The sequence below is a fragment of the Pollicipes pollicipes genome, unplaced genomic scaffold, assembly GCF_011947565.3.
Source record: "Pollicipes pollicipes isolate AB1234 unplaced genomic scaffold, Ppol_2.1 Scaffold_4881;HRSCAF=5763_pilon_pilon_pilon, whole genome shotgun sequence".
NCBI classification, from domain to species: domain Eukaryota; kingdom Metazoa; phylum Arthropoda; class Thecostraca; order Pollicipedomorpha; family Pollicipedidae; genus Pollicipes; species Pollicipes pollicipes.
The window spans coordinates 36469019-36539222 of record NW_023596576.1 but is presented as its reverse complement, the minus strand read 5'-3'; the positions used below and the strand labels follow the sequence as shown (position 1 = coordinate 36539222).

Sequence of the window (70204 nt, the reverse complement as noted above, 5' to 3'; positions counted from 1 at the left end):
GCTCACATACCGACCCCAGGTTACAGCCGGGCCTCAGCTAGATTCCGCTTCCGCGTGAACGGTTCCACGACATTATGGCTACAACGAAAACTACCACCGACAGGAGTGCTACGACATTACTTCAACTGCCAATATTTACGTGCGACATTAGTATTACGTGGCAAAACTTATACTGCAAGTACTTATACTCGTCACCACTTCTACTTGAAACGCTTACACAGTCATTACTTATACACGACATTACTTCAACTGCAAAGGTTTGCACGCAACATTTGTGCAACACGACAAAACTTATACTTGAATAGCTTATACCCGCCATTACCTCTACTGTAAAAGGTCACACATTCATTGCTTATAAACGGCATTACTTCTGCTGCAAAGACTTATACGCAACAAAATGCTACAGCAAAAACTGTCATCTTGTCTCTGCTGAAGTCGTGATCGTCGTTTTCACGAATGATTACGGGGCAAAACGTTTGAAACTTTTCTCTGCTTATGTTGTAACCACGCACCTTTCACCAGCAATTTTGCGACTAAAAAATATTTCGTTGAGATTTAAAGGCACATACTTGTAAAGACGCATAATTAAGTTAGGTTAGGGGGCTATGAGAAAGTTCATGTTTTTATGGACGGGTATGGTGCCATATCTCTTCCTTTTGAAACTTCTCCAAGTTTATTAAAAACATGATTGGGCATTTATGACGCAGACCCGACAAAACCAACTACTATATTTTAGTAGCGTCTCTTGTCATAGGTGGTGTCATAGGTGTCATAGGTGTGCATTACTCACGAGGCCCACTTACAATACTTACAAAGCTTGCTTACGGTACATACAGAGCTTACAGGCCTTAAACACCTTAACATGATCCAAGATGATTGATCCTTGAATGGAATGGTCCTCAGAGCCCGCCTTGTTCCCCACAGCACCGATGGAAACAATAATGAAGCAGCCGGCATCCAACGCCTTTGACTGATGCACATTGCTGAATCCCAGGCCTAATCTTTTCCTAGAATTTGAGTGAACTAAGGCACATATGGTTTATCTGTTGCATGCGGAAGGAATCGCATGAAAACAAGCTTATCTTGCCAAAGTATGTCGCATATACAAAAGCATCATAGAAATATTTCAATACTTCTTGAAAACTTTTCAGCCCCTTAATCCATGGTGAAAACGGCTTTTAACTGGCATATGTTTTTGCTGGCTAAGTTTTGTCGTGTACGGGTTTTTGTAGGAAACGTTATGCCGCGTAGAAGGGAAGAATGTATAAGTCTTGCTGTAAAAGGAGTGAGGGACTTAAGTTTTTGCAGTATAAGTTTTGTCATCTAGCACTCATGTCGTGCATGAGCTTTCGCAGTAGAAATAATGCCTCATATAAGAAAGACCGTAGCATTTCACAGTGGATGTAATGATATGTATAAGTATTTTGAAGTATACATTTTATCTTATAGCACTCATGTCGTGTATAGGTGTTTGCAGTGGAATTAATGCCGCGCATATGAAAAGTCTTTTAAAGTTCTTGCAGTAAAAGCAGTATAACTTACAACTGATGTTGTAGTTGGTAGGAGCTTGTGCCGTAACACTAATGCCATAACACCCTAACCCTACGCTGCCGTTAGGTACTCTAACGCTGCCGTGCTCGGTCCCAAACCGCCCGTGCCGTCGCAGGTCTGCACCACCGTGTACACACGCCTGCGCCACGCCACCCTGCAGTGCGTGTGTCCGCCAGTCTACGGGGCGCCCTGCAGCTCGAGGCTGCTCAGCAGCGACCAGCACAGCATCGCGCTGGTCACCGACCCGTCAGCGTCGGTGAGTGTGTACCGTCGCACCTGTCAGAGGCCCGGTGTTGTGACGTGTCTGTCCGTGACGCGTCGGTATGAGAGTGTGTTCGTAACAGTCTATGACCCGGTGATGTGTCAGCTACTATCCATGACCTGTTCGCGTGCATGTGACTGTCCGTAACCCGCTAGTCGCTGCCTTTTCCCCGGTAGTGTGTTGGTGGCAGCCATGGGCCGATGGTGTGATAGTCATTACCATTGCCCAGTTGGTGTGTTGGTGACTGCCCGTGTCACTGGGGTGCGCTAGTGACTACCTATGACCTTGGAGTGTGCTAGTGCCCGTGATCCAGGGGTGCGCTAGTGCCTGCCCGTGACTCTGGGGGGTGCTAGTGTCTGCCCATGTCCCTCGGGTGTGCTAGTAACTGGCTGTGACCCTGGGATGTGCCAGTCACTGCCCGTGTCTTTGGGGTGTGCCAGTGACTGTCCGTGTCCCTGGGGTGTGCTAGTGTCCGCCCGTGTCCCTCGGGTGTGCTAGTGACTGCCCGTGATCCTGGGGTGTACCCGTGACTGTCCGTGACCCGGTGGTTTACCTGCGGCGGTCCGTGACCGGTCGTTGACGGTCGTGTCGCAGGCGCTGACGACAGTGAAGACTTGCGAGAGGAGTCGGGACATCGCGTCGTGCGTCGGCGGCGACTGGGCCCTCCTGGCCGTGCAGAACGCGCGCACCGGCCGCTCCCACTTTCTGGTGGTGTGCCGCTGCCCGGCCGACGGCTGGCTCGGTCAGTAAGCCCGAAACGGGGCCGTCCCCGGCGACCCCGGACGTACTGCTCCAACACCGACACCCCCCTGGGAGGCAGAAGCCAACCGTTAACGAACGAATGTCGATACCGTTATTCAGGTTTCTTGTCGGGGCGTGGGCGCTCCGGTGCCGACTACAACAGCCACCCAGCTTGTGAATGTATCCTTATACCCGAACCGTGAAGATGGAGTGATGCTATGACATCGGACTCCCAAGATGGGACGGGTCCCTGGATGGACACAGGCCCTCTACATAGGGAGCGTTTCGCGTGACGCTTATTCGTTATGGCGATGCTCAACGGAATTGCGCCACGCAGCCTATAACCGCTAACGCACTATCGCTCGGCTGAGTCGCGTAATTTAGCTCTGAAATGCCAGTACCTTTTTACGTCACAAACTGTCGTCTGCATTTGTGCGTTTGTGGTATCCATCATGTTTTCTCTTTTACGGACGTGCGTGCGACATGTCTCGGCGTGCGTCTATTGACGTGCGTGCGTTATGTGGGTGGTGACATGCGACTGTGGACGTGCACACGCGCTCCGTGTGATTCCCACACGGCGAGTGGGCGTGTGGGCGCACACGGCGAGTGCGGCATCTCTGACGGACGGTGGCCTGCGCTCTCAGAGGGGCCGCTGCAGCACAAGCAGCCGTACCACGCCCACGTGCCGGCCATCCGGGTGTACGGCATGGTGTGCAGGCGACACGGCCGGCGCGCCCGCCGTCACAGCAGCCGGCGCAGAGGTAAGCGCCGCAGGACTCCACACTGTCAGGTGGACACGGTCAGACCGCACACCGCGAACCAGGCACTGTGAGATCGCACACTGCCAGCTGGACACGGTCAGACCACACACCGAGAACCAGGCACTGTGAGATCGCACACTGTCAGGTGGACACGGTCAGACCACACACCGAGAACCAGGCACTGTGAGATCGCACACTGTCAGGTGGACACGGTCAGACACTGCAGTATCAGGTCGTCCCTGTCAGGTCCGCACAGTCAGGTCGGCAACAGGCTCAGGGAAGCTTCATTGGTCACTGTAAGGTCTACACAGGTCTGCAACAGGCTCAGGGAAGCTTCGATGGTCACTGTCAGATCCACACAGTCAAGTCGGCAACAGACTCAGGGAAGCTTCAGTGGTCACTGTCAGGTCTACACAGGTCGGCAACAGGCTCAGGGAAGCTTCATTGGTCACTGTCAGATCCACACAGGTCTGCAACAGGCTCAGGAAAGCTTCGTTGGTCACTGTCAGATCCACACAGTCAAGTCGGCAACAGACTCAGGGAAGCCTCAGTGGTCACTGTCAGGTCTGCACAGGTCGGCAACAGGCTCAGGGAAGCTTCATTGGTCACTGTCAGATCCACACAGGTCTGCAACAGGCTCAGGAAAGCTTCGCTGGTCACTGCCAGATCCACACAGTCAAGTCGGCAACAGACTCAGGGAAGCTTCAATGGTCACTGTCAGGTCTACACAGGTCGGCAACAGGCTCAGGGAAGCTTCATTCGTCACTGTCAGATCCACACAGGTCGGCAACAGGCTCAGGGAGGCTTCGTTGGTCACTGTCAGATCCACACAGTCAATTTTATCTGGATTTTACAGAGATATTGAGGATCCCGTGAGCGTAGACATATATAGAGGACCCCGATACGCGGGGCCCAGTGCAGGTGATTCTGGACTGCTCTGGGGCCCTAGCTGACACAAGGTCTTTCCATCGTCTCATTGTGGACTCTCATAATAAGTTATTCTATCTCCTCGCATTGCCAGAGGGCCTCGCCCAACGTAAGAGGCCCTCTGGCATTCAGATTTCCGTCTATGTCCCTGGTCAGGAAATGTTTCCTGGCGGACTCGGGGCCTTTCGCCGGCCGGTCCGGTTAGGCGCTGTTGGTCCCTGGCCGACGCATGAACCTTCATCGCTCCAGAGGTCCTGACCGATGCAAATCGTGCGCGCCGGCCTTGTCCCCGCTTGTGAAATGGGCTCCCAGTGCTTAGACCGACACGGAGTCGACTTTGCGATGTTGGTGGTCTCTGACCGACGAAGGGGCCTTCAGAGTTCCGAGGGTTTTCAGTCGCTGCAAGGCAAGAGGCCCTCTGGCTGACATTTGGGGGCCCGTCTCTGCGAGCCGGGTTTTCCAATGTGACGTACAGACAGCCCTTCGTGCTATGCAACCGGCCATTTGTTCGTCGGTCCCGATGGGCTCTTTCGGGTTCCTCTGCGGCCCGCTCTCCGAACACGGCCTAGACCGAACCTGATTTCCTAGCTTGTTAGGCAGTGGGATCTTCTGACCGGCATAGGAGCCCTCATTGACTCAGGGGCCTCGGCCAATATAAAGCGCGGATTCCGGCCATGTCGCCGCTAGGAAATGGGTCCTCAGTCCCAGACCTGACGCTGGAGTAATCTGATGGCGACTCCGCCGAGTATCACGGCCGTTAAGCCTCCACCAGACGGCGTAGTTTCTCAAAATAGGATCGGCGGGGGGGGGGGGACTGAGTGGCGAAAAATCAGCCCTAAATACACTTAAAACGTATTTCTTCCGGATTTGACTCAATTTCCTCTCAACGTTATCAAAAGTCCTCCTCCAACTAAATAGCAAACCACAGCCCTGCTCTAATACATTTCCCACTCTGTCTCGGTGGAAGATGGCGTGGTTGGGTACCATTACCATTTTGTCCGGCGTCGATCGTCGAAAAAGGGCGTCGGTAATCGACGTAGCGTCAATATGATGCTGCCTCAGACGTGCTGGACAGCACGGCTTCGGGAGTAATGTTCGCGTTAGGCATGTTGGACACGGCTAGTGTAGTTTTGGTGACCATCGTCGGACGATTACCGCCATCGGTTCGGTCGGCTGGTGTCGATTGTCAGGTTTTCGTAACTGCTCCATCGAATATTCACGTCGAAATAGACGCTGGCACATTTGAAGAGTTCTTCCGGACGTGCCAGCAAATGACTTGACCACGTTTTTTGCGTGCTTATATGCGACCGCTTTATTTTCAATTTCCGAATATCACGCCGTGACAAAATACTGCAACTTGCTGCAGTCTGTAGAATCTGAAACATCCCCAGACAATACCAACGTTCGGATAATGGTACAAAGCTGGGCCAGAGTCAGCAACATATATTAATCGTATTATCTAATCATGCAGCATGGCGAAGGAACATAACACACTCAAGTAAATAGGGTACGAATGGGGAGCTTCAAAAGTGTAACTAGCTCAGTCGGGTGTACTTAATTGAACGCGACATCGCAGTTTGTTCCTTTAACTCACGAACAACTAGGAAGAAAGAGGCCTTTTAAAAAAACTGATATGATTTTGAACGCCATTTCTTCGAATGTCCTGCTCGTACTTAGGCTCCAGTAGGGACCAGTTCCACAGACACCAGCGCGGAACTTACATCGAGAAGTTCCGGAGCGTATGAGATAATTCCCTGAACTGGTCCCACGGCCCAGTGCCGGATAGCACAACGGAATACTACAGATTATCGGCTAACGGTTTTACCGCTGCCCACGATAGCTCCGACGACAGGAACTGCGCGGTCACTTATGCAGCTTGAAGGCATGTCCAGGGTTTTTTGGGCCCTCGTAACGTAGGCTGTCTTAGTGCGAATAGTTCAAAGCTAATCGGATCTGTTTTGAAATTTGTACTCTTTTGCTTAGACTTTCAAACCAGCAAAACATTTTAAAAAGATTGCTCAGACTTTAAAACCGGCAAGACGTTTTAAAAAGATCGTGACCCATGTAAGAGATAACTACGTTTTCATGACTCGTCATCAAACAGGGAATTCGGAGCGCTTCAGAAGCATGATATACGACCTCTAGAACTCCACGGCGGAAACATACAAGTACAAGCCGGCCTACGAACTGAACGGCGCGCGTTCCTGCACCACCGTTGTCCACGGCTCCCGCTGGAAAGAAGGCGAGCCGTGACCGGTGACCGTTGCCCTGTGCTAGCTCTCACAGTGTTCCCGTGGCGCCCAGCCACCGGCGCCGGACCACGCTATGAATCACGTGCGCAGCGTCCGAGCGGCGGTGTCGCTGGCCCATTACGCGGGCGTCCCACTCGGCTCATTACACGGGGCGCCTCAGCTCAGGAGCGTGCTGCGCGCCGGCGCGGCCGCGGTTCGGAGGCCGGGCCCGCCATGGCTGCGGTCCGGGGGACGGGCCCGGCACGGCCGCGGCCGCGGTCTGGAGACCGGACTCGTCGCATCCGCGGTCTGGAGGCCGGGCCGGGCCCGGCACGGCCGCGGCCGCGGTCTGGAGACCGGACCCATCGCGTCCGCAGTCTGGAGGTCGGGCCCGTCGCGTCTGCGGTCTGAAGGCCGGGCCCGGCACGGCCGCGGCCGCGACGGCGCGGCGCTATCCCGCCTCAAGGGTCGCGTGTCGTCGACACGGGTCACGGTCTGTCGGCTCGGACTGTGTCCGAGAACGGGATGAAGAGTAGTTCCGATACATGCCGCCGCAGCTCCTGTAACGAACAGAGCTCCTCGGCAGGAGGGCCCCGGACCTTCTCGACTCAACGCCTCCGCTCTACCTTGCAAAATACGCTGCCGCAGCTCCTCTAATGAACAAGGCTTCTCGGCAGAGCTCCGGACCTTCTCAACTCGGCGCCTCCGCTCTACCTCCCGGCGTTGCCCGGATGTCTCGGAGCCTTCGGCGGCGTCTGCCATCCGCCAGAGAATCCGTCACGTCCTGCGGTCACGCGTGCCCGTCACCGTGACGTCTCGGAACTGAGCCGGTGCGAAGGTCGCGGGACGCCCCAGTTGCCAATAACACGCCGGCCGCTGACCCGGTTACCGCTGCCGTGCGCGAGCTCGCCGCCGAGACGTCGGCGGCAGTCGGGCCGGGAGGCTGCCTGCTGACCGGGAGGCTGCCTGCTGACCGGGAGGCTGCCTTCCGATCGCGCTCCGCTCGTGGCGTGTTGCACGGGCGCGCGGCAGCCGAGCGTGCAGGCTCTCTCGCGGCTCGCATGGGAAACACCGCGCGCCGAGAGAGCGCCAGCGAGGCGGCTGAAGCATGCTCGGCAGGCGGGCACGTCTGGTGACTTGCGGCCTTTCGGTAATGACTCCCAATGACGAACGTCGTCATCGCCGTAAGTCATGCCTGATTCACATGCGCAGTGCATAGCGCGCGTTCGTCCGATGAGAACGGCGCAGCCATCTTTCAGCTGCAGTGACGGCGCCTTCAGCCGAGTCGCTCGGTCAGCGCGTCGTGTCTGGTTTCGAGCCGGGCGAGCGGTCGAGCCGCGCGACCAGCTCTCCCTCCTCACCACGCACGAGCGCCAGACGCTGGCCCTCACTCTCCCCGCACGGCCGACTGATGGCGATGTCGCCGACGGTGACGTCACAGTGTGACGCACGGCGCCGTCACGCCCCACAGTCCGGCCGCTCTCCCCGGGGCCTGTCGCGGCACACGACCCCTGCAGGGCACGCCGACGCCGGCCGAGCTGCGGCGGCCGATCCGTCGGACGGAGGCGGCCAGCGAGCCAAGGGCTTGACACGTGGTGCCGACTTCGGTGTAACGCATCACAATACGCGCTCGGCGATTCATTTGCACAACAAAAGCTGCTGATCGCATCCCGCGCACGCATTGTATTGTTCAATGGGTCGCGAACAATAAGAAACTCACGCAAACGTGCATATTTAATGGCTGCGAGCTGCTGCTTACTGTGACTGTGCCTGTATGCAGCAGAGGGGTGAGAGGTCTGATGCGGAGCGCACGGAAAAAGTGCGTAGATGGAGGGCCGATGATCATCTGACCCATCATCACGCTAATGGCGACGTGTTGCGGAACCATCGCCTCTGAGCGGCATCCTCGGACTGGGTAGTCGTGGAGTCCCTCTCTCTGTCCTCGGACTGGGTAGTCATGGAGTCCCTCTCTCTGTCCTCGGACTGGGGTCCGAGGGGTCCCTCTATATGTCCTCGGACTGGGAAGTCATGGAGTCCCTCTCTCTGTCTTCGGATTGGGTAGTCATGGAGTCCCTCTCTCTGTCCTCGGACTGGGGTCCGAGGGGTCCCTCTATCTGTCCTCGGACTGGGTAGTCATGGAGTCCCTCTCTCTGTCCTCGGACTGGGGTCCGAGGGGTCCCTCTATCTGTCCTCGGACTGGGAAGTCATGGAGTCCCTCTCTCTGTCCTCGGACTGGGAAGTCATGGAGTCCCTCTCTCTGTCCTCGGACTGGGAAGTCATGGAGTCCCTCTCTCTGTCCTCGGACTGGGAAGTCGTGGAGTCCCTCTCTCTGTCCTCGGACTGGATAGTCGCGGGATCCCTCTCTCTGTCCTCGGACTAGGTAATCATGGAGTCTCTCTATCTGTCTTTGGACTGGGTGGTCGTGAGATCCTAGACTGGACAGTCATGGGCTCCTCGAGCTGGGTAGTCAAGTGATCCCTCTCCCCGTCCCTCAATGTCCTCTGGCAAGATGGCGGCCAGTGACGGGACGCTCCGTTGCAGGGCGATGGAGGGAGGCGGCTGCGGTGCGGCGACTCCTGCCACTGGTGGACCGCCGGCCAGTGGCGCCGGTGCCGAGCTCGTGAGCGGGCCCGCCTCACAGCCGGACGAGAGCGGCGGACACTGGCACCGGCTCACAGCTGGGAGAGCCCCGCGCGCGCGAGAAGCGCTCGGCAGCAGGACCGGCAGCTGGCCGACCACCGGCCCGCTTACCCAGATGAGTCTTTCAGCGGGTCGGTGCGCACCACTCCGACACCGGACCAGACCAGACCAACGGCGCATAGCCTGCTGGGATCGACCGTACTAACGGCCGTGTGCGGAGGCTGATCAGGTCTGCTGATCGCGACCAAGCCGGTGCCGATGGAGACAGCCCGGCGACGCTATCGCGGAGAGTGGAGATTCGCACGAACTCGTCAGTCAGTGATGTACAAATGCAGAAAATCGGCGATCGGGCAGGACAGCATGTGTCAGCATTTGTGCTCCATGCCTAAGCAAGCCTGTGATTGTGAATACCGAACGCGTTACGATGCGTGCTCGTGGTATCGCACGCATAGAAACATACCGTGCTACTCATGCTTTTTTGTGCAGTGCACATTCCGCAACGAACGGTTATCCAGCTAAGTGATTATGTAAAACGCTGCGCCTAGACTACACTTTCGCTAAGAAGCAAGCCCTCGCTTGCATTCAACCCCACAATCTGCCTGATCATTGCACTCATACCGCATCAGCTACCTGACTGGCACGTGCAGGACCGGCAAAAAAACAATGCATGCACTTTGCCCGGAACACGCCCGAGAAACTCTAGTTAGTGGCAGAAACGCGCCAGTCAGGGTGCCTTTATGGAGTTCGCAGCTAAGTTCTTAGACAACGAATCGCGAATCAATCACACAATATTGCAGCCAGCCCAGAATATCGAAATATGGTCGTATGTGCGTCCTTGTTAAATGTTCTGGAAGGAGCGGATGCAGCCACCATGAAAACCCTGCACAGCTGTCTTAAGTGTAAGATGATGTACGTTATGGAAACCTGCCGTTACATGACGAATACAGTATGTCTGGAGGCAGGTTGTATTTTCACGTACTATGTCGAGCGGAACTTGTGAGAGGCGCCTCATCGCCAGCCAGCGGGGCTCCGCATGGCTGTACAGCCGACGCTAACCACTCGGTCAAAGCTGATCAGCACAACTGGCAATCAGCACGGCCAGGATCGTCAAATGATACACTGGTTTTTGTTGTTCGTTTTTTGGTGGGGGAGGGGGTGGATGAGCCTCTTTCTCTCAATGCTGACTTGAGCCCCCTCATTGGTTTCTGAGCCTCCCGACTGGATATGTGCGTATGAGCAAAAAGGGAATACCGGGCCAAAGAAATGCAGACAAGTTCGCTTTGCTTTTGGTACATTGGGTACTTGACGCATCTCTATTAGTTTGAGGTGTACTTTAAACCATTTAGTATCCTGTACGTGCATAACATTTTTTCGTACTGACTCATTCATATCAGGGTTGGAAATCTGTGTCTCTTTGGGGTAGCCCCCTCCCCCCCCACCAGTGATGGGCTGGATCCCCCGCCATGTTAGACTTGGCCCACGCAGTATTGGGCTGGACTCCCGCAATATTGGACAGAGCCTCCACGGCATGGAACTTGGCGCCCAAAACTTGTCAGTTCTTTGAAACAAAGATAGGTAAAATGGAGATACATCACAAATCCAAGCTTATAATTTCATGTGTACCTAAGATATCAAACAATTGCATTACTGGGCTATTGGCTCACAGGGTTCTTGTACTGTACTGGGGAAATGAGGCGCAAATACCACATTTTAAACAACTGTGAATTAATGTGGTTTCCAGCGCGTCTTTGCGATCGGCCTCGGGCTGCGCTCATCACTGGTCGAGCCAGAGATCCCCCACAGCCATAGTGGAAGCCACAAAAAAACTCTACAGTTTTTAGGTGTACTGCTGAAGGCGGATCCGGAATTGCGTCAAGGAATGGCCACGCTTTACTGTGGAACTGGCAACTGGTGCGCTGAAGCTTGGTACCTCACCCTCTCACAGCATTTCCCCGCATTTCGGCCACATCATTGTCAGTTCTTATTTTGCTAATCGGGAAACTATCGAATTCTGCGCATCGTGGAAGGCTAGGCATAGGTAGATATGTTTGCGCATAGCGTACGTTCACCTTTTTCCAGAACCTGACAATTCCTTCCAACAACATTTTAGAGGAGTTATGGCAAAACTAGTTGAAGGGAATGCACCACATCTGAAGATATGAAGGCAATCATCAGATATGATGCATTAAGCTCATTTATAACTAATGATGTATTTTTAAGTGGAAAAGACTGCTCTAGACAACAAAACTTTTCTGCTCCGTGAACATACTCCTTAATACACCGTTGTCTTATTACGCCATCGTAATTTGCACAGCATTGATGGAGAGCCAGTAGACGACCGCTTTATCTGGAAATCGTGCTCACGAACGCCAGAAATGAACGGCCCAGCATTGTACTTTCTTGGCTCTGATCATCGCATGGCTAATGGATTGGCATGGTTTGAATGACGTTATTATGGTGTCATGGATGCCCGGGTGACCTTGAAATAGTTTACGAAATAGTATGCACATGTTCGCGGGCTTGTAGCTCAGAAACTTGGAGGATTTAGTCCTTAAGAAATGCTGGGCTGTGCACTGGACCGAGTGATCTTCAAGACGGCTATTTCAGTTTTTAAACCCATACAATTGTGGAACACTCCCTTCAAAGTTAGCGATTACATACCATCAGGCAGGCGCACTGCACCTGACTAATACGTTCGACTGACAAGCCATCGGCAACTTACGTGCAATGAAACCAGCAGAAACTTGCCTTTCGTAGGTCACTATACTCACAGTGAACGGTTGTGTGTCGCTGGTGCTTTACGATGCTACTGAGACTTCATGGTGACAACTGCCTCTCACCCCGGTGGACACCGCGGGGAATCGAACCACACAATGAATTATTGAAAACAAAGGCAATGACTTGTACACGATACCTAAAACGTAATATCACTCAACTGTCATGTCATGACACTTATATTGGATCGTTGGTGGTCGTGGCAGAAAGCGGTGAAGCTATTGAAATTCGTGGACTTGACACGTAATGTCTTCTTGCGGAAAAAACCTACGCTCAGCTTCCTGAAATATGTAACCTGTTATGTATCGTGGAGGAGGAAAAAATCAGACCTTGCGCTGCATGTTTTGAGTATATTAAAGGAGTACGAAAACTGACCCAGTGCTAACTGAGGAATGCCACCCGAGAAATCCATACACCTCATGAGTTTCACGGATTTAAAAACGGAGGGATAATAGGCATACTACGCTGCAAGCAAGTAAAACTACCTTTTATTCGAAGAAAAAAATCATAGGAAAACGCGACTATTGCGGCCTGGGATGAAATTGTGCGCGTAGGCAGTGCGGAGGCGCAGAGATCCCCCTGAAAACGCAGGTCATGACGCCACTAAATGAAGATCCTGGTATTTATTCGCCGAAATATTTTGGTGCCCTTTTATGCCGTCAAAAACCTCATGAGAGGCTTAAGGAGGTGGGTGGGATGTCCCCCCTCCCCTCCCCCACACGCCTGGATGCGACCCTACGTGCACAGCGGTGTTCGATTAGAACCAGGGGAACGAAATAATCAAATTTCAACAGTTCTGGAGCAGCTTCATCACACTATTGAATAGCATATATCACTTGGCCACGGTAGCCGGTACTTCCGGGAGGAGCCCAAGAGCTACTTAAAATCACTACCTTCCAGTTGCCTTGTGTAGCGGCTTCGGGGCGGTGCCGTTTGTGGGCACGTGTGGTGTCCGCTATGACAGGCAGGTGTTGTGGTCAAGCCTGTTCAATAAAAATAATCCAAATAATCCGTCTTTGAACCAAAACAAGATGAAAAATCGCTGCATTACGTTTTCGGAAGCTATGAGATGTATATGAAGAAATATTGGAAGGATACTAAAACGCCCACCTGCTGCACTGTGCTCATCCTCAAGAGATAAGCCTTTGATGATGGCGCAGGTCAAGATATTGAATACCGTCAATATAAAGGCTGTTTAGCACCACAACGCTGTTTAGTCAGTACCTCCTTGTATATGGATGGTCGTTAACTCAAAATAATAACTTTAAACTTAAAATGCCAAAGATCCAGGAAACCAAATTACTACCATAGAGGAAAGTGGTCGAAATCCACGAAGAAATGCGTCTGAGAAATAAGGTTGATAAGGTTCATGGGTTTGCTCCCCCCCCCCCCTCCTCACCCAGTGAAAAACGCAGTCCTACCTCTGGGTTATATGCTAGGCCAGTCTGCAAGTGTTTGACAACTTTGTTCACGTGACAAAACTCGGATGGGGATAAAAACAAGTTCCTGCAATATTCGGCAGCTTTGTCACACTTCTGAGCACTGATCAGATGCACATTCTCACCCCACAAAGCGTGGATCCGCAATCCACTCGACCTCATCTGATGGTTCCCACAACACCAGGGCCGGGGTAGCGGTCCCACGCGGTGCAATGAGCAGCGCCAGCTCTTCTCAGTACCAGGCAAAACGGTGATTCTGCTTGAGCTATATATCTATGTATATATATATATATATATATATATATATATATATATATATATATATATATATACCTGTGTACTCAGCATGCTATGAAATATGCAGGTTTGGTTATCTGCAAGGGCAGTTCTGCAATTAATAAGTTTCTTGCGTCTTTGCTTGATTGTTCGAATTAAATTCTTCGTTGTTTTCAGTAGGTCATAAATCAGTTTGGGCTTAGGCTTTTGTAGAAGTTTAGGCTGGCTAACCTTTTAAGGACACTCATTCCCCATTCTCAAAGCAAGGCAAGACAGTCGGACAGAAAGCATTCGAATATGGCGAAATACGATGCATGTTCTACGATACATAACCAAAGGTGAGCCATCAGTGAACAGGTTGTACATCCGAACGTCAGTACATATTTCTAAACACATTCTAACACAAGTAAATCACTTTTCCAACCATTTTGACACCATGGTAATTTCAAGGCATCGAATTGCCCTGCTGTCATTGGGTGACTGATCGGATCCAAAGCGATGCGTGACCCAAGCTGTTTGTTTAAATCAAGCACTCTTCTTCTGGTGGGGACGGCTTCGAGAACTTGTAAGCGGCGTTTGTTTGGACATGCTTCTAGAATCAATGTGTTTTCAGTAATATCAGATTGTGCAAATTTTTACGGTGGGTTTTGCGCATGTGCTGATCTGGTGCTTTTTTATTTTGATAATGGGAACCTTTGATTTTGATAAGAAGTTGATGGGCCGGATCCTTGTCGAGTGGTTTCAGGTTTGTAGACTCAAGATGGACCTAGCGTGCTGGTCAACCGGGCTGTTGGAAAAGCCGTTATTGATGAGCAATTGTTTGCACCTTTTAAGTTCGTTGTACGTGCTAGACCAGCTGGAGCAATATTTTAGAGCGTGTCGTTCAAACGAACGGATAACAGCTGTGCGACAACGCTCTGGGCACTTGATAGCAGCATTCATACATTTACAAGCATTTGCGGGTTTACCGTGTACTTTCACCACAAAAGTTCCGTTACTCGCATCCACGTCGATGTTACGAAATGGTAAACGTTTGACACTCAGGTCAGATGTATATGGTAACGCCGATTATCGCTGGATAGCGGCCTGCAGTTGGTGAACGTGGACCTCGTCTCTAACATCAAGAAATATGTCGTCAGTGCATCTGCAGTGTACATTGGACTTAGGGTTTAGGTTTTTGAGGTCATAGTTCTCCAGTTAGCAGATATAATATTAGCAAAAAAAATGTCTATATATATATATATATATATATATATATGCATTCACTACAAATATGTTGGGATGAACTTTCGCAGGACCAGGAGGAGCTCAGTCGCTCCGTGAGAGCGCTTAAGGCATTTAACCCCAAAACACGACGCCGGAATTTTTATTAACTGGATTTCAAGCATTCCGCACCTTGTCTGAACAAGACGATATCTTTTCTACGTATCAGGGAAAGCCTCTTTGTCCATGTTTCATCCATCGCATGCCGCAATCAGGCCATACCAACAACGTACGTCTATCGCAAAACACGCATGCTTTGGCGCTGTCTCTTACAGACTTGCCTTATCTTGTGCTGGCTGGTTTTAAAGCTGGATATGGTATACGTGGTACGTTATATCTTGTACTTGATGTGTTTCTGTAATACGTAACGTTGCCAGGACATCCAAGGCCACGTTGGACGAAATGTGTTACATTAAAATTGGCCACCTTAGAATGCATATGTGCTGCTACTAATGTGCTGCCTCCGATGTACCGCATCGAAAATGATCTTCGCTATTTCGGAGCGTGGTAGGACAAATTTAGGATCACAATACCCGATCTTTGATGCAGTTTGACGGGGGATGTTCGGCGGTCTTTACTTTGCTAACGCATCATTTATTTCCTGAGAAAGCCTCTACAAGCGTTTCTTGACTGGTGTGATCTGACATGACACGACCCGGATCGCGCCCACTCACCGCCTTCAGCGTCGGTTCACGATTCACCGCGCCAAGGGCTAAACAAAGCCGCTTTGCTCAATGGCAGCGCAGATCGCATGGACATGCAGCATAGCCTACATTATTCAACTTTACTCCGTGCCTGTGGTTTGTGAAATGTGCGCGTGGTGGTGTGGTGTCCATCCTGCGCTCAGTGGTGCATCGCGACGGTGACGCATGACATATGTTGTCCATATGCGTAGCATGCATGTATTTTGTCTCTTTATCACTCCGTTTCAGGATATGGCTGGCTTTTCCGCGGATGGTTCTCGAAAATTTACAAGCACTTGAAACTTCTGACATGCAAGTCCCCTTCGTTAAATGCCTTGGGTATTCTTTGTTTTGCCGCGATGCATTCGCATTTGTTACACAGCGTCGGGTGCGCCGTTACCAACTCGGCACTCACAAAAACTTGACAATTCGTGAAATAAAACATTATAATGACGTTAAGTTCTTTCATGGGTTGCCACGCAAATTCGAAACTAGTACTTAGTAAGTACTAAACAATGTAAGTAAGCAATGTAAGTACTACTTACATTGTTTCCCTTTAATAAAACACAATCGCTGGCATCGTTTCCAGAGCCAGATGTAAATCTTGACCCATGAGCGCTTTCCTGAAGTGTTACTACTGTAACAGTAACAATCGGAGGTATGCAAAGTGAAAAGTTGCTTAATCCATTGTATGTTCAATGGTTATCCCGATTTTAAGTCCTTTCAACAATACATTTCCGAAATTTTGGGCTTATGTGACGACGTTCAAAGGGCAATTTGAGCGCCTGTAGAACATATTGGTTCACTCGTTATCTTCCAGTTCGGCATCCGGTTGCGTTCCCGGTATATCCTTCTCTTCGTCTCATCCATCCTTTCGCACGTATATCAAGAAACATATCTCGCATTTGCCATATTCACACATCTGGCATAATGCACGTTCCAGCACCGCATTCGGCCACGCTACTGCTTTTAAACAAACTGTAAGCACAGACTCAGTTACATCCTTAATTAAAAGTAATTCCAGACACCAGTTTCCTATCACTGCTCATTCCCATCACACCCTCCCCGCCCCAGCCTTCTAACGAGCGCCCATCCCGCCCCCAAAACGGTCCGCTTATGGCGAAATGGTGAATTTGCCGCGAGCCGCGCGCCACGCTCATGATCTGACAGATAGCACCACAGGAGGACGAGCGGGGCGTACGCCGGGGGGGGGGGGGGGGGCTGGTGAAGGGATACGGACAGACTTTGACTGTTCAATTGTTCTGTTCTTCGATTTACATCTTGATGTCTTGAGATGTAGACTGCAGAAGACCGCTTGCTGCTGTCCCCTGAGCGCCGACAGGAGTGGCGAGCTGGCGAGGGCACCCGCCGAGCTGGCGAGGGCACCCGCCGAGCTGGCGAGGCCACCCGCCGAGCTGGTTCGATCCCAATTCGCCGAGCTGGTTCGATCCCGATCCGCCGAACTGGTTCGATCCCAATTCGCCGAGCCGGTTCGATTCCGATCCGCCGAGCTGGTTCGATCCCAATTCGCCGAGCTGGTTCGATCCCGATCCGCCGAACTGGTTCGATCCCAATTCGCCGAGCCGGTTCGATTCCGATCCGCCGAGCTGGTTCGATCCCAATCCGCCAAGCTGGTTCGATCCCGATCCGCCGAACTGGTTCGATCCCAATTCGCCGAGCCGGTTCGATTCCGATCCGCCGAGCTGGTTCGATCCCGATCCGCCGAGCTGGTTCGATCCCGATCCGCCGAGCTGGTTCGATCCCGACCCACCGAGCTGGTTCGATCCCGATCCGCCGAGCTGGTTCGATCCCGACACGCCGGGCTGGTTCGATCTCGACACGCTGGTTTTGTTCTCCTCTGCGGAGACAGTCTAGTGGCTCTGTCTGTGCCTGCTGAGCTGGCCTCTGGCGATTTCGTCAGCCGTTGCATGTTAACATGGTGACAGAGCCATTATGCGAACAAGGAAACATGCAAGCTTTACGCTGCATTTAACCTATCAAATATTCCAGGACTGCTCAACAATGACGTTTATCAGCCGCAGTTTAACGGGAGCTACTCGATTCCACTTTCCACTGAGCTCACTTTGCCTTCCGCTATGAGCATCAGAAATAACAGAAGCCTGTGGGGCCGGCAGAGAAGCAAAGGTGAGGAAAGCACCCGTCCGGCTAAGGTGAGGAAAACACCCGTACGGCTAAGGTGAGGAAAACACCAGCCCGGCTAAGGTGGGGAAAGCACCCGTCCGGCCAAGATGAGGAAATACCCGCCCCGCTAAGGTGAGGAAATACCCGTCCCGCTAAGGTGAGGAAATACCCGTCCGGCCAAGATGAGGAAAACACCCGCCCGGCTAAGGTGAGGGAAGCACCAGTCCGGCTAAGGTGAGGAAATACCCGTCCGGCTAAGGTGAGGAAAACACCCGTCCGGCTAAGGTGAGGAAAACACCCGTCCGGCTAAGGTGAGGAAAACACCCGTCCGGCTAAGGTGAGGGAGGCACCAGTCCGGCTAAGGTGAGGAAATAAACCGCTCGGCGAGGTGAGGAAGCATCTGTCCGGTTAAGGTGAGGAAATACCCGTCCGGCCAAGATGAGGAAAACACCCGACCGCCTAATGGTCGTAGAGGGAATTCGAAGCCTTCTGACTTCCCTGTTCAGCGCGTCGGGCGTGGGTACACAGCCCAAACTATAAATCGTGCATCTACCTACGTCATAGCTTTTTTGAACGTCACACATGGCATACTTTTGTTGTTGCGTGCATCATGCTTTTCGGCAGCTATCGTCGCTGCACACGGGGTTTGTCTTCTTCTTTCATCCACTCTCATCTCCCGTCTAGTCACCTTGGACAGACTTTCAGAAAGCCCAAGCGTTGCAATCGACGACTGGATAAGCGGTGCCCACCGCGTGGCCCGACGCGCTACGTGCAGCGAGAGCACGGTACCACGCCTGGGGCAATGGTTTGGTGTGTCAGGGGATATCGAGAATACCCCTGGGCACGGCGCAACCACCTCACGTGTTTCAAGAGAAGTAGACGACAGTGGTTGAAGGCGGCGAGGAGCAGCGGTTGGAGTGACGCGGTGGTGATGGCGACGGTGAAGCTGACTCATATGAACTGTTAGTGATTGTTTTAAAGTCAACCTGCACCGGTTATCTGTGCCTTGTGGGGTTAAAGCCTCGCCCAGCATTCTCAGACCTCGCGACTCGTCAGTTGTCATTTGGAACGTGTGGAGAAGGCGGGCGTTGCGTGTCATCATCAAATCACCGGGGTCCAACCCGAATCTCGCGTCTCACCATCCGAGCGGGGTTTCAGTCGGTCGGTGACTGCCGCAGGCGTCCCGGTAGTCAGTCCTGGGGACGTATGAGCTGGCGGGCGGCACTTCGTCCTCTTGGCCTAATTTAATTGCTTCCCCTCATCCTTTCCCTTGTCTCTGCCCTGCCACCCCCTCGTCTCGTCTCTGTCTCTGTCCCTGGCTTTTAACAACTGCCGGTTGACACAAATCCACGCTTACGCGCAGCTTGAACAAAAGTGTAGTCCAGTACACGCGGTTTCTTACGAAGATGTGCATATATTAACACACGACTTGCTGGTCGATGCAGATCGCGACAAATCACACGGGCCAACCACACACTAACCGGTCTCTGGCACGGGCCACCGCGCGCTGCTGCGTTCCGCGCGACCGCTCCAGGCACGCTGGTGTATTCCAGACTACCTGACTCTGCGCCGAAACACCGCGGGTGACCCGAGCCTGAGAGCCCGTATTGGTTAGCCGCAGACGCTGGTCCGCAGTCCACACCATTCGCGCGGGCTCATCTCACTTACCATGCAGTCAGACACCACGTTCTGCCCCAGAAAGGACAGTGGGGCGGTCCTTTACCCTATCTTACCATCCCGCTCCCCCACCTCCGGCTCTGCAGACGTGGACGCGAGACAACACGGCCCCGCGGTCACAAGACGGCTACATCTCCGGCACGTTCTGGACCGCGTAGGATACGTCATCGACGCTGATGTTGAGCCTGATCCTGGTCTCGAGATCGTGCCGCGCGTGCTGGGCGTGCAGCAGCCGGCAGGCGCACAGGCCCGACATCAGGCCGAACGTCTCCGACAGTGTCGGCGGGGTGATGCCTGGGACGGGAGACGACAGCATGTAACATGAGTGTGGCCCAGCCATCAGACAACGTTGGTGTGGTGGAGCAGGGACTATTCCCCAGATGACGTCACCGGGCACGTCAGACAGGGGCTAGCTGAAGGAAGACTGTGGAAGGTTAAACGGCTCCGGGTAACACAGAATGCCTGACGCCCAACGGTACCTGATCAAGGACGACACGGAAAGAGACGTTCCAAAGGAGAGCAGGCTGACGACACACAAGGTACGCCCAGCTGACTCCGCGACGGCAGACCCACCCACTGACAAAACATGACGCTCAGTGGAGCGTCTCAACCACGGCGTCCGCGCGATCTCCGGTAGGGGAATCGATCAGGGGCAGAGATCGATCCTCTCCCAGATGTCAGCCACCACCGACGTGGACAGCACGGGAGTCTGGGAGGCCAGACTGGGGTGAAAACAGGTACCTCGTACCTCTTCTCTAGCTACGTACTACTCGCTACCAACCACTAAATGCCACGAGCGCCGGCGTCCTCATACACTGCGACGCGGAGTGTGGTTTCTTAATGCCCGTAAGATCCCCGCGAAAAGGCTAATCATCTCGCACCCCCCTCTTAAATATGACAAACCAAACTTCCTGATCAGTCCTGTCATGCGGCAAGCCTAAAACATACAGGGATTCTGCATCGTAGTTAAAACAGTGCTAACGCAAAGGTCTATCAAAATATGGAAGTATCCATGGCGACATATAGCGCTGGGTGCCCACCTGCGTCCACCCCTGGTCCTGCTACGTCTTTACCACCCCTGGTCATCTGTAAAGTTTACACTCAACACGTTCCAAATCCCGGTAAGTTACACGTGAAAATGTCTAACATTTGCCGTGCTTCTACTGTAGCATGCAACTCGCCTAACCCCGCCGGACATTGCCGTCGCCGTTCCCAGCCCGGACAGTGCTAGGGAGTTGAGAAGCGGCGCCCACTGGACTAAAACAATACGAGTCCTGGAGTGGGAGAAGCTGCAGAAGATGGCAGGAAGAATTTTTCACCCGCCGTCAAACTTTGAAAAACCGACGAATCTATAAAAAACTCGGTTTAAGAGAATACTGGGGTAAAATCCTGGTTTTACGGTTTTGTGAGGTGGCGTCGATAACCCTGGTTTTTCTGCGAGGAGTAAAGCTATTACTGCTAGCTCATCTATGTGTGTAACGTTCCTCACAAATGCACTGACAACTTACGTACAGTACAACTACGTGTCATGAAGGAACGATCTCATGCAAAAGCAACTCACACTTGCTGCAGTATTCCAAATTTACTTATTCGACGACGCATTAGCTTATTTCGAGCATCTCGAATCTAGTGGTAACTGTCGCCGCTAATAAAGCGCGGCCTTTGTTTTGCATGGCATAGCTCGAGCAGCATCCGGGAACAGGCAAAGATGTGGGACGAGGATAAAAAGCAGTACAGAGCCACAACTTTCCCTGCGTGTAATGAAATGATCTGCAAAGGGCACAAGAAGCGCATGACGAGGTTTGTCACACCTTCACAGCCAGTGGTTTGTCACACCTTCAAAGCGGCAGACGGCGGCCAGCTGCTCGTAGACGCGTCCGAGTCGTGCCTCCTCCAGGCCGGTGCGCTGAAACTCGGCCACCACAGCCTGGAGCAGCGAACGGGCCAGCAGCGGACACGAGCTGAAAAACAGGCCCCATCCCGTCAGCCCGTCTCCTGAAACGTACCCCTTCCGATCACTGAACACGGGGCCTAGGTCATCGGTTCTAAATGTTTCGAACCACAAAGCAGGAGAACATGAGCCCTCACCGGCACAGGGAAAAGGGGAGGTGCGACAATACATCGATTTCGGGAGATTTTGCCTTACCTGCAAACTTCGGGAATCATCGAAACGTCCATGAACAGCGTATAGTGATCATATAATCCAAACTTACGACTCATGAAACGCGCCCCATGATCATGGGCGCTAAAATGGCGCATTCCTCACAAATCAGATGCTCTTTAGGTCTGCATTCTGGTTACTGGATCCAAAAGTAATTCGTGGAACAACACTAATGCGGCAAGGAAACCGTAATTAAGCAATCCTAACAATGCATGTGGTTTCATTCACAGCTCACAATACAAAACAGCAGGCAAATCTGGCAAGGGCCTTGCAGGGCCACCGCGCAGCCAGTGCCTAGTAACCAGGGATCCCCGAGGCCGCGGTCTGGCCACCGTGCAGCCACTGCCTGGTAACCAGAGATCCCCGAGACCGCGGTCCCGCCACCGTGCAGCCACTATCGAGTAACCTGAGACCTACGAGGTAGCAGTCCAGCCACCGCGCAGCCACTGCCTAGTAACCAGGGATCTCCGAGGCCGCGGTCTGGCCACCGCACAGCAACTGCCTGGTAGCCAGAGATCTCCAAGACCGCGGTCCAGCCGCCACGCAGCACCTGCCTAATGACCAGAGATCTAAGAGGCCGCGGTCCGGGATCGGAAGTTCCGAATTCTTCCATTTACCAACTGCCGAACACGTGCTGACACGGCAAAGTTCGCATGCTTAAACAAACCGCCCCAGTCCGTGCATAGTGGTAGTAATTGGGTGGCGTTGCACCAGATGACGTCACTCGTCGCCATGGCAACGCAAAGCACTCAAGGTATCTGTCCATCAGGTGATTTCCAAACCAACACTTCAAAACTGACAAGGAGGTAGCGATGTTTTCTCAATTTTAGACGTTATGAACGCTGTATACTATCAGCGCTGGATGTTTTGATTTCGAATGGTGCAAGCCTTGATGCTGACTTCCCCATCTCGGCACATTGGATAATACTTAAACGTTCTGAACGCTGCATGCTGCGATTTGGGGCGTCTTGAAAATTGGACGCTATGAACTTCGGATGTTTTAATACATATCCCTAAGTTCCACTTGTCACCAGGTCAGGCCATCGTTCTATACCTGCATGGCGAAAACGTAAAACACACACACACACACACACACACACAACCAGCTCATTTGCTCAAACTCATGCTCTACCACGCCGTACGCGGATATAGCAAGTTTCGTACCCCTGCCCAGGGAACAGAGGCAAAATACCGAGCACCGGCACCTCTGAATCTGTTTCACTCCAACACGAAAACCACGCGCGCCCATGCTGGAAACAGCTTAAGCTTCCTGGTAACATGGTAACCGCCGCTCTTACCGAATTGCCATGATCTTGGGCGAGGAGAACATCTCTTGGATCGCCCCATTGACGTGTTCCATGGTGACCAAAGCGGCAGATTTCTTTGGCGACGTGAGGCGCCGCCCCTCGGCGGGCCCTGTCTCCGCTAGTTCCGTGGCCCGCCGACAGATGTCCAGCGCCCGGCGAGCGTCCCCGGACACCGCCGCCACCTTCCTGTGCCAAAGCAGGAGCACGTGAACGGAGACGACGCAAAACCGCCGGTGAACGTCAAAGAAACGCCAGATCCATAGGTAAGAAAGTAGCTGCAAGGGCCCTACATAGTTAATTTAAACCTGTACGTAAGAAAGAAAATATGCTTCGGATCAATCACACTATCTACAAATTCCTGGTAATCGTCCACATATGACACTCGTTTCAAACGCCACAGCACATGGCAGGCAAGCGAGGTACAAGGCCAAGGGCAGCAGTTCGCAAATTCGACGTAAATATGCTTGCAGCCATTACTTTCACTGGCAAAATGCACAGCAGCCAGTCGCGCAGCGTCTGAACACAGCCCATGCCGACCTGGCGGTCTGGCTCTGAAGCGGTGTTACCTGCCCACCAGCTGGACGGCGTCCGGGTCAAAGGCGTCCAGCCCACTGAGCCGACTGGTGACGATCTCCTGCAGCTGCTGGAACGTGTACGGCTGGAAGGTCATCCTGGTCAGGCCCTGCCAGAAAAGGGGATGAGCTTACTCCTCAGAGGCAGAATGGCCAGGACAGGTCCTTGGTCAGCAGCTGAAATAGTGAACATCAGCCCTGATGACAGAAGGAACGGGTGCCTTTTATCACTCACGATCTCCCCATTTACAGCCCCAGTGAATTATACATATCCCATTCCTTCCACTTAAGGGTACGTAGCCCACTACAAGAAACCCGAACAGCTGCACAGGACACACTGATACATACTGAACACAGACCTAGCAGTCCACAGCCCCGTCGGACGCCCGGACGGGCCGCGCCCCAACTGACCAGCCTGCTGGACACCCGGTTCATCATGATGCGCTCGGGCAGGTCCCCAGCAGTCCACAGCCCCGTCGGACGTCCGGACGGGCGGCGCCCCAACTGACCAGCCTGCTGGACACCCGGTTCATCATGACGCGCTCGGGCAGGTCCATGGTGTTGGCGATGGCGACCACAGTCAGCTGCGCGTGACGCCGGCTCGGCCAGTCGAACAGGTTGTACAGCACGTTCTGCTTGCGGGTCCACAGCAGGTCCAGCTGCCAACGGAGCGGGTGGGCGGGGTGACGACAGGACTGGCTGCCCACGGAACCCACTACGCTCCACACGGGGTTCGAGCAGGTCTCAAACATACGGCTGTTATCATACGATAAGTTCCGCACATGGCTGCTGACAGAACGCATGCTAGCCTGGTGGATCCCTAAAATCTGTCTCATGGTTGCTCTGTCGTGAGTCAAAGTAATCACCACGAGCAAATCCGCACGCAATCGCGAAGTCCCGACCAGACGCACGAACACACCTCCACTGCCGCCGCCGCCCGGCGAGCCTAGCCACTCCCTCCTAAGACCCCCCGCCCCTCCCGGTCAGCATGGACCCCGGAGCACCCCGGCCCGCGCCGCCGGCGCTGGTGGAGCGTCTCACCTCGTCCACCATGAGCAGGATGGGTCGGCGGCGGCCGGCCGGTGCCGAGAACCGCTTGTCCAGCATCTGAGCGGCGTGCTCGGGCACGGCCTTCGTCCCGGTCAGCTCGGCGATGATCTGGCTGTAGACACGCTCGGGGCCCGTCAGCCGCATCCCGTTCACCTCGATAAACTGCCGACAGATGGCGGGCTGGTCACGGCGCGGCCCGGCCATGGACGGCCCCGGTGTCTTAAGACGTCTCACCGCGAATCCAGACGGCCACAGCGGACGGTGCGGCCCATGCATGTTCCCCAGGACTTTTGATGGCGTCATATTTTGGATGGCGAGCTCCATTACAGCCATCAGCATGCAGCTATAAACGTATTTCGTCCATACGAACAGCGAACAGCGGAAACAGACAACCCTCTTCAAGCGGCAAAACGCGCCAGCACGGTCGGCGCCACAGCCGGCGGGACAGACCTGGAAGTCAGGCAGGTGGCCGGCGTCGCTGGCCTCGCGCAGGCTCCTCACCACCTCTCGCATGGTGGCAGTCTTCCCCGTGCCGGGCACGCCGCTCACGTACATACACCTGCGACGGCCGCGCCCGTCAGTGCGCATCGGCCGGCTGCGACCAGGTGGCCGTCTGAGCCTCCTCGGCTGGCACTTGTCGGGAGACTGTGATGCAAAACGCGCGCCACAGCACCAAAAGCTGCACGATTAGGGGACCTCTGGAGACATTTTGCACAACTGTTTTGCGCACGCACGCTTGTCCACAACCGAATGAGTTCCCTTACGACAGATGTTCCACAAGCAGTGACGAACGACAGTGAAATGAATCGCGATAAAGTGAAATGAACTGAATGCAGTCCAGCTGCAGCACTCACCCGCCAGTTCTGTCGAGCAGACGCGCCTCCACGAACGTGTAGATGTCGAAGAACTCGTTCTCGCGGCAGGGTAGCGCGTCCGGCACGGCGGCCACGTGCAGCCGACTGCGCGCCTGTTGCAGCGGCGTGCCGGGCGTGCTGAGGCGGCCGGCGGCGCGGCTCGGCACCAGCGGCGTGCCAGCGGCCTGGACGCGGGACCAGCCGAGTGGTCAGTGCGCTCTCAGTGGCACGGCCCGAGGCGACGTGCAGGAGGGGCCGCCTGCTTCCAAGGCGTGTTGCGGGGAGAGATTATACATGCAGACACTGACGCCTGGTCACGACATGGCTGATGGGTGATACCACAAGAGGACGTTTCTACGAGCACATGATGAGAAAATCACCAGCAAAATTACACGACCGTATAATGTGAAAAAAACATATTAGAACTCAAGCAGCCGGAGTGAAAAAACTGCACCAGAGCTTCGGTCGCCCTTTAAGACAAAGCGCATTTTGCCCACTAGAACTTCCGTACCCTTTAAGGCAAGGCGCATACTTCCGAAGTGGAAAGGTCGGTGTTATGGAGCGCGCGCACCATCTCATCCCATCCGGCGCATCACCAAGCGGGTGTCATACCTTCGGTGTGCGGGGCGAGGCCGTGGCCGAGCGTGCTGCGTAGCCCGGCTTCCTGGACGGCGTGGCCGGCGAGGTGCCGCGGCCGTGTCCCGCCGCCCAACCCCGGGCCTTGCGCGGGGTCGGCTCGGGCGAGCTCTCCCCACCCTGTGACATCTTCTCCCTGGACATTCTGCCGGTGGCGCGGCCCCGGCCCCTGCCCCGGCGCGGGGTCGGCTCGGGGGAGCTCTCCCGACCCTGCGACGCTTCCTCCCCCTCCAACTCGTCGTCGCTGCTGAGTGCAAGGCGGCGTCTCTTGGCGCCGGTGCTGTCTGCCTCGAACAGCCGCTTGTGCGGCGGCCGGGCGGGCGAGCGGCCGGCGCCGGGAGACACTTCGGCGCCCTCTGGCACCGTGCTGAGGCTGGGCCGGTGGCGCAAGGAGCGGCGCGCCTGAGCCAGCTGAGCCCCGGCCGCCGCTGGCCGGCGACACGCTCCCCCGGCGCATCCGCGGCGTGTTCGCGCTGCAGGTCTCTTGCTTCGCGGCAGCAGGCGTGTTTTCATTGGAAGAGCGTGGCGTTTTCTGTTGCGCAGCCCTTGGCGTGCTTTTCTTGGAGGAGCGTGGCGCTTCCTGCTTTGCCACGACAGGTGCGTTTCCCTCGGAAGGAGAGAGGTGTCTTCTGCTTCGCGGAACGAGGTGTCCTTTCATGGGATAAGGTGGGTGTTTCTTGTTTTACAGTCCGACGCGCGTTTTTCTGGGAAGACCGGGACCTCCTTCCGCTTCGCTGTGCCTGGCGTATTTTCCATGGAAGAGGTAGACTGGAAAACGACGTAAAGCATTACCAAACGGCAAAAAGAAAAAACACGAAAAAAGACAAAGAATCCGTGCCAAGAGAGAAAAAGCGACATTACCGTGTCTGTCATCAGACCTACAGTTAAGTACATACTAACTTGCCCCCGGACCACCGGAGCCGTGGCACTCCAAACCACCCCTAATACCTTTCGCGTCCGAGTCCCTGGGCGTTCTTCGCCTCCGCATCGGAGTCTGCATCGCTGCTCAGCGTCTCGTGTTTGACCTCCGTATCAACTCGAGTCAGAATGAGACGTAGCTTGTTCGGTGAGACGTGGGTGACCTTGACAGCACCATCGTCCAGCCAGCTCGCCTGCAATAGCACCGAGGGCTGTGGTGGCGCGGAGGGCAGACACTGGCGGGGGACGGCAAGGTGAGCAGGTCACCGCCGGCACAGCGGCCATCCGTCGCGTACTGGCAGCGTGCGATATTGGACGGAAGTCTGGCTATCGCTGTCATGGATCAGGTCAAAGGAGTGAGCTTACTTATCAATCAGTGGGCAAGTGGTGAAGCAGTAACGCTTCTATATCACAAGAGCCAAGTAATGTTGTCCACTTCTGCCAAAATACAGTGCTGACAGCGCGGTAAAAGCACCACTGAAAACATGAGCCTGCCCGGTCATTCCCACTAAGCGGAATCACACGCACAGATTCGTTATCAACACGACAACTTCCCGACACAGGTCACCAACTTCCGACACGAGTCGTTCGGATGAGTTTTTCCGTGTGGTACCGAACGTGCAACACTGCGTCCAGCCTCATGAATCGCCTCTGACCACGCTCCGCGGCTGATAGCGTGCGCACAAGCTCCATCCAGCCCTCCGGCCTCGGCCCAGCGCCGCCGTCAGCCAAACAGCGTCAGGTATCGGGCTGGGCTGCCCCCCCCCCCGCGCGCCAGACGCACCTTGCCGTCGATCAGGTCCTTGTACGAGCGGATGACTCTGTGACGGCTCGTGTGCCTCGCGCGCTGGCTGGAGGCCCGCCCCGGCGTGCCGCCGTCTGGAGGGGACACCAGGCCGACGTCACATACACACATCAGCTGCGGTGTTACCGCGTGAAAACGCGCAGGGGTAGCGACTCGGGTTGATTCGGAGTCAGCATGGAGTCGCATGGAGTCAGCATGGATCGTACGGGGTCAGCAGACCTCGGGCTGTCCACTCTAGACAGCCCGATGTGCCACACCATGTCGTGACGGAAATAGGGAACATATTGGTTCTAATCAAAATTGAACGTTTATGCAAAATTAAAAAGGAGCACAGTGATGCGTATAAAGGCATTACAGTAACACGTTAAAATGATTTATTTTCATTACAGATGCTGAATCTCCGATAAACAACGGGGCAATAACATCGCCGCCTACAGTCCACTGTTAATGCCTGATGACATGAGGTGTTCTTTGTCCTTGAATGAATTGCTGAAGTTCGGTAGCGGATTGATGTTGGCCATGCTGTAAGAACGTACAAGTTAAAATAGGCCATGATTCAGGGAAAATCCTAATCGAAATACCCTACAATGTTTGGATTGTTGTGAGGTCAGTGGTCACCTCCAGCCCGACACAGGTCACCAAGTGAGCGACCCAACTGTGAACGTCTTCACTGATGAACGCGATATCAGATCGGCGGGCATCCCCAGTGACACGCACGCCAGTGCGAACAACGCACGTGTCACTTGAAGTTTTAGAACGTGACCTGACGACAACCTAATGACCTGGCGACTCCACAGGTCAACGGTCACCCTGGGACGACGGTCACCGGGCCAGTCACCACGCCACGGCCGCGAGGTCGGCTGCGCACCTCCACGGCCGCACTGGACGCGGCTCACCGAGTCCGAGGGTCAGCACGTGTCCCGACTACAGGTCATCACACCAGTCACCACGCCACGGCCGCGAGGTCGGCTGCGCACCTCCACGGCCGCACTGGACGCGGCTCACCGAGTCCGAGGGTCAGCACGCGTCCGACTACAGGTCATCACACCAGTCATCGCCGCCGGCGGGCTCCTCACCATCGGGCGTGCCGGCCGACTGGCGGCGCCAGGCGTGGCCCGGGGTGGCGCTCGCCGGCTGGCGCACGGGGCTGCCCCCGGCGCCGGCCGGCAGCAAGGGTCGCAGGCGGGCGCCGCGGCCCGCGCCCTCCAGCAAGAACCGCGCGACGAACAGCGGCAGCGGGGGCGAGGCGGGCGCCGGCACCGCCGTCGGGTCACGGTCGGCAGCCACCGTGCACACCTGGAACGGACCGCCGTTGGTGACCTGTGCCGGGCGGAGAGCGTGCAAACCTTCACGTTCATAGCATTCAGGGGGTGTCATCAGTCTCCCACAACACTTACTTAACGGAGTCACTAAATAAGGCCCTGGTCAAGTCCAGGAAGGCACACATGCTGAATCAGCCACATTGCAGAAATCAGTACCCAAGTTTAACTTTAACAAATGTAAGACCATCAACACTCCCTTTCCACGAGTCCACTCCGCACTGACCTGGCACTGTCCCCAGACGGAGCTGACCCGGACTTCAGCACTGTAGGGCCGGGCGTCCAGCACCACCTCACGGGCGGCACAGAGCGGCGGCAGGGCGCGATCCAGGCTCCGCCGTGCGGGCGCCGGCATCGCGCCCGCCCGCGTGTACCACTGCACCGACATCCAGGCCGGGTCCGTATCATCCGGGTCCCCTGCCGCCGAGGGAGGCGTGAGGGGAGGTGAAACACTGACCTGATCACCTGGCACCAATGGAGGGGGTGGGACACTGTCCTGGCCTCCTGCCATTGGGGGAAGGGTGAGGGAAAGTGAAACACTGACCTGGTCACCTAACACCAACAGAGGGAGCAGGACACTGTCCTGGTCCCCTGCTGTTGAGGGAGATGTGGCAGATAAGGGAAAGTGTGAGGCACCCACCTCGTCTTCTGCTGCAGAGGAGGAGAGGAGTAAGGCACCACATGGGTTCACCGCCACAGAAGGGGACAGGCCATCTTTATCTGGGTCCACTGTTATCAAACACAAGGAAACATAAGATGACCATGACTACCACCAGGCTTAGATGTATACCTGAGTCATAGAAACTGCGGACTTCAGCGATTTCACAGCCATCTTCATTGTCCTTGTCACCAGCAGACAGGTCTGAGATTAACACATAATCACCCAGGGAAAGCGTCAGCTTCCCATACTGGCAGCACCTGGGGGCATACATAAGAAATGTGTTGGCCACATCTGGTTGGTCACACTCAGGTTATGACATTGAACACCCTGGAATGTGATGACAGTGACTGGGCAAAAAGTGTTTGACATCAACAGAGCAGCATTAAAGCTATTGTGTCATTTTCATAGCAATTGGCTTTTCATCACCCTCCTTGACTGCTAGTTGCAGTTGTAAGAGGGCATGAAATAAGATTGAATTCAGAGTAATCAGAACTAGCTGAAACACATCAAGTTGGCAAACACTCCATAAATGGACACATCCTCTACTGTAGATAAGCATGCAGATAGCAACATACCAACAAGTACCTGTAATATGTTCTGGAAAAACGAGAGGAGCTAGATGGAGGTGATATATCCTTCTCCAGCCATTGGAATACTATCACATTGAATCACCATGGCACCTGGAACATAACATTTTGTATCACATGTGACATTAACACATACTAAAACTATTGAATATAACTGCAATGGTCAGTTAGCATGGCAGCAGCAGATGGCAAAGCCTCCAACATTGTGAAGAGAGTGAGTCAAAGTTGGGACAAAATGCACTGTTTAATATACTTTGGAGCAGATTTTACCATTCTCACAACCAACCCCATGCCTTCCATAACTTATTTTGTGAAAGTCATCCCTCTCCAATATGAACCCAATGTGCATCATCTTTTACTTGTTTACAATGAGCAGCAAGGGCTATTTATTGGAGCAGTCCCTGAGGGTCTCCAGGTTAATCTGGACAGTCAAGTTTGACACCAACAGGGGTCCAGATAAACAATGGCAAAGCTTGGTGCCCTCTGCAAATAACTGTTTCGTTACATTTGCCCCAACCTAGGATTGAAAAATGGTAAACAAGATTGGCCTAAAGATGGATCCCAACTAGATTCCACTTGTAAATCCCACCCACTCAGAATATGAATCATGGCTTTCCACCCTTTGGCATTAGACAGTGAGGAGACCCTTGATCAACCATAGAAGTCTGTTCATGACAACACACCCTTGGCTGAAGCCACAAGATCCCATCATCTCCTGCTGGTGGTGGGCCATCTTTCTCAGACAACTCCAGAAGCTGGGTTTAACAGGACCACCTCAGTAGAAACCTGTGCTTTACTGTGTGGGGAAGGGTGGATTGTCATGTTATAGAGCAGTCTGTTTCCAATGAGTGATTCTTTAACCCTTTGTGGTATTTTTGCTTCCTTTCAAATGATGCAAAGTTTATTGTGATCTTTAATTAAGTCCATAAAAAGAGCCATGCACATGCAAATTTCACTGTCACCTAAATGTGGTCATGCAACAGCTTGCTCATTGCAGATGTATATTGCTTATATGGTGATGTAAACAGTCCATATCTTTCTCAAACCAAACACCTTTGCCATTCTCCATAATTCTCACTAAGCACCATATAAGTTCACAAGGATGGCTTACTGATAGGTGAACATACCATGCTAGGCATGTTGATGCTTTGCTGTGAAAAGTTCAGCTCATGGTTAAAGAAAAATTCCCAGCATTCCAGAAGCTAAATGAAATGTGTATACCAACCTTAGTTTAAAATACACGAGTTCAAGCACCGACAATACGTCTACCCACCTACCTACCTAGCTGTCCAACATGCACTATATGTTTACAGAGCCAGAACAAAACATGTGCTTGTGGCCCTGAAGACCTTGAAAATGTTACCCAAATTGTTACAAACATTTCACACGAAACACACATTTACAGGAAAACGCAAGCCCAATACACATACCAAGCTTTCTTTCAGATGGTCAACCCGCGGATCAGTATTCACCGCAATCACACGACAAATACGACACGCCTAGAACTACGCAAACTGAAGAACCCGCGCACGCCGCTTCCAGTTCGGTGCTGTGCAGCTCCCGCGGTTCCAGCTCAAAGGTGCCATATCGAGAGCGCTGCCATATTCAAGGACACGAAGCATTTTACGTACGTAGATTCGTCAATGATGGTAGTTGATCACAGTATACGACAACGATCTTCGGCCCAACGGAGTAATTCCAGCCAAACCCTCGGAGTCAGAGGCGCAGACAGGGAGGGGAGGAGGTAGAGGGGACACGTGCGCCCTGTTGGTAACCGGGGGCATTTCGGGACTTATTGCGAATTGAAGAGCCAGGAGCGGATCTAGCCTAGTTGTTTTTTTTTGTTTTTTTTGGGGGGGGGGGGCGAGGGGGCAACCGTTCGTCGCCAGCTGGCTGGTGTGGGATCCAAGGTCCAGTGCATGATGTCTTTCGCGAGTACCTAGTGGGGACACCATTCAAAACCGAAAAAAAACACCGAAATGCTTTTGAATCTTAAACAGAATTTAAAACAAAACAGCTAAAACAGTTAAAGTTAAAACAGACGGTAGGCAGACGAAACTTTTATGGAATTCTGAGAATGTTTTGGGGGGGGGGCAAAACCCACTCTCAGAGGTTTTGGGGGCCATGGCCCCGTGGCTCCCCTCCCAAGGATCCGCCTATGTTAAGGGCCCGAAATACTGGCCGAAGGTCGTATTCAGAGGCTCCGGCCCCCGGGGCCTGGCACTCTAATGCAAGCTTGAAGGCCCTACGCGCTGATCAGGGTCCCCTGAGTCGACGAGGACCTATACGTTCATCAGACACCACCAGTGACGCAGTCGGCTCGGTGTTGGCATGAACCTGAGGGTCCATTTCCCAAGCAGGGACAAAGCCGGAGCCAGCGATTTGCATGGTTAGGGCCACAGCGTTTGTCAGGGCCCCACAGCGCTTAGCAGGGGCTATGTGTTGACAAGGACCCCAGAGGCAGAGGCAGATTGTAAGAGGGCCCGAAAGGTATTGAGGGACCAACGAGACCGACGAGCAGGGATGCTCGCTATTTGAAGATATTGGACCAATCATATGTTCAGGTAGCCTCACCTTCAACTATGGCCATACCTTTAAGTGGAAAGACTGCTGTAGACAACATAGCCTAAGTAATTTTGTCTCATCAATGCGTCTGTTTGTTTACGTTCATTTACATTGGTATTACCGCACCATTATAGATGTCACTCCTAAGCCCACACGGCCGTACCTGCGCGGGCTACACCAGCTAAAAATTGGTGCCTCTGAACCGCAAGAGCTGACAATGGCCATCGGCAGACCCTGCCCGTCATGGCGACGGCACTCGTCGACAATCGCAGAGATTAAGGAAGATGCGTAGCGCCGTTGCAAAGCGCTGACAGCGCTATCTGGATTCAAAAAGTAATTGATATCCCTACACATTAGCGGTGCTTTCGTGGCACCGTCCAGTGACACACAACACAGCCGGCTCTGAGTTTTCCGAACACCGTTCGATGTCACCAGAATTCTCGCAGCCTGCATCAACACACCCATTTACAGGGCACCGGATCCACAAACATCCACCAGCGCATTCCGGCATTTATTCAACCATCAACATAACTCCAGCTCTCAGCTAGCGGATAACAATAGACGCGTTCTCCTATTAGGTCTTAATCACACACTCCCCACTTCAATGGAAAATTAACATCTCCGTGGGAACCCAGGCCGACGTAGCACCTCCAGCCTGGCTCAGGCGAGCCGACACATCCGCCGAGCCTCCGGACCGTCTCCTTCCCCGGGCCGATAGTCAGGATCGACCATCGGCTGCCTGTGGGGACGGGACCACTTCGTGGCCACGTAACCGTGGACGTCGAGCGCGTTAGGAGGCTTGGCACGACCACACGACAGGCCGATCCAGCCCAGCCAATCCCCACGTCTCTCCCCTCCTCCCCCGACACCAGCTCCACCGCACCGTGATGACGTGTCGCCACCACCTGTCGAGGCGGTGGCACAAAAAGCCCGAGGTCCATAGCCTGAAGCAGCCTCAGTCTGAAATCCATCTTTGGCATGCCTGTGGACTGCACACTGGCTCACCTGGTGGGCCTCGCGCAGAAGCGCCGCGAAATTCCGCACTACATAGTTTCATACATTTCACCGTAGACTACATGCGATTGCCGAAGGACAGTGTCAGTCGATGAATGTTGGATGTTCCGTGTTGGAGTCACAGTTAACGGTGCTGTTCCCTTTTATTGTTTTGTGACAACGGTGTTTTCCTCCCAGATTTGGCGGTACGCTACCTTCCCTATTCAAATGTGTGGCCGACGCACTGCCGATGTAAACGCTAGCAAGTGTTTTTGGAAAGACACACTACCTTCTTCAAATGACATGATCTCTCCAGAAGTCTGGTTAATATAAAAACATGGTTGGTGATGGACAAACGTCTCAAGCCACAAACCGACTGGGTGCCGAACCATCCCGGGCGCAAGAATATCGAAAGGCTAATGTACAGCGATACGGTACAGGACACAATTCCAACGCTGCATCCAGCAACTTCGGAAACAAAATCGAACTAACATATCGGGTCCATTAATGACAGCAGCGAGTACGACCTCAGACGCGTCCCAGCGCAGCCAATCACAACACGGCTGTGCGGCGCCGACTCAGGTGACCAGCCGTCGTGAGGAGCAGACCCGGACGCACGCCCGGTGTCGGTCCTCGGAGACGGCTGGGTAGCCTGGAAGTCGAGCATCGCTCGGCCGAGTCCCGCCAGCGGCTGCAAGCGACCGAGCAGAGGCGGCGCACAGCATACCTGTGCGAAACAGCCGAAGGTCACGACACAGCACAAGACCGACCACATCGGCGACTACAACCAGATGTCAGACGGCAGCCAGTGATCTACAACAGTGGGCACAACAGTGGGTTCAGCCATTTCTGGCTCTGTTGTGAGCTCCCAACCTCGGCATATAGCTAAAATTCATCATAGTTAATTATCACACACAATGTAGTGATCACATATTCCTCTTACCACAACAAGGCGGTTTCATAAACTTGCTCCAAGCAGACTGGTGCTGCAGTGCCGCAAGTGCCACGGGTGGTATACATACATCAACCTGGAGATACACGATGCCAATTAGCTTGTGCCGCTGCTTCAAATAGCCATTGCTCACAGCATTGCTCAGACAGCCAAGGGAAACAATGGTATAATCACCAAGATCATACATTAAACAGTATCATCACATGCGAGGACCATGATCACCAAGTGCTCTAGCCACACTTACCTCTCATGCGGTCCTGACCAAGTGAATTGACACTTGGGTCAATGACGTTTCAATTGTTCTGGCTAGCCGAGCAACGGTGCCGAACGCAGAATCAGATGGGCGGGCATCCCACCTGCGAGTGAAGTGAATGGATCAAGGACACAGCATGAGGAGCAGCCAGAGGTGCATGCCACATCCATTCAGACATCAACCAATGATCTACAACAGTGGGCACAACAGTGGGTTCAGCCATTTCTGGCTCTGTTGTGAGCTCCCAACCTCGGCATATAGCTAAAATTCATCATAGTTAATTATCACACACAATGTAGTGATCACATATTCCTCTTACCACAACATGGCGGTTTCATAAACTTGCTCCAAGCAGACCGGTGCTGCAGTGCCACAAGTGCCACGGGTGGCATACATACATCAACCTGGAGATACACGATGCTAATTAGCTTGTGCTGTTGCTTCAAATAGCCCCTGCTCACAGCATTGCTCAGACAGCCAAGGGAAACAATGGTATAATCACCAAGATCATACATTAAACAGTATCATCACATGCGAGGACCATGATCACCAAGCGCTCTAGCCACAGTTACCTCTCATGCGGTCCTGACCAAGTGAATTGACACTTGGGTCAATGACGTTTCAATTGTTCTGGCTAGCCGAGCAACGGTGCCGAACGCAGAATCAGATGGGCGGGCATCCCACCTGTGAGTGAAGTGAATGGATCAAGGACACAGCATGAGGAGCAGCCAGAGGTGCATGCCACATCCATTCAGACATCAACCAATGATCTACAACAGTGGGCACAACAGTGGGTTCAGCCATTTCTGGCTCTGTTGTGAGCTCCCAACCTCAGCAAATGGCCAAAGTTCATCATAACTTAATCACACACTCATTGTAGAAAAACAAGCTCCTCTCACCACAAGATGGTGGTTTCCTCAGTGGTGCCTCCCTGCAGACTGGTGACTTGGGATCACTGATATGTCCTCAACATTCTGACTGACCAGGGCAGGCAATGGAGAAGCAACTCCTGTCTGCAATCATGGCTGTCACTAAACCAAACATGAGGTGAACTGGGGCCAGCAAACGCACACAAGGCCTATGCAATGGGCAACAGTGTGAGCACCAGCAGCAATAACCATAGCCCACCCATTATGCAAACAATATCAATTACCTTCAGGGCAAACAAATGGTTTTTCAAATGGGTGCATGACACACCCACTCAAACAACTCAAACTCATCATGGCTGAATACTGAGCAAGACAGTGTAACCACTCATTTACTTACAAGTGGAAAATTTCCCCAACTTGGTCAAATGCAGAATGTTGACATATGCACCAATGATGATATAATGAAGACATCTGGAGGACCGAATAGCGAGTAGAGGCCTGGGGAAACCAGACTTCAATTAGTTTGCACCAGTGCTACAAATAAGCTCTGCTTAGGACATGCTCAGACAGCCAAGGGAAACAGTGGTATAATCACAGATGTCATCCAATTAACAATATCATCATATGTGATGGTCATTACACAGATAGATATACAAAACAGACCATCATACCTGAGTTTGCAATCATTCAGAGACTGATGTGACTTGGGATGATCCACATGCAGCACTGCCTCCATTCCGTGGTGACAGCAGCGGAGGTTACGTGCCCGACCTGCGATCAGCAGACAGTAATGCAGACATGCATGGCAGGAACAGCTGCAGTGAATGGCAACTAAAACTGTGAAACATATTTGACATTGTAACCCTACACTCAAACATCCTGATTCACTTTTGGGAGTGCCCAATGGCTCATGATGCATGGGCCAAACTTGTCAGCCATGCCACAAACTTACTGTATGCCAACAGGCATTCAATAGCAGAGCATGGGTATGTTCAATGACCAAACACAGGAAATGCAGGGGTGGCACATGCCGTGCCACATCAGACAAGTGGTCCAGTGACCAGTGATCTATAGCTGCATGCACACAGTGATATCAGCCTTTTTGGCTCCTGCACAAATCCCAAGCCTCTGCAAATGACAAGATTTGCCACACAAGCTGGCAGTACAATGCCATGTCAACAAGAGACATCACATATCAGTCACACAGCTCACCGTGCCATTGGTGAATGATCCCCTCCATGTGAGAAACTGAGGATGCAGACAGCATCAGGCTTCATTCAGTTCTCTCGATGTTGGCTTCCTGAAAAATGAAACCTGTGCATAGGTGGATTGTCCTATGAATGACAGCAACACTACCCACCTTCCAAATGTTCCACTAAGTATTGAGCCAATTTACAGCAAACAATGACCAAAGCTTGCCACAAACTTGCATGCCAGATACAAAGCACCCAGCAATACAACAAAGAGCCAGATGCTCGAATACTGGTCAAAAATATGGGTCACACAATTTGACACTCATCAGGGACACATTGCAAACACTAACAAGGTGCACCATGCTCAGAAAACTCACCCTCAGCAGTTCACGCCTGTCTGTGCTGACACCCCGTACTCCTTCATGCCACTGATCACAATGAAAACACACAACTGGACGATGCCAATATATTGGGATCTAGGCCGCGGCCGGTACGGTCACCAGATATGCGGCTGAAGACCCCGTCCCAAGTAATGACATCGGGTGCCGACAATGTCGTCACGCGCAGGGCTCTAGTCGAACAGGCTGAAGCCCAGGTTATCATCCGACTCGTCGGACTCCTCCTTCGCCGGGGCGGCCGCGGCAGCGGGGGCAGCCTCCGCCACCGGGGCAGCAGCAACGGCCGCGAACTTGGACGGGTCGGCCAGGTAGGCCTTGACCTCCTCCGCCTCCTTGAAGGTGATGTCCGTCTCGGCAGCCACTGCCAGCAGGTTCTTGAAGCCGTTGATGATGGAGTGCGGCACAGAGGCGGCGGTGGGCACGCCAATCGAGATGGACACGGCAGCGACGTTGCGGACGCCGCTGAGGAACGAGGCCACGATGTCGTCCGTGGTCAGGTCCAGGACCCTGGGGTCGAACACGGTGCCCGAGTCGTACACCTTCTTGACGACCAGACCATACGAGAACGGAGAGATGCCCAGCATGTTTAGCAGCGTGGCCTCCGAGCTGCCAACCTTGTCCCCCTCCATGATCAGGTTCACATCATTCTGGAAAAAAAATGAGGCACACAAAGATTTAACCACACTGCACAGCAAGCTGTGCCCTCTCATTCCCTAATATTGAGTGGAAAGCTAGAACTAATGAAAACAATCTTCTTCAAGCCTTTGAATGCAATTCTCAGGTAAAATGGATGAAAATTCAGTGAACTTCTGACATAATTCTCAAATGCTTACAAACAGGGAAAATAGTGCTGCAAATACCCCTGCATTGAGATAACAAGAAATTCTTCAGTTTAATTTCAGCTGTTGACCAAAACAAATACTCAGTATTTGAGTAGTGTCACACAATTGGCCACTCACGATAATTTCAATGGTTCCCTTGGAGATCTTGGTGGCAATAGAGAGGGCCTGGAAGAAAGCAGTCTTCTCGGGTCCAAGACCGGTGTTCTGGGCTGGCACCACCACGTTCAGAGGGGCGATAGCTCCCACACGGGCTGGGGCTTTCACCTGGAATCAGGGCACGGTTTTGTAACTGACAACACTTTACATTCAGGTTGCATGAGGCAATCCTGATGCAATTTTGAGTGCATACACAAGTCTTAAGTAGCTAAAATATGTAAGAATGCACACACACATGCACATTCAAATTGGCTCCCTGTAAACATGAACAACGCAATTGATGAAAAACTATTCTGACTGAGACTACATTTACATCAATTTGATCACTGCCGATCTTTTTCAAGATTGCCCATGCCCAATCTATGCAATACCAACTCATCCACAGACAACCAAATGCAGCAGCCATCAATCGGCTTCATCTAACTTTGCACCACAATATGGAGATAGTGGAAAACAGCTCCATAGGTGCAGCAAATGCAGTGCAGTGTCCCACCTTATTGCTGAGCAGCTTGTCGCGGACATCACCCAGCTCTTCACGGGTGAAGACAAAGCCGACATTTTCAACAATGTGTGGCAACAGCTTCTCCAGATGGGGGTTGGAGTCCAGCTTTCCCTTGATGACCTTGCGCATCATGGTGTTCTTGCCCATGACGACCGTGGCCGACCCGCGGAGTGCCATGCGGATCTGCTGCATCTGCTTCGAGCCGACATTGTCGGCACCGACAATGAAGCACTTGGGGTATTCATCCAGACAAGCAGACAGCTTGCTGAAGTAGTTCTCCTTCCATTTTCTCCTGTCCTCCCTGACCATCTTGCTGGTTCAAGGATTGTGCTTTTAAGGACTGCAAAAGAAGGAAGTGTGAAAAACAATTCCATGCATTTCAGTTTCCTTACAGGCTCATGGTGGCAATTTGGTTTTTAAGGGCGCGTCGGCATCGGGGCCATTTTGCGCCCACTCGATGACGGTTATCTACCTCTGCGACAATGCGATAAGTGTGTTGTCAACTAATAACAGGTAGTATCACTGGCGCACTTACGCTGAGGGGTGAGTGAAAATAATGTCAAAGTCAATGTGTGCTAAAAATGTGAGTACATCTCCAAGTTCATCACATGGGTCTAGACCAAGTAACCGATGAAAGGGCGCTGGAAGAAAAACCGTCGCCTCCCCATCTCAAGGTGTTGGCATGAGACGAGGACATGTTCTACACACAATCGGTCCCCGCATCTGTCACACCGTGGCACATCCCTAAGCGTCAAGTAAAACGAGTGTGTTGCATATGTGACCCAACCGAAGCCTGCAAAGGGCGGCTTCCTGGAAGCGGCTTCGGCGATGGGAGGATTCCCAATCGCCCAGTTGGGGCCTTACAGGATCATATCATGTCCTACCCTCAATATAACAAAGAAATGTTTGTATTTCCAGCATTCCAAAAATCATTCAGTTGGGTATATGGGATGTAAATATATATTCATGCTACAAGAATCTTGGCTTTCCAGCAGCCAGGCACACAATTGGCTGGTGCCAACCAGTTGTCCCTTGACCCCTAGTAGTCCCAAGCCAGGGTGCAAGATTATTATAAATATCAACATCTAAGCTGCCCATATGGCCAAATATTGTGCATAAGTATCATGTAATGAGTCCATGAAAACTGTAAAGGATAGTCAAGGATACATAACATTCATCCAGTTCAATAAAGCTGAGTAGGAGTACAATTTGTTTACATGGCACCGACCTATCCATACAAATGCATTGCAGAAGCAAAATGTTCCTTTTTAAGATTCCAGCAAGTAATGCATCTCAATGTGTGGCCAAAAACCAGGTGCCTAGTCACAACAGACATGAGGGGCATGCTTAACAGCTGGAACCCCTTTCTGACCTCATTTTCACACTCAATTGTAATGCAGCATTCATGCCATTCCAACACCTGATTGTATGCTTCTTTAGAAAGATCAAAAGGATTATGTCTAAATAAAGTATGTCTGCAACAGGGATGCAGGAAGTGGTGAGTGTAGGGCCCCTCCTCACTTGGGAGTGCCTATTCCAGACTACAGAAGATTCTGTAGGCCTGTTTAGGTTCATTGTGACCTGTTCATTCATTCTGAGAGCTCATTCTGGCATATTAAGAGTACACTTAGACCTGTAGGAGGCCCATTAATGACTTGGGAGCAACACCCTGTACTGGCCTGTAGCTGACAAAGTAGACTATGAAGGGCCAATTTTGGCCTGTAGAGCAGTGTTGGAAAACTTGATGTTTCCTGGTATAATATATACCAGGAGATTTTGTACTCCAGGATTGTGACAAGGTAAAATATATTTTGTACTTGATCATGATGCAACAAAAACAGCTTTTGGAAAAACTCATTCTATCTCTGTTTCAGGACAAAATTGAACCAGAAGGTACAACAGCATGAGACCTGCTGCTTCCATCATGAGCCATGTATTTATATCAGCAAGAGCACAAATCTTGCACCTACTAGACTTAGATATCCAATAGCAAGCAGCCTGTGTTGCCACCTAGGTATATGATAAATCATGTATGGGAATGCTGACAAATAAAGTGTGGGAATGTTGAATGGAATTTAACTGTTTGGAACAGACATCTCACTCCCATTAACACCAGACACCATAGCAACATGAACCCATAACTTTGGCTCCGCAAATTATGGAGTAAGATTTATTAGGGACAAAAACATCCATGAACTGCAACAGTTATATTTCGCAATGATGTGGGTTAAAGCCCATCAAAATCCATAAATACATTGCCTTATCCTGCCAGATTCAGCAGAGCGACCGACTCCGATCCCTTTTGGCTGGCCTGGGGTCTGTCAGGCATTGTACTTGCACTGGCTTGGTACAGTGGTTAGAGTGCTGCCTGTCTCTACTACTTGGCTGGGTCATGCAGGCCCTGTGTGATGTCCAGGAGGTGGAGGGCTTGATTGTTTAGCTGTTTTTAAAACCAGTTAGCTGGTGGAGCATGACCATGGTAGAGGGCGAGTAGCATAATTGTGGTGGGACATAAGTTAGGCTATCACTGTGTTCACCTAAATTTTTTGTGTACCATTTTTCTCTGGCTGTGCATATTGTAGCCACTCTCCATGTTGGAGAGTGTATAAGCCCTGCGCATAGCCACCCACCATTTTGGAGGGTGTATACACACAGCCTCTCATAAATTGCAACCCCATGTATATTTCCCTGCATTTCATAGTGCAGAGTCTGAGACCATATTGTTATATTGTGCCATGTTTAATACTGATATTTTCTTTCAATTAAGGTGCTTTTACATAAATAGCTGCGTATGACGTGGCACCTTTGTTGACTACTACCTTTCGTACTGTCATCTCTCTAAGATAACCTAAATAAAATTCAATGACCCACAGCACCCAGATATTGCATTCCACTACCAAAAATTTGTACTCTGCTACCAGGAATTTTTTTTGTATTTCTAACACTATATTAGAGGATGTATAAGATGGTTGCACAACAGCAATTTTTTGAAATGTATAAGCCAGGCATGTACACAATCCATTATAGAAAGTTTTCCAAGTGTAGGTAAACACTGGTACATAATGTTAGAAAGAAGCTTTGTAAATCATTTGTCGTGTTTAAGGTGGAACATATTGTAAATATCATAAAACAGGTAGGTTAATGCTCCTACCTTCAAATTTTAATAGCCATGATTGCGAGCTCCTGAGTGCATCACACACCCCACCGCCTTGACTTCCCAGCACTGTTTCTGCCCTATCGTTGCTATCATTGTGTGGCTACGACATTTCTGCTCATCAAGAGCCATAAAAATGTAGGGGTCAAGGTAACTGATAATGAAGTGAAATGTTGTTGATTGGTGTTTTTGGGCATGCCAACTGCAGAGGTCATTTGGCACCAATTATGAAGTGAAATATTCCCTAGTGTTTAGGTAAGCTTATGAAACAGACAGGCCAGAATAGTCCAGAACATGGCCTTAACTAGCCTAGCCTAGCCTAGCCTAGCCTAACCTAATCTAGCATATTTTCCCCACCATGTCAACCAATCTCAAAATAGTATGGAAGACTGCTGGGATACACAAAGGGACATTTCATTGGATTCTTGTTACCTTGGTCTCATACATTTTTATGGTTCTTGATGCAAAGTCATGTTGTAATCACACACAGCAAAGGTGCCAGGGTCACTGTTGCTGAGTTTGCCTTGCTTGGATGTTTGTTGTCATAGTTATGTAAGTTCCAAGGAAGGGCTTATATGACCAGCTGTACAATTAATTACATTATGTTCTGCCTTAAAAAGGATGATTGATGTACAATGCTCTTCTTTAACATGACGTAGCAATGTAAACCATGACTGGTTTTAACAGCCATCAGAGGCAATAATGAAAAAACTTACTTCTCAGCCAAAAAAAAACATGTCACATCACAATGACCTCAGCTGTGCGCTGAAACGGCATCGTGTCAACAGCCCCAGGCCATGGAAGTTCATGCCAATATGCACCGAAATGCAAACCACGTCGTGACAGCTGCGCCAAAGGTATTGACGTAACGTATGATTTGTGTACTATTATTTGTAACTGTACTATATGCATCATACTGTAACTGTATTATATGTATTATTTGTAACGTGTACGCAACGCACTGGGAATGCACACATTCGTTCCCGCAGTTCTGTATCACTCCAATGGAAAGCACAAAACAAATCCCGCAGAGACACAGCTCAACGACAATTGTGCAGTTTCTTTCATGTACAAATTGCAGCCACACCCAAACAAACATCCGCCTATCACCCAAATCGTGGACGCACCCGGACCGCACACCCACCAGCAGGCGACGCGAACGGAAGAGGAAGTCACAGTTGCCCAAGTGGAGGTGAAAATCAGCACCTAAAAAGGATATTTATGCAAAACCCAAATTCAAATACACAAATTGCAATATGCACACTATTCAATTTTTTTTCAGTAAGTGAAAAATATAAGAATACAAACCTAAGTCTTTCAATATATGCAGGAGAAAACAATTCAATTGGCAATATGTTTGCTTTCATCACTATTACAAATCTGGAAGCTTATTTGGTGGGGCAAAAGCCTCCCTTGGTACTAAATTACTTTGTGGTAAAAGCAACATTTCTTATACTACTTAAAAACAATTATATGTATTTGACATTCATCAATGACAGCCTATCCGCGGGAGGGGGAGGCAGCAGGGTAAATTGTCTTTCCATCTTTGAGGCCGGGGCGAAAGTATCTTTCCACCCCACAATTTCAGGTGCCCCAGAACACAAACAACTTGAAGCCACATCCCCACCCAGCCATTCTCAGGAATGTGGTAGTACTTGCTTGTTGTGTTACTAAAGCAAGTGTGAAGGGCCCATGTCTGGTTCGGAAAAATCCCATCTTAAACTCTGAAGAAAATCGTCTAGTATGATAAGGATTTATCTTAATCCTAATTGATTAATCCGACTGACAATCCTGGTCTGATTAATGACGACATCTCAGAATTAACGTGGGCCATTTCTAAGTATACCCAGATATGGGTCCGTCCCGAACCTAAAAGATGAGGGGCACCTTGTTGGCACACAAAATACTCACTTTTTCAGCCTAAAATGGATGGTACCCTGATTAATAAGGACCCTTTTGAGTCTACCTGTGAGCTCAATGACCTCACTTACGCCGGGGAGCAATCAGAGTCTTGGTAAGGGCGGGGAAAGAGCACGTGGTTAACAAATGGTCTCCTTCTGGTAAAAGTAACTCCCATTCCCCCGAAAACTTGATTTCAAGGGGCACGATTTTCTTCGTTTTGTTTCAATATATACCTTCCTGAACTGCAACACAACCCAAAAGGCACCAAAAGACACAATTATGTTTGTATTCTGGAGAAGTCGACAAACTAAAGGAGCTAAGCATTAAATAGTTCCATAGAATAAAACCATCGGCGTATGCATTTTCACCTGGCTCTTTCTTAGCCAGTAACGCTGAGGGCTGTGACGGACTTTGGTTTGGTTTTACGGACACTATGAAGCCACACTTAAGTCCGCAAATGATAATGAACATAGACTGTACTTAGAAATGAGGCCATAAATTTGTATTGATATGACTTAACCATTTTCATCCGGGAATTGTCATTCTATGCTCACAGTCGAGTAGTGGAAGTTTTTGGAAGTGGAAGTGGAAAAACACAGCATAGTTTTTATCATGTGTGCCGACAAATCTTAGCACAAGATCCCGCCTCCCAGCGTTGCAGTCTTCGTAGGCCGCGCGGCGCTGGCTCTGGGGCTAACACTAAGCGGCGTCCGGCGAATGGTCGGATGCGATGGCGTTTCTGAAAGAAGTACCTTCAAACTTAAGAAACTAAAACAAACTTAATCTGGCAAATGAGATGTCAATTCGTGTGTTATGAAGGCAGTTCGGAAGTATTCTCTATCTGCGCCATTTTTAGACTAATACCGGGAGCGGATTAGCGTTTGCAGCAATGCGAACCGTTGCACCGCACCTGGAATTTGATGCTGAAATAAGACAAGTAAAGGTAAAATCTCTATTTGTGTGTTGCTGTGGCTGATTTCCTGTTCAGAGGATGATCTCAAAATCCTGCACGTGAAGTAAATACCCAGTCTGATCTTCAAACGGTAAGAATTGGTTCTGAAAGACTTTCACGACCGTTTTTCACGACGGTTGTTTTTTCGCGCCAATCGCGCACCGCCAAGTGCCAGCTGCAGCGACCAACGCCCCTCGGTTTGGTAAAAACCGCAACACCGACCATCTCATCGATGCTCTTGTATGTAGTTTGTTTCACATGTTGATTCTGATGAAGTGTGGACGTCCTTGTTTGTGTAGGCCCTTTCTCTTTGAACCCATCTTGACCCGTCCCATTGAACACCAATGAAGCCTTGTAGACGGTGTCACCTGTAGGCGGCGGCATCTCCGCAGACTGCGCCACCACCGTAGGCGGCGTCACTGAAAATGCGCCTGCTGTCCAATTCGCTAGATGTCACCGTGCCCTATGCAGTATCAACTCGCAACTCGCAACTATGCAACTCCGCCAGCTGTACCTACAATCATTTCCTGCCGTTTAAATGATTTCTTCACACCGGCAGAAATAGTTCTATCTCGTAGAGACCTTTCATTTGGCGAATTGTTTCACAATGTCTTATATGCTATTCGTCAGGGCAACAGACAAGCTCTGCCAGCATCCACTCCCTCTTTCACGCCGCAACACGTGCATGCGACGATCGAGCCGCTCGCTGCTCCAGTGACTGTCGAATAAACCTTTGCTGTTAAGATACTCGCTCAAGTGTTAGTGCCCATACGCACAACAACCCCGTACCCTTTCCGTACAAGGCGGCCGGTGTGTACGACACCCGGGGTCACATATTTTTCGGTCAGGGGCTAAAAGGTCATTCCTTTAAAGCGCGGGGTGATTGCCGGCTGCCATGCTGGCGATACAGGGCGTGGATGCTGTGGTCGTTACGGAACCCTTAGAAGGATTGGAAGGATACATTGGTCGCCTCCCTGGAGGCGACCAATGTATTTTTTTAGACTCTTTTACCTGGACATTTGACCACGGATAGACGCAAGAGCCTTCATTGATACAAAAAGATCCCTTATCGCTGCAGCTGTGAAACAACTGGCACAGAGACTCCAGTTCGGTATAACGGACCCCTGGCTGGAATGGGATATAGAGCCCTTCAATCGGTGCTGGGGCTCCTGCCTAACAAAGCGTTTTCCATTGTCTCATTGTCTCATCAAAAACTTTGGTTTCCACTGTCAATGTCAGACGTCCCTGACCAACGCAAGATGCCTCTGGCATTTGGGGTCTCGTCCCTGTCCCTGTTTAGCAAATGTTGCCCAGACCCACTCGGGCCTCTTGCCGGGACAGGACCCTCTGTTAGGCACTGTGGGTTCCTGACCTACGCAGCGGCCCTCCTTGCTTCAGGGAATCCTAGTCAAAGCAGATCGCGGGGCTCAGATCGACATGAAGCCTACTGTTCGGTCTTAGTAGTCTCTGGCCAAAATAGAGGCTGCATTGTCCTACAGTGTCCTCAATCGATGCAAGAGACCACCTGACTGACATTCGAGGGACAGGTTCTGCGGGCTGGAGCCCTTAATGTGACCTACAGCCAGCGTTTTGTGCTCTCCAGTCGGGCGTTTGATCCACTTGGCCCACTGGATTGTCAGTTCAAAGAGGTCCATCTGCCCATTGTTCGGGCCCCTCCGAAAACTCTCCTAGGGCTGCTCTAGGCTTTTGCCAATGCAGGACACTTGTTAGGCACCGTGCTTCCCTGACTGACACAGGAAGCCTCTCATTGACTTACAGGCTCCGGCCAATGTAAATCGCGGGCCCCGACCTTGTGTCTGCTTATTAAAGGGACCCTCAGTCCCAGACCTGGCGTTTGAGTAATCTGGTGGCGAATCCTTCGCGTGTGACGGTCGTTAAGCCTACACCACAGCGGCGTAGCTTCGCAAAATAGGAAAGCGGGGGCGGGGGTCTGTTGTTGTTTTTGTTGTTGTTTCCTTTGTCTATTTGTTTCCGAATTTGACCAACTTTCACTTCAACGACATTTAGTGTAAGGCCCCCTCCCCCCACCAACTGAATGGAAGCTATAGCCCTGGCTTTTAGAATATAATAGGTTCCATTATATATAATGAAAGCTATTGCTGTGCGCTTCCTTGCTCCGTCTCAGCCGAATATGTCATTGTTGGATATCATCATCATTTAGTTGGGCGTCGATTGTCAGAATCAGGTTTCGGTAATCGACGAAAGGTTGATCGTATTTGGCTTCAGACGTTGTTGGACGTCGATTGAAGAGCGTAAGTTGACATGTGCAACTGTTAAAAGCTGCCACAGAAGCCCCGGGCTCGTACCCGCAAGGCGGAGTGCGGGCTGCCACGCAGCACTCGCGTTAAGCATGTCAGACGTGGCTAGTGTTGTTTTAGTGGTCATTTCGATGACTTCCGCGATTGGCTTAGTCGGTTGGTTGGGATCGTCAGGTCTTCATCACTGTTCCACTTAACATTCAGATAGAAATGAAGGCCGGTTTACTTCAAGGGTTTTTCTAAACGTAGACGGCTAGCTCATTTTCACGTTCCAATAAGACGTCGTGGGAAAATAACCCAACATGCTGCAGTCTGTAGAATTTGAAACGTGGCTGAACAGTGCAAAACACTCGGACAACAGCGCAAAACCAGATCAGCGCCACACGAGGCGTATCAAGTGTGTAATTAAAGGCATGTAGCATGCAGGAAAAATGGAACATATTCAAGTAAACACGGTGGGGCCATGGAGCTTTAAGGGTGCCGGTAGCGTAGTGGATAACGCGTCTGCGTTAACCACTGCTCATGTGGGAAACCAGAGGTACGGGGTACGATTCCCCGCGGTGCCCGCCCTTCCTGCCAGAGTGAGATGCAGGCGACGCCATATAGCCTCAGCCCAATGACATGACATGGAACTTTAAAAGTGTGACTAGTTCAGTCAGCTGCACCCGACTGAGCACACATTGGCAGGTTTCATTTTCTTTACTCCTACTGACTGTGAATCAATTATTAGCAACGTCCCTAAAATTCGACAAGCTGTTCATCTCCAGTTTTGATGTTCTGATTGTCTTTAGGCTCCGGAAGGACCACTCACCTCAGGTCACCGAATTGCAGTTGTTCATAATTTGGTTAAGTGTTCACCGTCAGTTCGCAGACAAAGTGTGCGCAAATCCCAGACATTTTTCTCGGAGGACGCTTGTGGAGCCTCGCAACCATCCGGTCGGCATGTCTCGGTCCAATTCACACGCGTACCTGGGAGCCAGTCAGGCGTCATGAAAGGCTCGTGAGGATTTCTTGCTGGGCGATAGGTTCGCTGCAGCCACATCATCGGGCGAATGATGAATATGTTGATTTAATAAGTGCTACGGCATTGTGAAATAGATAACATGCGGATCTCATGGCGTTGTGAGGTGACTGGTACGTACGTTAGACTACAAGGCAACATAACATTGTGATCCAGTTGAAAGGTAAATTTTTGTTATCGGATGTATCATTCTGGCTATTGCTGTGGTTATCATCTTTGTTTAAGTAGTTAGCTCGCCTTGAGTGCTTATAATCATTCATTCCATTTATTAGAAAATGGGTAACCATTCCCTGATCTGGCTGGGTACCTTCCCGTGTACCCAGCAGATCTAAGTGTAGCAGGTACCTGTGTTCTTCACCTATCTGTGAAGGCCGTGGAACTGGCGAAGGCAGTGGAGGGCGACATATCACACCCCGTAGAATGCAGATTCGGCAGCGACTCGTTCATCGGCCGACCGAATTGCCAGTTCGGTTGGAAATGACGTCATCGTCAGCACATGTACGCCTGAACCGCGCTTCCTTGCCATCACGCACTGTGTTTATAAACATCGCTAGCTGCGAGGAAGCGCGGGTTCGTGGCCGGTGCTCTTATTTCTGATAAAGGACGGGACATTAGCGGACTTGCGGTATGTACAGCATGATTTTCCAAAAGAATACTCTTGCTGTAATGTACCGTTTAGTTTTCAAGATATTCGTATGATTGCAACTCATGGTTTTCGATACTTGAAAAGTAAGCGACGTCTAAAATTAATGGGGCTATAGTCTTAATTTCAAAGCTTTTGACTGAAAGCAGAGCTTGAAAATGGTTAGAACTTTCATCAAACAAAGATTAATGGATTCTTGTGGTTACTGTGGTATTACATGACATTGTTTCATAAATGTCCTGGTTTTGTTGTATGACATTCAAATAATGTTTTAAGGATCAATGTACTTGATCCATGATGATGATTTGGGGTTTTAGGGTGCATCGACTGCTATAGGTCATGCAGTGCCCATACTTGATCCATAATCTTTTGATATGCTATGCATGGATTTATATCATGCATATAAGCATAACAAATTATTTTCCAGGTGGCCTTGCTGCAGGCTGCATGGTGCAGAGGAGCAATGATTGCAACCCAGGAGCTGAGTGCAAGATTGGTATCCTCTTGCCAAAAGCTCTGGGAAAAAGAGTCACTTCTGGACTGCACAGTTGCTTGCATTAATGGCAAGCTGAAGGCGCACAAGATAGTTCTGTCAGCTGCATCAGACTTCCTCCTGGCAAGTAAAATGTAGTTTGTGCATCATAAGCATACTTTGGTTGCCCCTCCATCTAGCCCACACACCTGAACACACACATGCACAACCCCATTACCTAAGCATTTGTGCAAAGTACCATAACATGTTGAGTAAGTGTGGGATAACTATTTTGCCATGTTTATCGCATTCTTGTTAGGCATGAATTGTGTTACTCTTGGATGACAAGTATAATTCATAAGGCAAACATTTAACTAGACCATTGAATAAGTTAGAACATGTTTGGAATGTGCATTGATAGCTTAAATATGAAATAAACATGATTATTTGAACAATAACATGCCAGAAGCACACAGATGTTACACAAAATATGACCAACACAATCCATCTGAAAATGGCAATGTAGCTGTCATAATATCCTGTAAATGCATACCATGCTTATTTATTTTTGTGTACTTTTTCAGGACCTCCTTGAGGGCAACCCTGGTGAACATCCAACATTGATCTTAGATACTGATTTTGATTCACTGAACCACCTGCTGAATTATCTTTATTATGGAAATCTACCATCGGAAGAGTTTTCAGATTTCTTCAGTCTTGCGCACAAGCTCAAACTGCATGGAATAAGTACTTACCTGCCATTTGTGTGTATGTGTGTCCATGGAATATCTGTTTTAATGAGTGATGCTTTGTGTAAATTTGCTTCACTATGGATGTTGGCTTGATGGTAAGCAGCAGAACCACCTATGTGCTTGCTCTGTTCTTTGGATATGAAGTTCTTTTTCATTTGATGTGTTGACTTCAATGTTCTGCTTTCCTGAAGCAAAAATGTGACCTTATGTTACTGATGGCGCAGCTAACTCCAGTTTGTTCATTCTTCCGTTTTTCCCAGGGTGAGTAAAAGGGTCCTCCCTCCCCAGCTGCATATCTGAATAATTGTTGCCTGCAGTTGCATCCAACACCAGTCACGTGACTCCAGCACTCATGCAGTGCCTGACCCGTCGCCATGTTTGCCGACAGCGGCGGGTCCGGAGCCCTCCCAAGCGGCGGACGGGGCGGTCCGGCGGCGCGGCCGGCCCCGCAAGACGCGTCAGGTGGCACGCCGCGAGGACGGACCGCTGGTGGCGGCGGCCGCCAGCGCTCCACCCGATCCTGCCCGTCCGCCGCTCTTCCTGCCGACGGTCAGTCCGCGGCGGAGCCGCTCACGCCGCCGGTACAGGCCGGCGCAGCCGCTCACGCCGGCGGTACGGGCCGGCGCAGCCGCTCACGCCGCCGGTACGGGCCGGCGCAGCCGCTCACGCCTCCGGTACAGGCCGGCGCAGCCGCTCACGCCGCCGGTACAGGCCGGCGCAGCCGCTCACGCCGCCGGTACAGGCCGACGCAGCCGCGGGCATCGGCTGCGCCGAACGTGCATGCGCACGGCGAGATGCCTGCCCAGACACTGGGCTTACCCACGTCCTCCTATTTAATGCAGTATCTCATATATTAATCAGCAGGCATCTGTGCCTGCGAAGAGAGTGTTCCGTATTTGTATGGGGTTATGAACTGAGATAGTCACTTTGAAGATCATTCAGGGGAGTGGATAGCCATGCCCTTTCAAAGACTTAAGCTCATGTTGTTTCTAAGCTCGACGCCCGAATGATAGTGGTTGTGGTGCCGCGAATCATGCTGCACGATTCGTGGTTCCATGGTATATATGTATATGTATATGTATGTATATATATGTATATATATGTATATATATGTATATGTATATGTATGTATATATATATATATATATTATATATATATATATATATATATATATATATATATATATAGATATACTATGGTCCTTTTGGCCAGTAATGCCAGTTCAGGGCTGTGGGGTAAAAGAGAATGGAAAGTCGTGCAGCAGAGCTGCATGCACCTTGGGACCCAACCGCCGAGACTAAGCCCGCGCTGTGACCTCACTGTCGGGGTGTGCGCTTGGCACTCGGACGGAGGCCCCACCGGGTGTCTTTTGGCCCACTCATGGCGCATGCAGCCCGCTTCGGACAGGAAGGGCGTCACGAGGATGCAGGATAAAGCAGGGAAGGGGATAACGGGGCGGATGATCGTACACATATTACGCGGTATGTTACATAAGGCGGGAATTTGTGCAGTGGTACGAGTTATGATGGAAATAAGGCTGGGAACCGAATAACCTATGAAAAGGGCCATAACGCAACATGTGAAAAAAGTTAGCAATGCAAAATCACGGAAAATATATAAGAAAACCACGAGGGGCGGCCAAAACACGAGCACAGCAATATTCGGGTTTAGCCAACGCGCACCAACAAACGCCTCCACCTCTCGGCAAGTTGAAGTACTGGAAGTGAGCCAGCCCGTCCCCTACAGTGGCAATTCGGTTGCGGAAGGTCTGGCAGCGACTCCGACTTCATAAAGATGTTCCATGACGTTTTAAGGAATCTATTCATGCGCTAGCGAACTTTTGTTCTTTAGAGCAGTCTTTTACACTTAGAAGCAAACCAATAGTTATAAGTGAGCTTATTTCATGATATCTGATGCTTGCCTCATGTTTTCAAATGTAGAACATTCCGTTCAAGGAAATTTACTTCGTTAACCACGTTGCAGAAAAAAAACATCGGTCACTGGTTGTGTCTGATGGGGGCGGGGGCGGGGGGGGGGGGGGGGTCTCATGGTGACATCAGCAGCTGCCTGTTATGCTGCGAGCGTCGGCGTTGGTCTTGACCTCCCGGAGTAAGCCGCCTGCTGCTGGCCCCGCAGGAGCCGGTGGCTGACGTCGAGGTGAAGGTGATCCGCACTGTGGCCGGCACCATCCAAGTGCTGCGACCCAACCAGGTGGGCACTGCACCCCGCGTAGCCCGTCAGGTCGTCTGGAATAACGATCGATCGGGTCGATTTTTTCGTAATGTTGCTTGGTGAGTCTCGCGTAAGGCGGCTAGTTAAAGCATGTGTATCCTCAGAGGGGATGCAGTTAATTTGTAAATGTTGCGGCAGGCTCACTATACAATGTCATGGTGGATAAAGTGGCATATGATCTGATGGAGCATAACATTTGCGTACTTTGTGCATTTAGTTCCTGGTAGGCTTTTGCGTATAAGTCCTTAAGGTGTAATGCCCTGCGTCTTTTGTAGCTCCGTCAAATCGATTTGGGCGGTCGTCGCTACATGTGTATTGTGTTGGAACTGTCATTGAGTCCAGCGATGATATCCTGCAGCAGGAGGCAATGCTCCATTCCAGTGGTTTCTAGTAGTCCTTCCGTTGCTGAATGCGCCATCAATGCCGGATGGAGCTGAGCCTCCAGCGTATAACACGTCGGCCTCTGGCCGCAGGCGTCTGTTGACGGAGCCGAGGTGCCGGCGCCAGCCTCGCCGCCCCCGCCGCCGCCGCCTCCGCCGCCGCCGGGTGACGCGGGTCGCGACCGACCCTTGGCCACGGCCGGTATCCCCGATCAGCTGTTCGGCGGGTCGGCCACCCCGGCCGCCGCCGAGTCCCCGCCCTCCGACGACGAAGGCGACGCGGGCGGTGGAGGCGAGACAGAGTGGCAGCCGCTGCTCGACCTGGACGATTCTGGGAAGCTAGTCGACGAGGCGCAGGTGAGAGGTCGGGGTGCTTGCAATGGGCGGGTGCGCGTACAGCGGAGAGCTGGCAGTGGGCGGGTGCGTGTAACGGACGGCTGGCCGTGGGCGGGTGCGTGTAACGGAGGGCTGGCTGTGGGCGGGTGCGTGCAGCTGGCGGGTGTGTGTGTGTTTGTGCGGCGGAGGTCTGACAGCGGTGGTTGAAGGCTCGGCGCGGGAGTTATAGGTGCTCAGTCCGACGTCCGTTGTCGATTTATTTCGATTGCCTTTCGTTTGAATTGACTTTTTTAAGCTGCGTCGTAGTGGCCAGATTATTTAGGTGGAATATTATAGGTTCATATGGTGACCAATCCTATTCTGTGAGACACCCTAGATGTATGCCCCAAAGCTCCGCGAAGTGCTGAAGATAAAGATGACGGGGATCAAATTCCGGGGCGGAGGTGGCCAAAAGAAATGGCTTCTGCGATGGCGCTGTGCCATGACAACAAAGTATAACCAGGTGACTTGAAACAGCTGGCGGTTGTGCGAATCCCACAGTTGTCAAACTACACCGAAGTGTGTACTGATCGGTCAAAGTAGTCCACTGGGACGGGCTGTGCATTTGTATGTGATTATTTACTAGGCGTTTTTGTTTACCAACAGGTGCGTCCGTTTTTTATGCCGGGCTATACACGATTTACACTGCTTGGAAATTTATCAAGACGTACCGAAGAAGACGTTTTCTCATTTTTATCCACTCAATTAGCTATTTGTTTTCTTTGAAACCACTATCGTCGCTGCTTTAGCTACTACGGCGAAATATCTGTACGCGATCACACGGACTATGTGCGAGCTGTAAGGAGGTGATCTTGTGGATACGGAGCCATGCTGTTCTCCATAGCAACGAACTTGCGGACGCCGCTGCTAAGCTGAGCAGGCGGCGAATGCAGTTTTCCCGCTTCTGCTTCAGACTTAAAATGTATGGTATCCACACATGTTGGTGATGTGTGGTAGCGGAGGTAGAATGCTGATTCCAGCAGGTTTAGCGAGGTCAAACCCGCCATAGCTGAGTGGACATTTAGCCATATGAAGTACCGCCCCGGGGAGGTTGCGCTCTGCCGGCTCCGCCTTGGTCATGGCTACCAAACACAGACACACGCCATCCCTTGGGAGATGACCCACCATTGTGCTCTCGATGCGACGATGGGCCGACCACTGCTCGCGTCCTCACGTGGCGCCATGTTGACGCCAAAAGGGACCGATTTATGCCACCCCACCGGTTCCACAGCTTCTTGGTGAGCAGCCTTCCGCGGACACCTCCTCCATTTCATCATTAAAAAATCCTTAAGACTCCAGTTTGTGTACGACCGGACGCGACCAGGCTAGCGAAATGCTGGAGTTCTAAGTTTGCGCCTCATCAGTGCTACAGGCTCGTAGCTCTGCTTTGGTGCCATACTTCAACCGACAGGCTGTCTGTAATAAATTGCAGAGTTATGTGCAAATAACCAACGTAATGGATGCACTAGGACACCCTACCACAAATCTGTGATAAATTGCCGAGCTATGCGCAAATAACCAACGTAATTGATGCGCGAGGGCATCCTACGACAAATCGACGGGGGTATCACGCCTAATATTTGTATTGTAATGAAAATTCTTTCAAGGGGCCGTCTTATTCCCTGAATACCCCTGTACTGTTCTATGACGGGTCAGAACAATGGTTGAAAAGCTAAGGTCTGGGCATTTTTATTAGGCCAGCGAACAAAGGCGTGTTTACGGGCCTATAACGCAGCGAATGATTATTTTAAATTATGCGAAGTTACCGTAGAGTTTGCAATGAGGTGGTGCATATTTTGTCTGTTTCCAATTTTTTTCACTTAATTTTTAAAACCGTAACAGCATGTTCAAAGGTCATAGTACAGATTTTGATCTTTGGACGGTGATGATGCTTTTACAAAATATTTTTCCCTAGAAGTGCTGATTATTTGTTTCAAACCAGGCATACGTGGTTGTTTTGCGATAGTTTCAATGGTACTCAGTTGTAATATGTGTGAAGTTGTAATATGTGTGAAGGATGTAATATTGCTGAAGCAAAAGACATCGTCGTCAAGCATGTCAATGGATGAGAGGGTGTATCACTTGGCCGTATTTTCATGATATAATGGTACAAAACCGTCGGGCTGGGAGGGGGCTCCCCGCAAACCATAACCAGAAATGTAGAATCTCAGCCATGACCATAAAAATCCATTATCACAAATCTCATTGTGATAAGATGCAAGTTAGCAAGTAGAAATCCAGTCAAGCAAAAAAGTGCGAGCATTCACGTTCCTTGTCTCCGCAGAGCGCCCGGCTGTGTGAGCATTACACTGTCATGGAGCTGGAAGTTTTCAAACACATTCTTGCACAACTCTTGAGTTATAAGGCTGTGTGCGATGCTGCTGTGGATGTTATTGTGGTTATGTGTCTTTGTAGTATTTTTATTATAGGTGCATTTTATACGTATCCAAGTAACGATAGGAATCTTTGTCTTTGTACTAAAAGAAGCCTTCAAGATAGCGGTGCATAACTTTCATCCTTTAAAACTCAAAACTTATTTCTTACGCCTTTTAAATTTCTCCGATGATCAGTTAAGTTATCGAAACGTTGGAATATACGGATATCGACAAGTGCATGAGTGATTTGTACCAACAATCTTTTATCTTAACGATGTTGCTCAGTCAAAATCCCAGAACCTCGACAATGCATCAAGAAACTTGTCAGCGCGTAATTCGTAGGAGTTTTTAAAAATCATGCATGCAGGAATACATATATATATATATATATATATATATATATATATATATATATATATATATATATTAGTCTCTTGCGCGTTGCTTGACTGTTCGAATGAAATTCTTTGTTATTTTCGGCAAGTGTTTGCATGGGTTTTGTGATTTGTCCCGATATTCGGATGTATAATCTGGTAACTGGTGGTTCATCTTTGGTTATGTCTCGTAGAGCATGCCCCGTATGCTCCAATGTTTTCCATCCGATTGTCTTGTGTTGCCTGGAGAATGGGGAATGAATGTCCTTAAAACCTTAGGTAGTCACCGGGCGATCAGGAGTGCCCCTCCCAGTATCCCAGCGACACACTTAACCTTATGTTAGCACCAGAAATAATAAACGCAATGTAAACGTGAGTATCCATGTTCTGATATATTCACTGCGGTTGGGCCGATCCCGTATAATCGAGAAGAATGCTGTTCCTCGCGTTGGAAGTGGTGAACTCTTGCATCTATTTATGACGCCGTTCCAGGCCGGCGATGACGTCACATCGGAGAGCAGCAGCAGACGGCCAGCGCGGCGAACCTCCAGCAGCGTGCAGTGCAGCTTCTGTGGCAAAATGTGCTGCAACCGCCAGACACTGAAGGTGGCAACGCCGTGTCGCTGTCGGTCATCGGTGCCGATGCCGGCCCGAGTATTTGTCACAGTGGAGCGATAGATTCTTGCCACCACCGCGAGCTTTACGCCGGTCGCTGAACAGTTATTTACACATGGTCAGTGCACGGTTGAGCCTGGTGAATGAAAGGTGCCTGCCTCTGGTCTTGGAACGCGACTTATGTCCTTCCTCCTTGCATCTTGTGCCTAAGCCGACCGTGGAAGGCATTGCTGATCAATGTAATGATTATTGCCATAGGTGCCTGCATGAACGGTCGGCAAGCGATGTGATGATTGCCGTCATAACTCCACGTGTCGATGGTCTGGCGTCATAACTCCACGTATCGATGGTCTGGCGTCATAACTCCACGTATCGATGGTCTGGCGTCATAACTCCACGTATCGATGGTCGTATAATGGGTGTTATTTTTGTAAATCATTAAACACTATAAACAAATGTGATGCTTAATGGACACGTTACACTGACAGGTGAGATAACGCTGAAAGAACAGGTTGTGTGTTAGTCCCAAGCAGAAGAAGTCAAGCGCTCAAAGCGATTGACTTTTTTGTGTTTGTCTGATTTTGTTTTCTCCTGCAACCACAGACTGTTTATTTGCTTAACAGTTATACGAGTCTAGGCGCCAGCTACGATGAGTATTTACAAGTAACGCCCCCTCCCCTCCTGAAAGCTCGCCCCAGGCGTGTGCCAGCGCCTCCGACACCGGTCGGCGCCAGTGGCGCTCGGCGCGAGGTTCACACTGACCCGAGCCGCCTCCCGCCACCAGGTGCACGCGCGCGTCCACACGGATGAGCGGCCGTTCGCCTGTCCCGCCCCCGACTGTGGCAAGGCCTTCCGGCAGCGCGTCCACCTGCGCCGCCACGTGCGCTGCCACGATACCGTGCGTCACTTCAGCTGCCCCGTCTGCGGTCGCTCGTGAGTGGCACGTGCCGGGCCGGCGCCAGTGTGCGCTGAGTGCGCCATGCGGCGCGGTGACGTTTACAACGGCCTTGGGTGCGGCCCTCTGGCACCATGTCGGCGATTCTAGACATGGAGTTATAAAAGTAAAACGTTTGGTTGAACAGTTAACGTGCTTTGACTGATGCACCCATTCGCCTGGGTGCTATCTGACCGAGGTCTGACCGCGACAGGTTCAAGTTCGAGTCGAATCTGCAGCGCCACAAGGAACTGCACGACAAGGGCAGCGGCCCCCTGCGGCCGCGCCGCTACCGCGACAACAAGGGTATCCTCTGCAACCTCTGTGGCAAGGTGAGACTCCACCGACGACGGAAAGATCTCCTGCAACTGCAGTGCAGTCGCCCCGCCGGATATGGCTCGCCTTTCTCGCCTGCGCCTCTTGTGAAGACTGGGCCGCGCGCTGGCCCCGATATCGTGACCGAGCTGCGGCGGTCGCCGCGATCCGCGGCCAGTGCCGGTGGGTGTGACTGCCCCAGCTCCGGTCGGGCCTGTCGTCCCGTTTCTGAGATCCACCGCCTTCCGTCCTCCCCGCAGAAGTTCGTCTCGCCAGCGGCCTTCGAGAACCACGTACGCGTGCACACCAACCACCGACCGTTCGTGTGCGGCGTCTGCCAGAAGGGTTTCAAGCAGAAGTCGCACCTCACCGAGCATGAGCGCATTCACTCAGGCCAGAAGCCGTTTAAGTGCGTGCGCTGCGAGCTGACGTTCTACAACCGGAGCCGCTTCAAGCTGCACCAGGTGACGGGGACGGCCGATGGGTGCCGCAGGAGCAGAGCGTTGAGTGGAATAGCCACTACTGCCTCGACGCTGTAGTTTGTTTGTTTGGATATTTTGCCACGATGCGTGCGACTGATACGTTGTTACTGGTAATGCTCCACACGTGTATGAGGTTTTGAACTGAGATAGCCATTTTGAAGATTGGCTATATTTAGATAACGTTTTTCATCCAATGCAGTTTACAGCTATGTCCTTTCAAACCCTTGTCCTGATTTACAGTTTTTATAACGTACACTGATAGGGGTTTACTGCGACTTTCCTGGTGTTTCCAAACTAAAATAGATTGATACTAACGTAACATAGTACGGGATTGGCCTCAATGAGAACTCTCGTTAGCGTAACATAGCACTGGATTGACCTCAATGAAAACTCCCGCTTGTTAATATTTTTATGCGGACAGGTAAAAAGTTGACCTAATCATGCCAGGTAAATGGTTACGTCTTCCATAAAATCGCAGTTTTTCATCTTCGCATCACGCATACGTGGCCATGGTTTGTGACGACACGAAGTCTACTCGGGCGTGTTTCTTTTCCAGTTTTTAGTTCTGTGGTGTATATCTGCATGTGTTTGGAGCGTATATTTATGGTATTTGGCCCCGTTGATACAATGTCGGCCCGCCGTACGACTACTCAGCATCATTGGTTGCCGTCCGCCGCCCGCGCCGGCCGTAGATCGCCAGTGTTCCTTAAAAAACGCCGCTGCTCTGAAACCAGAGAAGCTAGAAAGATGTCTGGTGTCAAAATATGCGCGATGGAAGCCCCATGGGCTAACGAAAATGTGGACACAGTTGCCTAACATGCCGGAGAGGAATCCTGAAAAAGCTGAGTGTTGAGGGGTTGCATCCACCCATCCCCCGTATCAGATCGGGGGTTAATCACATTTGGAACCAGTGTTTCACGGAGTTTTCGCTGTGAAGATACCACTGCCTGTGACCAATCTCAGGATTTGTCAGATTTAGTATCAAAGTTGTTGTAATCACAGGACTAGATCGGTGTCATAATTCGCAGCAGGGTTTCAAAAACGGTGACACGTTTTGTCAAGCGTAAGTTACCAGATCCCGCCTGTATGAGCCATATACAGAATGAAACGGACAGAAAAGTCATTGCTTAATACGCCCACCAGAGGTGTCGATTTTTTCAAAATGATTGGGGGACGAGAGTTGTGCATTTAAAGCCCATGTGCGTAGCCACAGAAATCACATGTGGAAGGCTGCCAGTTTGCATCAGCTTCTTATATAGGTACCTGTTTTGTGAAGCTGAGGGAATGCAGTTGCGCCTTTGCCTAGCGTATTAATAAGTAAAATGTACGCATAATCTTAATGGCGGTGAAAGGCCCTCCCAAAAAATCGCCTGAGATGGGCCATCCGTTAATGAGGGCGCAGTTTTCGTTGTTTTAATATGACGTTTTTTCTTCTATAACAGGTTAAGATGCCAGAGGCGATTGCGGAAGGAACTCCATTGGAATTTTGAAGGGAATAAACTGAGGAAACTAGGTGTTAAACGCCTGCATCAAATGTAATGCCGGCGCTCTTCATTTTATATTGGCTTATTGGACTCTTTGTAAACCGTTGCATCTCAGAACCTTCAACAGAACTTTGATCTGGATTCTACCGAGATATTGATGCCCCCGTAAGCGTAGACTAAATCGAATGGATCAAAACGTGTCTTATCACGGCCAACCCATGTTTTTTCTGCAAATGTATAACATTCAGTCAGTCAATTGGCGAGAAAAAAGCACAGAAATGTAGGAACATCACGAAGGGCTAAAACACGAGCACAAAACGATATTTGGGCTCAGCAAACACACTGTTGCAAAGAACGTCACCTCTCGGCAAGTTGAAGTGCTTAAGTGAGTCGGCTCGTCCGCTACAGTAACAATTCTGACTCAGCTAGTCTGGCAGCAACTCTGACGTCATAAAGAGTTTCCATGACGTAATCAAACGATGACGTATTGAGGAACATATTAACTAATTATTGAAATTTATTTGTGTAGTCTTGTACACTTCAAAGCAAAACAATGGTTACTAGTGAGCTTGTTTCATTGTTTCATCATATCTGGCACTTGCCTCAATACCCCACATTTGAAGGAACGCGCACATCCCTCCAGAGTTCATTGGCCCGCTTTATGGTCCTGGTTTCCGTGGTAGCTACAGGAATGAGCTGTCTGTCTGGAATCCAACCTCGGGCAGAACGGTTGGTGCCTGCACTGTTGGCCATTGTTGGGTTCGATCGGCCAGACCATTATCATACATTACCAGAGCGATCATTTCAAGTATAAGTCGCGTTGAACCAACACTTAACGGACGCGTTTTCAGGTGATGCACCTGAACGAAGATGTGCAGAATGGCGAGTCGCCCGAAGTGCTCGATCCGGAGCATAGGTTTCCGGTATGCACCATCTGCTCCAAAAGGTGAGCGGTCAGAATAGCTGCCCGTGCTAACGTGCCAAAGTGCGAAGGCCCCTTTCTTTGCATGAATTGTACTACTGATGTTCTGCACTCGCTTGTATGGACTATGGCACCTGATGAACGTACCGTTTTTCTGCTCCTATCGTCCATCCGTGGAAATCTCCCCGAACAGTTTTCTCGTTTTGGAGCGATCCCCTTGACTGGGTTTCCACAACTTGTCGACAATGCTTCTGCCTGGTAACATCGTTCGCCTCCCAGTTATGGGTGTCTCGACGACAGCCTCTCGTGTGCTCGGCTGTGCCAAGTCACCCTCCAGTTCCAGACGTGGTTGTTTTCGCGACTGGCCGTGTTTCCCGCAACGGATAACCGTCGTCCGCCGGCCCTGGTCCGTGTCCCCTCCTCACCTAGAGGTGCCGTGTCCTTACGCGCCGCCTCCCGTCGCTAGGTTCATCAACGGATGACTGTCGTCCGCCGGCCTCGGTCCGTGTCCCCTTCTCACCGAGAGGTGCCGTGTCCTGACACGCCGCCTCCCGTCGCTAGGTTCATCAACGGATAACTGTCGTCCGCCGGCCCTGGTCCGTGTCCCCTCCTCACCGAGAGGTGCCGTGTCCTGACGCGCCGCCTCCCGTCGCCAGGTTCATCGACGGATAACTGTCGTCCGCCGGCCCCGGCCCCCGTCCCCTCCTCACCGAGAGGTGCCGTGTCCTGACGCGCCGCCTCCCGTCGCCAGGTTCATCAACGCCAGCAATCTGAGGCTGCACCAGCGACGGCACAGCAACGCCAAGCCGCACGCCTGCCACCTGTGCAGCTTCCGCTTCAAGATGGCCAAGAGCCTGGACAAGCACCTGGCCTCGCACCACAAGGAGGAGCAGCAGCGGCTGGAGGCCGGAGAGCAGCTGCAGCAGGAGCGGCAGCAGTCTCAGGTCAGTCGGAGAGCCTCACGGCCGGGCCCCTCGGCAGGTCACGTGGTCAGGCTCCTCAGCAGGTCAGATGGTCCGGTCAGTGGGACAGAGCCGCTCGGGCAGGGTCTCACGGCCAGGCCCCTCAGCAGGTCATGCGGCCAGGCTCCTGAGCAGGTCAGACGGTCAGGTCATTGGGACAGGGCCGCTCTGGCAGGGTCTCACGGTCGGGCCCCTCGGCAGGTCACGTGGCCAGGCTCCTCAGCAGCTCACCATGCGTCCAGATCCCTGAGGAGGTCAGGAGGTCAGGTCTCGTAGTGAGCTGGGTGGTCCGGTCCCCCGTCCCACCCCCCAGACCGTGTCACAGTTTCTGCCGCTTGTGTCGGGTGGCGTCTCCACCGGCGGCGTCGGCGGCGCGGCCGTCGCTTGATGCGGCTGGGACCGCGCTGCGCCGCGGGCCGGCGCCGAACGCCGCCTGACACCGCCCTCTTGCGTGCAGGGGTCTGCGGCCGGCCTGCCGGTCGCGGAGACGGGCGCCGAGGCAGCCGTCATCATCCTCCGCGAGGAGGAGGACGGCAGCCTGACGTATGTGCCAGAGCTGCAGGACGCCAGCACCGACGGCAGGGTCGTCCAGGTCAGCTATGCTGAGCGCGCCTGCCGCCGAGGAATAAGAGTCGTTCGATTTCTGGCATGGTGTGCGCCCAGCGTCGCAAGTTGTTATGCCATGCGCAGAAGGAAGTGAAACCGGTGCTGGGAGCAGAACGACTTGCGACCGTCCGTGTTTTTGAGACCTCTGTGGTCGGGGACGTATATAAGATTTCGGAAAAGGGGGCATAGGAATACACATTTTCGACGCGCCGTAGGCGCGTGAATCATCAAGCGTGGTATATAACGTATTTTTACGCGCCTGCTTCGTTTTTTTGTTTACTAACGCACACATTCATACATGCAACAATTTGCATAGGTGTGAGCGGGGGGGGGGGGGGGGGCACCTACCTGCCCCCTTTTATCATACCCGTCGTGCGTAATGGCTGGCCGTCTCCGTCCTGCACCACATGGCTGAGGACTTTTTGTGATGGTGCGGCTTTGGTTTTGGACTTTGACTCCGTCAACCAATTTATGTATCGATAGCAAACCCTTCCTGAGACTGCTCGTCTCCGTCAATATTACGCCGCAGACTGTTGACTGCAGTCACAAACTCCAAGAAATGCAATCAGTAATCCAAAAGGGTCACCTTATGTCGGCAGACATGTCCTCACCAGTTCAGTTTGAAAGTTAGAATTGTATGACACACAACAAATATAATTCAGAGCTGAAGAACAATGCGGATCGTGGGCGTTTGTGGCTTCATTCACCCCACCGGCAATCTCCGCACGCACGCGCGCTCGCTCCCGCCGACCAATCCCGACTCCCCTCCAGCGTTGGCGTCCCCCCCCCCCCGCCCGCAGCCCAGGTGTGTACATCCTCTGGCACCGGGACACGCCAGAGACCAGAGGATGCACACCATCTGGCACCGGGACACGCGGGGCCCACGCGGATATCATCATGCCAACGCACAGCGTTTAAGCGGACAATTTATGTAAAAGTTTGTGTTTATACCCGCGAATTTGAACGAGTTTGACCATGTTAGTCTCGCAGACATTTGACACATTGCGAAAAACGGGAGGCTCGGTAACAGAAATAGAGTGATCAAATGGAAATACCAGGACAACATGAATGGGTAGAAATGGACGTGCAAAAGTGATGTGCTGAGGTTCGTATCCAGTAAGTGCACTTGGCTACTCTAATAGGGCCATCTACTGGCGGTTTTGTTTATGGAGGGCTTCAGAGCGCGGATGAAAATTGTTTGTTCAAGTCTTCTTTACGTGCCCACGACACTCGCCCCACATTTTCCCCGGATTATCTTGGGGAGATGCTAATCAAATCTATGATGAGCCCGAAGATAAAGCCTAATTGGGTTATTTATTTCCTTGCTGAATGCTGCACGCAGATGGCAAAAAAACCTTCCACGTACCGGACGAATGGACTTTGTAGGTAGCGGAACACAGAGTGTATATGATGGAATGCGTTGCATTGTAGGCGGGGCAAGTGCTATCAAATCCAGAGGCATACGGGACACGCTTGCCCCTTTTGATGGGGCATTTTGGCCTGCGTAGTGTGGTATGCACCCAACGCTGTTTGAGGGACCCTGGATTGGTCCATGCCACTGCATTTATTCCGTTATTTTTGACGGTTGTTCGGGACCTGTGACGTAATTAATCGTTGATGTAAGGTAATGTGAGGTACACCACGATCTATCCTTGGCGAAAGACCGGCAATCAGACGCTGATTGATAGCGGGTACTTCTTGTACTTTCATCCCACTTTTCGGACTTAACTAATTGTTGCATCAGACGCGTACTATTTGACTAGCAATACCAATTTTCTCGAAGTTCTAACAAGCTCAGAATTTCTATTTGGAGTAGCCGACCCTGCAGGAGAAATCGCATTTGACTCCCTGCTAACCACTATAAAGGCGTTACATTTCAGTAGCATTGTTCGTCCAAGGTATATGTTCTGTAATGTTTGCGATGCGCAAATGTGTCAGAAGGTTCGCGGAATCAATGCTAGCTCGAAGCTCGAAACACTGCTTAGGCAAAAATATATGCGAACATGAAGCTTTTATCGCACGAACTCAACGAATCGTTATACTTTGGCTTTCATTTTTCCCCTATGACGTTTACCACGGTGGCCCTTTTCGAAACGCACTTTGCCGGTGGGAATAGGAGAAGCAAAGCACATGATCTATGTGACGTAGTGGTTCAAATTTCAACCCACCAACTTCTCGGTAACAGGCCCTTGTCCTTTGAGCCAACCACAAACGTTCTTTTATTCGCATCAGTAGAGGTGCGCATGGCCTTTGGCATGATGACGGTGGTCGCGACGACAGGAAAGAAGCGCGATGCTGGTAAAAAGCGTTGAGAGCGTAATTTGTAGATAACGCAATTTTTTAGTTAGAAAACATGCTCCATATCATGACACTGTTTGATTTCGTCATCGCAATTTGCGCAACATTGATTGAGAGCCAATTGACGGTAATTATATATGAAAATCGTGCCCACGAACGCCGGGTATGAACGACTCGACATTTTTGTTTTACATTGATCGCCACATGACACAATTTAAATGAAGTTGTCATGGCGTCATGGGGTCTGGATAATATTGAAATTGTCTTCACAAAATAGTCTGCACGTGTTTTCGGGCGTGTAGCTCAGAAACCAGGGGGGTTTAGGTTTAAAGAAGGACAGGGCTGTGAATTGCGCCGAATGGTGTTTAAGATGGCCATTTCAGTTCAAACCTTGTGTCCCCATGCAAATGTGGCACTCTCTTTGTAACTAAGATTGAAGCAAGCCATGGAATGACCGCTACGATCTGTGCCGCGGTGGATTACCCGCGGTATGGGTGAAAGCTAAACAGCTTGCCGAAGCATTTTTCTTTTTTTGTGCGTCTCGTATGCGCGCATGAATCATGTGAGGTCTTGCTGGAATGCGTTTCTTTTCCTAGTGATTGGCCACATGTGTGTTTTTTGGAGAGCGTTTCAAGAAAACGTCTATAGCATCGTGTTCATTGTTAGCACCGTTTTCATCCCGACGTTTGGTCTGAAACTGTGTGGATGGGTGGAGAAAGTTCACATGGTTTGAAGTCGGCAGAAACTCTGCTCACCCTGTGTCCACACCCCAACAGGATAATCTGTGTATCGCATAAAAAGTCGGGTCTCCGGGTGTCATCGATCTGAATTCCTAGGTGGTGCGTGAATGGTATGGCCACCGATGAACCTATTTTATTTTTCCCATGGTTGGCCCCGCGCTTTGCTCGTCGTTAACGTCTTCTAGCCGAGAAAGCTGTTCTGCAGGCATAATCTCATGAGGTTTTTGACAAGGGCCGCAGGGCCAAATATCTGAATGATGTTGGCGTGATGCTGAAGCACACCAGATATCGCTATGATGGCCTCATGTATAAGAATATTGGTGCATAGTGATAGCACACCCATTTCGAAGACAAATGCTTTGTATGGAGTTTTGAGGGGTTTTTTGCCTTAAACTTTTCAAGAAATGATCTAGAATTGGTCAGATGTGTTTGACTAAGTAAGATGACTTTCCAGTGGTGGAGGAGCAGTTTGACACAATGGAGCGTAAAGGTATTCCTGGTTTGTGATGTTAAGGGAGACCGCACATGGACATTTAGCAGTTGTGAAGGGCAAGGTGCTTGGCCTCCCGTACGCTTACCAACTTCTTCGTGATAGGCTGCACAGTGATCTGGACAACTGCTGTCGGACCTCGCTGAAATGTTTTGTAGTCGTCTTGGTTCTCCAGCACTTTGTACGCGTTGTCCATGTACTGTTGCTTGTCAATGACGAAAAATTGGCTTGTCAGAGGTCTTGATGATGACATCTTTAGATGATGACGTCTGTCAGTGCCTTCGGAGACTGAATCTCCTGCGATGAGATATTCGGCTCAGTGCGTGAGTTCTTGGGTGCAGACAGCCTGTTATGTCTGAGTGTCCGCAGCTTGTCATCGTTAGCTGCATCTACACCTTCACGCAGATGAGTTAACCTGTTCAAATGCGTTGATATTAAAACACATACTTTTACCTGAAGTGTCCCCTTAATTATGCCACGTTCCGGATTCTAAATAAGCTTTTGAATTGTGTTTTATGGCTCACCATAAAATTATGCTGCAGTCAACAGTGTGTGGTATGATATTCAACCTGATTATCGGTGGAATATGAAGCCTGACGTTGTCGCCGCCAGGTGGTGTTGGACGAGTCGGAGCGGAAGCAGGTAGAGCACCTGATGACGGCGAACGCGCTGGACGACAAATGGATGGCATCGCAGCCGATGATGGTGCCGGACGTGGCCGGCGGCCTGGCGGGGGAGTCGGCGCCACGGCCGGCACCGGCGGACCCGGGCGCTGCCGCCGCCGCCGCCATCCTGATGGAGCCGCGTGGCGTCAGTCCCCGCGGGCAGTGACGGGATGGCTCGAACGGAAATGGCAAGGAGACCCGGTCAGAGATGGTGGTGACATGTGGCTAAGCGTCTCCTGTTGTGTTCTGCGCGGTCCCCTGCCGGAGGAGGCCGTCTGAGAACCCTAAATGAGCAAGCGAGGGTATCGGTCGTGTGGGGGCGGGGAATGAGGGCTCATGTGAAGAGCGGAGCTGAGTCTCACACCACCGCACCCGCCGTCGTGCTTTTTCACGAATAGTTCTACCTTAAGTATGGTGTAAATTATGGTGACAATGGTAAACGCTAAGCCGAGGCTACACGATTGTACGCACCGTTGTGTACTGCGATACTTTTGTTCGCAGGCCACGCCGGACTTTTACCGCTTTATTAAGGAACTGCAGACGTTCGCGCGTGCACTACCACGATAGTTCGCGGAGCTGGACCGCAGCGTGGCGACACCTGGCCGTTGTTTTGATTGCCGCGCCGAACGTCGCAGTACAGCCCGGCCAGCCGGGGGGATGTAGGGTGCTGCAGACCGGCTGGTCGGTGCCGCCACTCTCTGCTCTCTGACTCACGCCGTAGGGGCAGTCGCCACATGGGCTCCGCTCGCTGCCGACCACTTGTGCTTGTGCGTCGTGTGGTGCGGAAATACACGTAGCCACTCCGCGTTAGTGCCGCTTCCGTGGTGGCGAACTGGGCCAGACGAAAGACATGCTTCAGCCGCATAAACTAAGTGTTAAGAATATTGTGACGATTTAAGAATGATACTGGAATGATATCGATTGTAATTATTTACGCTCACTACCCCCGTGTGTGGCATACGGGTTCTACGACGCACGCAGCTGTTGAGGCTTTATGGCGTTGCCTGCCGCTCACCCTGGCAGAAAGTACGGGCACCGCGGGGAATCGGACTCCGTGCCTCTGGTCTCCCAGACGCGCAGCATAACCGCCACACTACCTGGATCGTGGATCGTACGTTCACACAGCGATAAGAAGCACAATTTATCACCATGGAGCTCCGTTGCCCGAACAGCCAGGCATTTGTGTACGAGCTTTTTCATCAGGCCTGTCTGTCATGGTATAATATCGCGGCAACCCCACGGCTATTTCCGATAATGTGAAACGGTATAAAATGAAAACGTCTAGCGCCTAATATTGGATAATAACGTACTTGACGCGATGTCACTAGAACGCTGTCCGTTATAACGAACTCCGAGCGCGCGTGCCGAAATGCATCCTTCACCGCGCCAGCTTGCGAAGCAGCGGTAATATTCTCAAGGCTCCGTCTCGTCTTTACTAGTTTGTCAGCACATGACTCACAAAACGCATCATTTAACGCTCGCTTTAAATGTGCGTTTAATCAAATGATTTTTGAGGCCACCGTACTCTGCAAGCCTGGAAGTCAAAATTATACCATATTTAATTCTTCATGTTCCACAATCTTGGGCCCACGAAGATGGACCACGCCCGACTTACAGGCTACATTTTCGAACTCGCTGCTTGGTAACTGCGAGTCAAAGAGCTGCTGGAAAATATAACTAGACGGTCTGTACGCCGGTGAGGTCAGCGATTTAGTTAGCCATCAGCTACGATTTTAATAAAACGCCTGAGGTGGGCAGTGCGGCACGAGAACATCGAATCATGTATCTGTTTCATACCACGTGACACATAAGGTCAAATGACGGAGAGCTTCATGCAACTCACGTTGCTGACTGATTTGTGGTATGCATTAGAAACGTAGCGCACGAACTAGCGTCCTACATTGCTCAAATGTTGCCGAACACTTTCGGATTTTAGCCATCAGACTTTTAACGCCGTCAAGAAATCATGACCTCTCTAGATCTAGGTGGAAGGTAAAATTCATTGTCAGATAGCCCATATCGCCTAATGAAAGTTTAACATTAGCGGGCAGTGCGCTTGGATGCGCACGCTTACGCGGTTAAGAATGTTTCGATGCTTGAAAATCCAAGATCGGCGGGTCAGTTGTGGTCGATTTGGGCTCCCGTCATTTTACCTTGAGTTTAGCATTGAAGCTGGATCTTGATACGTCAGAACGTTTACAGCGATGCTAGTTTATGTGCTGAGAAAAGTTACGATGCTCGAAGGGAATGTTTCACATGTAAGGCTTTAAGTGGAAGCGACTACTCTAAATAACAAAATCCCTGTACGCGTCATGAAACGTCTGTATGACGCCGAGGCTCTGCCAAACTAGCTGTGCAGAATCTCCAGCCTAGCACTCACTCGTAGCACCTTATTTAAATGGGAAGGCCGTGGGGCCGTGGTGGTGCTCAGGTGTTGCCGTGCCCGGTTATGGCGTGCTTAAAGAAAGTGTTCCACATTTGAAGGCATTAAAGCAGTCATTAGGCATGGTGGTATAAGCTCACTTATTACTATTGGTGCCTTCTATTTCGTAAATATGCTGCTCAATGTGTCATTGGTTGATTACGTCATCATACCATGCACAACATTCATTGAGAACCAACTAACGGCCGTTGTATCTGAAAACCGTGTTCACGAACGCCAGACATAACGATTCGACGATTATCTTTTTCTTGGATTTGATCGCCGCATGATCAATGGAACGGCAACATTTAAATAGCGTTATTATGGCGCCATGGATGCCTGGGTGACCTTGAAATAGTCTGTACATCTTCGCGTTTAGCTCAGAAACCAGGGGGGAGGGGGTTTAGGCCTTTAGAAGAGCATCTCTGAGAATTGCATAGGACGATCTCCAAGATGGCTATTTCCGTTCAAAACCTCTTACAGATGTGGAGCACTCCCGCTGAGTCATTCGGCTGCAGGTCTTACGTAAAAGCTAGCAGGGATGTCCAACCTCTTGTATTATGCAACACAAAACGTGATTCCTGATTGAAGATACGGCCCCGTTATCCTCTTTCCTCTTGTGGGATGAAGCAGGCTTCATCCCACACCCCCACAACGTCCCGCTTGACCGCGGCAGGCGGCACGCGCCAGGCACGAGTGGACCGAGGGGGGGGGGGGGGGGCGGCCGTCAGGGAAAGAGGGAGGTAGAGGGCGCTCGTCACTTCAGAAAAGGCCACTGTGCCTGTGTCGCTGCATGCCATCCCATGGTCCAAGGACACTTTTTGCAGTGCCAGTTAGTCTCAGCGGTTTGTGAGGTGAAGCTTCTCGTTGGCCACCTGCTGCACTTAGCCGTATTCCGCGGCCCTGGCCATTTTGGCCGGTAGACCAGCGGATAAACGGGGCCAGCCATGAAAATCAACATAGCGGCGGCGCGACGCTGCCGTTGGCTGCACGCCGGTGCGCGTGGCGCTCCTCTCCCGGGCTCGCGGGCAGCCACGCAGCATGGGATGCCGACCGGCACTGCTGGAGCTGTGCCAGCGTCGCGTGAAGGCGTCTGTGGTGTCACCCAGTCCGGATCAGCCAGTGAGCGAGCGCCTATGAGCACGGCAGACTCAGTCTATGCACGCCGCACCCTGGCGCCCACCCCCGCCTGTCCGATGGGGCCGTTTCAGACGGTCCCGGGGCGCCCGAGATCGGCCGCCCCGCCGGTTCCTCAAGAGCAGACACCGGCGCGAACACACCTCACCAGCTTTATTTAGCATTTAGCTAGAATGGCATTTGAGGAATACCGCGTCAGCGACATTACAACACGCAACTTTTAGATGACTGCGACTGATGGAATGCATCCATTGTATTA

The 70204-nt window shown here is 51.4% G+C and overlaps 4 protein-coding genes and 2 long non-coding RNA genes across 7 annotated transcripts in view; 2 read left to right on the top strand and 4 right to left on the bottom strand.

The window, feature by feature from the left end:
* LOC119100315 (uncharacterized) overlaps window positions 1–7741 on the top strand; it is an 8582-nt gene extending 841 nt beyond the window's left edge. Inside the window, exons 3-6 of the mRNA XM_037223421.1 lie at window positions 1667–1807; window positions 2408–2555; window positions 3199–3315; window positions 7686–7741. Of these exons, the coding sequence (XP_037079316.1) occupies window positions 1667–1807; window positions 2408–2555; window positions 3199–3315; window positions 7686–7741 (462 nt within the window). The remainder of the gene's footprint in view (window positions 1–1666; window positions 1808–2407; window positions 2556–3198; window positions 3316–7685) is intronic.
* Window positions 7742–19068: 11327 nt separating this feature from the next.
* LOC119100314 (origin recognition complex subunit 1) lies at window positions 19069–26821 on the bottom strand. Its single transcript, XM_037223420.1, has 10 exons — window positions 26810–26821; window positions 25925–26359; window positions 25313–25497; window positions 24909–25017; window positions 24450–24620; window positions 23918–24067; window positions 23403–23518; window positions 22828–23022; window positions 21205–21329; window positions 19069–19662 (listed from the first exon to the last, which is right to left on the bottom strand). The coding sequence occupies exons 1-10, from the start codon at window positions 26819–26821 to the stop codon at window positions 19496–19498; spliced, it is 1665 nt and encodes a 554-aa protein (XP_037079315.1). The 3' UTR covers window positions 19069–19495.
* Window positions 26822–28864: 2043 nt separating this feature from the next.
* Window positions 28865–31778, bottom strand: LOC119101710 (uncharacterized). Its single transcript, XR_005094603.1, has 5 exons — window positions 31669–31778; window positions 30237–30331; window positions 29781–29908; window positions 29217–29407; window positions 28865–28967 (listed from the first exon to the last, which is right to left on the bottom strand). It is a non-coding gene; the product is annotated as an uncharacterized LOC119101710 (long non-coding RNA).
* A 1520-nt stretch (window positions 31779–33298) lies between these two features.
* On the bottom strand, window positions 33299–37068 carry LOC119099875 (uncharacterized). Its single transcript, XR_005094428.1, has 6 exons — window positions 36542–37068; window positions 36268–36368; window positions 35901–36014; window positions 35574–35685; window positions 34993–35405; window positions 33299–34824 (listed from the first exon to the last, which is right to left on the bottom strand). It is a non-coding gene; the product is annotated as an uncharacterized LOC119099875 (long non-coding RNA).
* A 447-nt stretch (window positions 37069–37515) lies between these two features.
* Window positions 37516–43291, bottom strand: RpLP0 (ribosomal protein LP0). Of its 2 annotated transcripts, none has more exons than XM_037222966.1 (4): window positions 43243–43291; window positions 38953–39301; window positions 38421–38567; window positions 37516–38108 (listed from the first exon to the last, which is right to left on the bottom strand). In XM_037222966.1, exons 2-4 carry the CDS (start codon window positions 39268–39270, stop codon window positions 37635–37637), a joined length of 939 nt encoding a protein of 312 aa, XP_037078861.1. In that variant the 5' UTR covers window positions 39271–39301; window positions 43243–43291; the 3' UTR covers window positions 37516–37634. The 2 variants fall into 2 exon arrangements, with proteins under 2 accessions (XP_037078861.1, XP_037078862.1); XM_037222967.1 differs by having other exon boundaries at window positions 43260–43284.
* Window positions 43292–48833: 5542 nt separating this feature from the next.
* Window positions 48834–67193, top strand: LOC119101458 (zinc finger protein 324B). The gene is made up of 14 exons (XM_037224799.1): window positions 48834–48894; window positions 49340–49528; window positions 49969–50131; window positions 50525–50685; window positions 52274–52348; window positions 52843–53106; window positions 56366–56479; window positions 57273–57421; window positions 57637–57754; window positions 57998–58201; window positions 60555–60649; window positions 61377–61569; window positions 62045–62179; window positions 66334–67193. Exons 2-14 carry the CDS (start codon window positions 49376–49378, stop codon window positions 66550–66552), a joined length of 2043 nt encoding a protein of 680 aa, XP_037080694.1. The 5' UTR covers window positions 48834–48894; window positions 49340–49375; the 3' UTR covers window positions 66553–67193.
* Window positions 67194–70204: the final 3011 nt, after the last annotated feature.

Bases quoted from the DNA above. Each gene is read 5' to 3' on its own strand.
- LOC119100314 (XM_037223420.1), bottom strand. The intron at 24,068-24,449 runs GTGAGACGCTCC...CTCCGTTGGCAG, and splicing joins TCCTGCTCATGGTGGACGAG to CTGGACCTGCTGTGGACCCG. The intron at 23,519-23,917 runs GTCAGTTGGGGC...CTTTTCTGGCAG, and splicing joins ACCGGGTGTCCAGCAGGCTG to GGCCTGACCAGGATGACCTT.
- RpLP0 (XM_037222966.1), bottom strand. From the start codon at position 39,270: ATGGTCAGGGAGGACAGGAGAAAATGGAAGGAGAACTACTTCAGCAAG. The intron at 38,568-38,952 runs GTGGGACACTGC...CCCTGATTCCAG, and splicing joins ACAAGCTGCTCAGCAATAAG to GTGAAAGCCCCAGCCCGTGT. The intron at 38,109-38,420 runs GTGAGTGGCCAA...TTTTTTTTCCAG, and splicing joins AGGGAACCATTGAAATTATC to AATGATGTGAACCTGATCAT.
- LOC119101458 (XM_037224799.1), top strand. From the start codon at position 49,376: ATGATTGCAACCCAGGAGCTGAGTGCAAGATTGGTATCCTCTTGCCAA. The intron at 52,349-52,842 runs GTGGGCACTGCA...CTCTGGCCGCAG, and splicing joins AAGTGCTGCGACCCAACCAG to GCGTCTGTTGACGGAGCCGA. The intron at 56,480-57,272 runs GTGGCAACGCCG...TCCCGCCACCAG, and splicing joins GCAACCGCCAGACACTGAAG to GTGCACGCGCGCGTCCACAC.